Here is a 72,089-nt window from a genome sequence, read left to right on the forward strand (position 1 = left end):
AACCCGCTTATAAGTAATATTATCTATAATTTCATTATTTACTTATGTATATTCCAATGTTGTCCATCAATGCCATAGTCACTAAATTATTTTTATCTTTAGCTAAAGAACTCCAAATTAGGATCCGCTAATTTTCCCTGAAACTAGACTCATATATATTTTTATCATAAAATTTTCAGAATTTTTGGTTTATTCAATAAGTACAGTTTATTCTTTAAAGTCACCCTGTTCTACTATCTGACAATTCCGACCCTTCTTCACTAAAAATTAATTATCTCTTCGCACAGAATTCGGATGATCTCCATGTTTGTTTCTATTGAAAATAGACTCATTAAGGATTTTAAAAATATAAATTTAAGCCCCTAATTATTTTTCTCCAATTTTTTTATGATTTTCAAATGTCGGAACAGGGGAACCCGAAATCATTCTGACATTGTCTCACAAAATCTATTATATCTAATGATCTACAATTCCGTTGCTTACACCGTTTCTTCTATGAGAAACTAGACTTAATAAGATTTAATTTCATGTTTTTTTCATCTTCTAGTTCGATTTCTACAATTTATGGTGATTTTTCAAAGTTAGACTACTGCTGCTGTCCAAAACTGTTTTAGTGCAAATGTTGATTTCGATTTTTGCCCCAAATTTCACAGTTCATACAATTCAGTCCTTGCTCAATTAATCCCTCAATGAAGCTAAGTTTTCCCAATTAATGCTTTAGATAGACATTATAAGTTATTTCACAATTATTTAAATTCATAATTTCCACATAAAACCCTAACTTCAAATCTTTCAACATTAGGTCCCAAACATTCAGTTTCTATTCAATTCTTTCAATAAAATCAGCATATAAACAATTTAAAACTCTAATTACATGCTAAATCATCATATACTTCCAACAAATATTCATAAAAACTTCCAATTTCTTTCATAGAATCAAAAACTAATGAATTCAACAAGTGGACCTAGTTGTAAAAGTTATAAAAACACAAAAAATTCAAGAAATAATCAAGAATTGAACTTACTTGCAGTAAAAATATGAAAACCCAGCTTAAGAAAACCCTTATATGGTGTTTTTGCTCATGAGAATGCAGAAAAATAATGAGAATTCTAGATAATTCCACTTTAGTCCTAGTTTATTAAGTAAATTTTGCAATATTCTAATTTTGCCCTTAATTCATCAATTTTCCTGCTGATTTCATGCACCTTGCGATCCAGCCCAAATAGACCTTGGGTCTATTTGCCTTTTAACCCCTCTTTCTTTTATCATTTAAGCTATTAATCATTTCCCATAATTTTACATTTGTTACAATTTAATTCTTTTTATTCAATTAACTATCGAAACTTTAAAATTTCTCAACGAAACTTTAATACTAGCTTATTAACACTTTATAAATATTTATAAAAAATATTTATGGCTCGTTTTTAAATTTTCAAACTCTCGATATCTCATTTCCGATTCTAATTTTTAAAATTTGTATTTCTAGTACACTATTCACTATTTCAAAAATTTTCCTAACTTCACACTTAACTTATATTCACTAAATTATTAATATTTTCTACTCATTTTTCGGATTTAGTGATCTCGAATCACTGTTCCGACACCACTGAAAATTTAGGCTATTACAATTCTCCCCCTCTTAAGAAATTTCGTCCTCGAAATTTTTTACCTGAAAATAGGTTCGGATATTGTGATCTCATTGATTCCTCTGTTTCCCAGGTTGCCTCCTCAACACCATGTCGATGCCACAACACTTTTACTAACGGTACCCGTTTGTTCCTTAACTCTTTAATTTTCCAAGCTAGAATTTTCACCGGTTCTTCTGAATAAGTCATGTCGGGTTGGAGCTCTATTTCTGTATGAGGGATTACATGTGATGGATCTGATCTGTACCGTCTCAACATAGATATATGAAACACGTTATGAATCTTTTCAAGCTCCGGGGGCAAAGCCAATCTATAAGCTACCAGACCTATTCTTTCAATGATTTCATACGGCTCGATAAATCGTGGGCTGAGTTTTCCCTTTCTACCGAACCGTAAAACTTTCTTCCACGGTGACACTTTTAAGAATACACGATCACCCACATTAAACTCTATATCTCTTCTCTTTAAATTTGCATATGATTTTTGCCGATCAGAGGCAGCTTTTAAACAATCTCGAATAATACGAACTTTTTCTTCGGTTTCCCGAATCAAGTCCACTCCCATTAGTTTCCGTTCACTTAATTCAGACCAATATAATGGAGTTCTACACTTTCTTCCATACAGAGCTTCAAATGGTGCCATTTTAATACTAGTTTGATAACTATTATTATAAGCAAATTCGACTAAAGGTAAATACCTTTCCCAGCTGCCGCCAAACTCAAATACACAACACCTTAACATATCTTCTAAAAAATCTGAATCACTCGCTCTGACTGCCCGTCTGTCTGAGGATGAAAAGCTGTGCTGAAATTTAATTTAGTGCCCAAAGCCTCCTGTAATTTACTCCAAAATCTTGAAGTAAATCTCGGATCTCGATCCGAAATAATAGATATTGGAACTCCATGTAATCTCACAATCTCAGAAATATACAATTCCGCTAACTTCTCCAATGAAAAATTTGATCTGACTGGAATAAAATGTGCCGACTTTGTCAATCTATCAACGATAACCCAGATTGAATCTTTCTTTTTCGGAGTCACAGGCAATCCTGATACAAAATCCATCGTAATGTGTTCCCACTTCCATTCAGGAATCATAATAGGTTGTAATAAACCCATTGGTACTTGATGCTCTGCTTTCACCTGCTGACAGATTAAACATTTTGCAACAAATTCACAAATCCTTCGCTTCATACCAGGCCACCAGTACATTTTTTTTAAATTCCAATACATTTTTGTACTACCCGGATAAATAGAATACTTACTATTATGAGCTTTAGCAAGAATATCAGTTTTCAATTCTGGATTATTAGGAACACAAATTTTATTATGATAACGCAACATACCACCATCATCAACGCTATATTCTGAACTCAAATTATCCTGAACCGTTTTTTGTTTAGCACTAGTTTCGGATCATCACTCTGTAATTCACGGATCCGTTGAAGGAATGTAGATTTTGCTTTCAATTCCGCTAATACTGAGCCATCTTCATTAACAGACAAATGAACATTCATTACTCGAAGTGCAAACAATGATGATTTTCGACTAAGTGCATCAGCGACTACATTAGCTTACCCCGGGTGATAATCAATAACAAGATCATAATCTTTCAATAGTTCGAGCCACCATCTCTGCCTCAAGTTCAGCTTTTTCTGTGTCATCAAATATTTCAAACTTTTGTGATCGGTATACACATAACATTTTTCCCCATATAAATAATGTCTCTAGATTTTTAAAGCAAACACAATTGCGGCCAACTCCAAATCATGGGTAGGGTAATTTTTCTCGTGCGGTTTTAATTGTCGAGAAGCATATGCCACTACTTTCCCTGATTGCATTAAAACACAACCCAAACCATTTAAAGATGCATCACTATACACAACATATGGTATACCAGATTCTGGCTGAGTTAACACTATACTTTGTTGGCACTCTTCAGACCATACAAATTCAACATTCTTCTAAAGTAGTCGAGTCATCGGCAAGGCAATCATTGAAAAATTTTTAACAAATCGGCGGTAGTATCCCACTAATCCCAAGAGCACTTCTGTTACGTTCTTTGGAGTTTTCCAATTTATCACTGCTGACACTTTACTTGGATCTACTCGAATTCCTTCAGCTAAAACAATATGACCTAGAAATCCAACCTCATATAGCCAAAATTCATACTTGCTGAACTTTGCATACAACCGCTTCTCTCTCAAAGTCTGTAACACACTTGTCAAGTGTTGTGTATAATCAGGCTCGGTCTTCGAATAGATCAGTATATCATCAATAAATACAACCACGAATCTATCCAAATAAGGTTGAAAAATCTGATTCATCAAGTCCATAAATGCAGCAAGGGCATTAGTTAAACCAAATGGCATTACTAGAAACTCATAATGACCATACCGAGTTCTGAAGGCAGTTTTTGGCACGTCACATTCTTCAACTTTCAGCTGATAATACCCAGATCGAAGATCTATTTTTGAAAACACAGCAGCACCTTTCAATTGATCGAACAAATCATCAATGCGGGGCAAAGGATATTTGTTCTTGATTGTAACCTTATTTAATTGTCTGTAATCTATACACAATCTCAACGAACCATCTTTCTTTTTCACAAACAAAACAGGTGCACCCCAAGGAGATGTACTCGGTCTAATAAACCCCTTATGTAACAATTCTTGCAACTGAGTCTTTAACTCTTTTAATTCAGTCGGTGCCATTCTGTATGGTGTTACGGATATTAGAGCTGTTCCCGGGATCACATCAATCACAAACTCAACTTCGCAATCTGGTGGTAAACCCGACAATTCCTTAGGAAACACATCAGCAAATTCATTAACAACTGGAAAATGTTTCAACTTTGATTCAGAATCCCGAGTATCAAGAATATAAGCTAAATATGCTTCATTACCCTTCCGTATTAGCTTCTGAGCTGAAAAGGCTGAAATAATTCGGGCATTATCTTTCATATTTCCAAACTCAGCCGAAATCATTTCTCCTGTCTGATTTTTCAAATCAATCTGTTTCTCTTGACAATTCACTATAGTGTCATGTTTTGTTAACCAATCCATCCCCAGAATAATATCAAATTCCCGAAAGGGTAACAACATTAAATCAGCAGGAAATTCACAGCCTTTCACTTTCAGTGGACAATTACGACATATTAAATTAACCATCACACTTTTACCTAATGGATTAGTGACTTGTATATCATAATTAATGGACTCAACAGATAATTTCTTTTCAGATGCTAGTATATTGCAAATATATGAATGAGTAGACCCAGGGTCTATTAATGCATAAACAGTAACATCATAAATATAGAAAATTCCAGCAATTACATCAGGAGTCGTAGCCTCTTCCCTTGCTCGAATGGCATAGGTACGTGCTGGTGCTCTATTCTCTGATTGACTAACTGGTTCTCTCATACCCGAACGGGTAGCCCCTGTAGCACTGCTCTGGCCCGAACGTCTATTTATTTGGGGAGTGGTTCTCTGTATCTTTTTCTGATCCACTTAATCTTTTTGCAGCTGGGGACAATCTCGAATAAGATGATCAGTAACCCTACATTTATAACAAGCCCCCATCTTAGTCCTGCATTCACCGAAATGATATCTTCTACAATATTGACTCTTAGGCCGGGGAGTATTCTGAACATTGCTCACACTTGCTACAGGTCTATCAAATACCCTGAAATCAGATTGTCTTGATATACCTCTACCCAATCTTCCCGGCACGGATGTAGTTCGACTAATTTCTTCTCTAGATTTCTTCACCGGCAAATCTGAAAATGACTTAGAAGCACCTCTTTTAAATGACTCATTATTTTTCCGATCTCGCTGCATTTTTCTGTTATATACTTCTTCGAGCTTTTGAGCACGGTCTGACAGAACAACGAACTCCCGTATTTCATTACCCCCAATCATCATTCTAATCTCATCATTTAACCCTTCTTCAAATCTGATACACATTTCTTCTTCAGTAGGTACAATGTCTGGAGCATATTTGCTGAGGTTGACAAATTCTCTTTCGTATTCAGCCACTGACTTATTTCCCTGCCGTAGATCAAGAAATTCTCTCTTTTTCTTGTCTAGATATCTTTTCTCTGCATATTTCTTTTTAAACTCGTTCTGGAAAAATTCCCAAGTAAATTTCTTTGCAGGTACTACAGCTTCCATAGTTTTCCACCAGTTATATGCTTCTTCTTTTAACAATGAGACAACACATCGTAGATAATCCTTCGGACAACAAGCCATCTGTTTAAAAATTCTTACCAAACTCTGTAGCCAATACTCAACTTTTACAGGGTCATCATCTGATCTCCTTTGAAATTCCTCAGCTCCAAACTTCCTAAGCTTTTCAATCAGAGAACGTTTACTAGTTTCAATTATTGAAGGAGGTGGAAGAGCAACCGGAGATACCACAGGTGGTGCAGTAGGGGGAGGAGGTGGTTGAGCCTAACTTCTTTCTTGTATCATCTCCTTATACCACTGATTCATAACTCTATAAATCATATTTTTAAGTTCTCGCTCTCGCATCATAAAAATTGGAATATCACTACTTGTTCCTTGTTTAGAAGCCTGCACTCTACTGTTAACTTCCTCCTGTTCAGTGCGTTCAGGTCTACCTGACATCTTATAATCGAAGCATATCTATAAAAATGACAAAGATTAGATCGGATCATACACATCACACTATCACAGATTTATATGGCATGTATTTCTAAACACTTTACACGTAACACATGTTCCGAGAACTGGCTAAATCGGGCTCTGATACCATTAAATGTAACACCCCTTACCCGTATTCGTCACCGGAATAGGGTAGGAGGCATTACCGGAGTTTACCGAATTAATTTTTCATTAATACGAGTTAAATACTATTCATTTACTAAAACATGTCATGGCGTCCTTTAGATGTGCCTCCAAAGCCCAAAACATACTTCGAGACCAAACCAGAATTAAATCGAAACCATAGAGAATTTTTCGCAAAATCCCAAAATTTTTTTTTTGCTCAATATAACCCCTTTATAAATATCTAACCTTCCCTGCAAATTTTAAAACTGAGACCAATCCAACCAACCAATTCATTTCAATCAATTTGATACTAAATTATACTACTATTATAATTATACTATTTAACATATTCATCATTCTTTACTCTAATGTATATTTCTTAAACAAGTCTTAGTATTTATATAATCATCAAACCTTATACATGCCATATAAATCAAAAAGAAATTTACAAAAGCTACCGGAGATAATCTGGATAGTGTGATCCTCTATGTTGATCCGATCCTCTGTATACTTCCACGTCAATCTACAAGAGACATTGATTACACTCATGTAAGCTTATAGAAGCTTAGTAAGTTCATAGGTATAAAACATAAATCTTACCAAATATTTATACACTTATACAATATACACAATTATTAAGTTCACCTGTCAACTACAGCCATTGGTGAGTTCCCTTGTATAAACTTACTACTACTTATCCATTTCCTTTAATTCTTTTGGGCCCATTTGTCACATATCATTCTTTAACCAAATTAGGGAATGGTTACGGAAAATTGAGTACTTCACTTTCACTTTGCCATAGTATAACTATGGTCTTGCGTATGATCACTTATCACCTTTTGAAGTCATAGTCCTGCCACGGTCTTATACTGATCACATTTATCACTTGTCACTGATCAGATAAGTGTAGCTAAAACTACCACTTATCACTTATCACTTGTCACTGATCAGATAAGTGTAGCTAAAGCTACCACTTATCACTTGTCGCTTGTCGCTTGTCACTTATCACTGATCAGATAAGTGTAGCTGAGGTTACCACTTATCACTTGTCACTAATTAGAAGTACTCAAATCCGACATTCTGTTCAATTTAATCATTTATTCGATTTTCGTGTTGTTATTTTATTCTCTATTGATCATTAAATATATTTCATCATACATATTACATTATATAATTCATAAAATTAACATGTAATCATTAAACTTCAACCATATGAAGTTACCTGGGTCGATTTGCAAAATTTGTGAAAGTTCAGGGACTAATCAGCTACTTTTTCTTTTCCTCTACTTGAATCGGGTTCTCGATCTATCATTGTAAAATCATTCACTTATCAGTATTGACTTCATCTTCAACCCGCTTATAAGTAATATTATCTATAGTTTCATTATTTACTTATGTATATTCCAATGTTGTCCATCAATGCCATAGTCACTAAATTATTTTTATCTTTAGCTAAAGAACTCCAAATTAGGATCCACTAATTTTCCCTGAAACCAGATTCATATTTCTTCTTATCATAAAATTTTTAGAATTTTTGGTTTATCTAATAAGTACAGTTTATTCTTTAAAGTCACCCCTGTTCTACTGTCTGACAATTCCGACCCTTCTTTACTAAAAATTAATTATCTCTTCATACAGAATTCGGATAATGTCCATGTTTATTTCTATTGAAAATAGACTCATTAAGGATTTTAAAAATATAAATTTAAGCCCCTAATTATTTTTCTCCAATTTTTTTATGATTTTCAAAAGTCAGAACAGGGGAACCCGAAATCATTCTGACATTGTCTCACTAAATTATTTTTATCTTTAGCTAAAGAGCTCCAAATTAGGATCCGCTAATTTTCCCTGAAACTAGATTCATATTTCCTCTTATCATAAAATTTTTAGAATTTTTGGTTTATCTAATAAGTACAGTTTATTCTTTAATGTCACCCCTGTTCTACTGTCTGACAATTCCAACCCTTCTTCACTAAAAATTAATTATCTCTTCGTACAGAATTTGGATGATTTCCATGTTTATTTCTATTGAAAATAGACTCATTAAGTATTTTAAAAATATAAATTTAAGCCCCTAATTATTTTTCTCCAATTTTTTATGATTTTCAAAAGTCAGAACAGGGGAACCCGAAATCATTCTGACATTATCTCACAAAATCTATTATATCTCATGATCTACAATTCCGTTCCTTACACCGTTTCTTCTATGAGAAACTAGACTCAATAAGCTTTAATTTCATGTTTTTTTCATCTTCTAGTTCGATTTCTACAATTTATGGTGATTTTTCAAAGTTAGACTACTGCTGCTGTCCAAAACTGTTTTAGTGCAAATGTTGATTTCGATTTTTGCCCCAAATTTCACAGTTCATATAATTCAGTCCTTGCTCAATTAATCCCTCAATGAAGCTAATTTTTTCCAATTAATGCTTTAGCTAGACATTATAAGTTATTTCACAATTATTTAAATTCATAATTTCCTCATAAAACCCTAACTTCAAACTCTTTCAACATTAGGTCCCAAACATTCAGTTTCTATTCAATTCTTTCAATAAAATCAGCATATAAACAATTTAAAACTCTAATTCCATGCTAAATCATCATATACTTCCAACAAATATTCATAAAAACTTCCAATTTCTTTCATAGAATCAAAAACTAATGAATTCAACAAGTGGACCTAGTTGTAAAAGTTATAAAAACACAAAAATTTCAAGAAATAATCAAGAATTGAACTTACTTGCAGTAAAAATATGAAAACCCAGCTTAAGAAAACCCTTATATGGTGTTTTTTCTCATGAGAATGCAAAAAAATAATGAGAATTCTAGATAATTCTACTTTAGTCCTAGTTTATTAAGTAAATTTTGCAATATTCTAATTTTGCCCTTAATTCATCAATTTTCCTGCTGATTTCATGCACCTTGCGATCCAGCCCAAATAGACCTTGGGTCTATTTGCCTTTTAAACCCTCTTTCTTTTATCATTTAAGCTATTAATCATTTCCCATAATTTTACATTTGTTACAATTTAATCCTTTTTATTCAATTAACTATCGAAACTTTAAAATTTCTTAACGAAACTTTAATACTAACTTATTAACACTCCATAAATATTTATAAAAATATTTATGGCTCGTTTTTAAATTTTCAAACTCTCAATATCTCATTTCCGATTCTAATTTTTAAAATTTTTATTTCTAGTACACTATTCGCTATTTCAAAAATTTTCCTAACTTCACACTTAACTTATATTCACTAAATTATTAATATTTTCTACTCATTTTTCGGATTTAGTGATCTCGAATCACTTTCCGACAACACTGAAAATTTAAGCTATTACACATACGTCCAAAAACACGCAGATCTTTCACTAAATGGGTCGGGTATGGGTCAGCCTCCCCAAAACGACTCCGTTTTGGCGTCTGGAGAGGCCAAATGAAAATGACGCCGTTTTTAATGATTTATAAAAGCCCAAATTTTTTTAAAATCTTCAATTTTAGCCCTTAGTTTTATAAAAAAAACTAAAAAAAGCTTTCAACTCTCTTTCCTTTTGACCGAACTCTGGTCACAAGGCCACCACCCGTCCGCCACCATACACAGTGGCTGGAGTTCTAAAAAATAACCCCTTTTCAACCCTTTCACATGTGGAGCAAGGGTCCGATGCCAAAACCTCAAAAAACCAGGCCAAATTCGGCGGAGCAACAAAGAAACACCACGTTTCGTCTCATTTTCTGGCATGGCCTCTAACGGTGAGTAAATCGACCGATTTAGGTCAGTTTTTTTTCTCTTTATGTTTTTGTATGTAAAAAGAATGAAAATAAAAAAATAACCCAAGATTAAAAGCAAGAAAATTTTGAGAAATCACCTCCTGAAATTTCTATTTTGTTCTTTGATTGATATTCGTGTGCCTAAAAAATACATAAAAATCTCATGTGGCTTTTATAGCCGAATACAAATTTCTATTTCTTTTTGTTCTTTTTTTTTATATTTTGTGCTGTTGTCCGTGTCCTTTCTGCAGGTACAGGGGTGACATGGAGGCACGAGGTGGCGTACGGCGAGTTGATATGGAGGCACGAGCGGCGCTGGAGGCTGGTTGCGGTGTAAAAGTGGAAACCCTAGGGTTTCCTGAAAACTGTTTGACCTTTGGGCCACTTGGGCCAATGTAATTTTGGGTCTAGATTTTAGGTTTTGAATTTGGGTTATGTTTTTATTTTTTGGGGTCTGGTGTAATTGGACTGTTGTAAATGGACTATTTTTTTGTTTATTTTTGTGTTATTTATTTGGTTTTGAGCCCGGAAAATTGGGTTTTCTACAGTTGCCCCTCTTTGCTTGTTGTCGTGTAACGAGAATGGAGCAAAGACTTTTAAAAAGGACCAATTTTGCCCAGCCTCGTCGAATCTTGACTTCTTTAGTGCTTCTCCTCTTCAAGTAGTCTTGTCCTAACCCACTACAACTTCAGGGAGATGAGACTCGTATCTTCAATCTTCTTCACTGTAACTTCAGGAAGATAAGATTTGTGGTTTGTAGCTTTACTCTGTTCCACTACAACTTCAGAGAAATAAGATCCCCTATCTTTAACCTGCTCCACTGCAACTTCAGAGAGATAAGGTTTGTATATTTTTATCCTTCTCTGCTGCAACTTCAAAGAGATAAGGATTGTGGCTTCGATCTGCTCCAATGTAATTTCAGGGAGAAGAGATTTGTAGCTTCGATATACTCCGCTGGAACTTTGAGGAGATAAGAATTGGTAATTTCAACCTGCTCCACTGCAACTTTAGGGGGATAAGGTTTGTGTATTTTATCCTACTCTACTGTAACTTCAGAGAGATAAGGATTGTGGCTTAAATCTGCTCCAATGTAATTTAAGGAAGAATAGATTTGTAGTTTCGATCTACTCCGCTAGAACTTCAAGGAGGTAAGAATTGGTAATTTCAACCTGCTCCACTGTAACTTCAGAGAGATAAGGCTGGTGGCTTCAATCTACTCCACTGCAACTTCAGAGAGATAAGATTCACCATAATTTTTAGCTTTAATCTGTTCCACTACAACTTTAGGGAAATAAGATTCGCTGTCTTTAGTCTGCTCCGCTCTAACTTCAAGGAGATAAAACTTGTGGCTTCAATCTGCTCCACTACAACTTTAGGGAGGTAAGATTCGCCATAATTTGTAGCTTTAATCTGTTCAACTGCAACTTCAGGGAAATAAGATTCGCTGTCTTTAATCTGCTCCACTGCAACTTTAGAGAGATAAGACTTATGGCTTCAATCTGCTCCACTGCAACTTCAAGGAAATAAGATTCGCTGTCTTCAGTCTGTTCCGCTGCAACTTTAGGGAGATATGGCTAGTGGCTTCAATCTGCTCCCTTGCAACTTCAGAAAGATAAGATTCGCTATGATGACTTAATCCGACCTACTACAACTTCAGAGGTATAGGATTTGTTGTTTCACTGGTCTGTTACGCCGTTTTAAACAGGACTTGTAAAATCTATTTGATGGGCCTATTTATGCCAAATGATTAGGATGTCATGATCAGAATGTATCAAATGCTCCTAACTAGATATGTGTGAATGATATTTGCATGAATGCAGAATGTTATGAGAATGATCCCTTCTTAATGTTTGGATTATCATTGCTCATTATTCATCAAGGTTCTCTCACTGACGCAATATCCTGTCTTCTTGTTCAGCTGATATCTTTGACAGAAAACCCGAAGAAATAGTTACAATTTGCTCAACTGGTTTGCTCCACTACAACTTCAGGGAGATAAAATTTGTGGTTTCTTCCATCCATCCTACTACAACTCAGGGGTATAGGATTTGTACCATCTTCAATCCATCCCACTACAGCTCAGGGGTATAGGATTTGTATTTTCTTCAATCCATCCCACTGCAACTCAGGGGTACAGGATTTGTATCTTCTTCATTGATCTGAGTAATATGACCAGATGTGTATGTAGGAATGTAAAATGTCATATTTTTTAGAATGATCCCATTTTAATGCTTGGGTTGCTCGTTATTCATCGAGGTTGTATCACCGATGCAATATCTTGTCTCCTCGGTCAAGTAATATCTTTGACAGAAAATTCGAAAAGATAGTCACAATTTAGACTCATCTTTCTCAAACATTTCCAACCCTTAGGTTTGGTGAGTTCTATACAACAATCCTATTTCAAGTTCTTGTACTATTTAAAAGCCTAAAAAGTAATATGCATAACTTTTTTTATGAAAGTTTTATTAGTCCATTAATCATTATTTCAATGCAAAATACTTGAAAAAGATCATAACAATAGACAAGAAGGAAATTGATTAGGCGAATAGCTTCAAATGAATAAATTAATCAAAGATAGCAAATATAATAATAAGGAAATTAACTCAAAATGAAAATAAGGAAATTAACTCAAAATGAATAAGTTAATCAAAGATAGCAAATGTAATAAGAAGGAAATTGATTGGGAGCGTAGCTTAGAACGAATACAGTAATCAAGTATAACAAACTCAATATGGGTTAGATGAAAATTAGGTACCCCAGATACCGCAGCCTGAGCTTCTCTGTACGAACTTCTTGAGTACAATTTTAAGCTCGACATGTGTTTAAGAGATCTAGAGTACTTTGTCGATGCCCCAAGATTTAGCATACCTCCTTGTTAATTTAGGCATAGCAAGACTATCGTATGCCTTAGTTTTTATCAAAATTTGAATTGCCCTTTACAGGTTTTCAATTAAAAATCCCTTTGGTCTCAAGGTGCTATTTACGGGTTTTTGTCTAACTTCTCATTTTCTTTTTTTTTCTTTTCTCTTCTTTTTTGTTTTTTGTTTCTTTTTTTGGAAAAATTTTTGACTGAATCTAAATTTATGGGATTAGCAGGTTCTTGCCATCCATCTCGGTCAATATCAATGTTCCTCCAAAACAGGCCTTCTTTACTACATAAGGTACTTCCCAGTTTGGCATCCACTTTCCTTTGAAGTTCTTTTGTATAGAAAGGATCTTTTTCAACGCCAGGTTCCCATCGTAGAATTCTCTAGAATGAACCTTTTTTTCGTAAGCTCGCGTCATTCGTTTTTGGTATGTTTGACCATGACGGGTAACTTTCAACCTCTTTTCTTCAATTAAGTTCACTTGATCCATTCTGCTTCATCCGATTTTAATTCAGCCAAAGCTTGGAAATAAGGAATCTCGATTTTAATGGGCAAACCGCTTCTATTCCATAAACTAATGAGAAATATGTTGCCTCGGTAAAGTTCCTGACCGACGATCAATAAGCATAGAGGGTAAATTGTAACTTCTTATGCCAATATTTACAAGTCTTGGACATTTTCCCCACAATCTTTTTTTTGTTTTGTTTTGTTTTTTTTTGTTGTCTCTCATGCACTGTTCATTTTGGGGTTATATGGCGTCTGATCTTGAATAGAATGCAAACTTTTGATATCATGTTATTATGCATTATTAGATATAATCCTTTCTGGTATTCCTTGTCGGCACATGATCTCCCTTTTTTAGGGGGGAATTTAATGACCTTCAAATTTGTGACATTGGCATATGAAATGACTTTCACCCACTTAGTGAAGTAATCAACGACTATAAAGATGACGATGTCTGCTAGAAGTTTTTAACGAGATCGGCCCAATAACATCCATGCCCCACATAGAGAAAGTCTATGAAGAAATGAATGAGGCACATGAATCTTATCTCCATAAATTTGGAATTTACGGCATAACTGATGCGATCCCCTTCCATGGTGTACCAATAGTACCCGAACCTCATAATTTGTCTGGCCATTGTAAAACCGTTAGCATGTGTTCTTCCGACGCCCTTATGGCCCTCTTCTAAGATTTTCTTAGCCTTAACAGCATCCACACATCTTAGTAGCCCATGCATATCTTGATATGATCTTGCGAAAATATTTTTGAATTCTTGGAATAACTCAATGGCGTATCGCTTTGTCTCTGTGGTGATATAGGCTCCGATATTCACCTCTTTCTCTTCTCCTAGGCTCGCGATGTCTATTGACCCTTTTGTAAGGTAAGATCTGTTTCTCATCTTATTCTACCATCCTTAACAAATCAGGAGATAGCTACAATCTCTATCATCTTAAAGTCCTGAGATCCCTCTAGACACATATCTTGCTCAAAAGGAGATTCTGGGTTAGTAGCAGTGTCGCTCATGTTGTTGATATCTGAAGACCTGTTGTAAGTACGAAGGAATATTCCAAAGAAATGTATAATTATTTGTATGGTATGATCATGAATGAAGGATAAAACAATATTTGAAAGAAAGTCCAAAGAATAAAAGAATCTAAGAATAATTATTGTACAGAATAAAAGAATATTTTCTCAAAATGACAGCAAAGATGCATTTTATTGAAATAAAGATTTTGGACATAAACCTATTTCACAAAAGGATTCTTATTTCTTCTAGGCTTAAAGCAACAATCGTGTTTTGAATATTACTCTAAATTGGCTCTAGGAAATACAGGGATCTCTTCCGTAGTTCTATTATTCAAAACACTCCCAAGTATGTAAGGGCAGACGTTTGGGAAATTCTATTCCCAGTTCTCTCTTCGGATACGTCGTTAATGTTTAGATTCTCCAACATTCCCACCGGGCCTTCGATATCTTCATAAAATTTGATTTCTTTATTGTCCATCACATCCTGTACCAGGGCCCCGAACTCGATGCATTCTTGGATTTCATACCCCTCTTCATTGTGGAACTCCCACTACATTGGGTGTGGATGGGTCGTCAAACTTTACAATCCCCATTTTAATAAATCTTTCGATTAACTTTTTGAACACGGTGCAATTTTCGATTGAATGCCCAATGATTCCAGCATGGTATTCGCACTGAGCATTTGCGTTGTACCATTTGGGCAAAAGAGGTTGCGTCGGTTCTAGGTAGAAAGGGGACACCATGTGTGCATCAAATAGGTTCTGATACATCTCTCCATATGTTATAGGTATAGGTGTGAACTGTAACTTTTCTGCTTGTCTAGGAGAGTCCTGATGGTTGGTAGTTACTATCTTCGGTTGGCTTACAGTAATCGACTTTGAATGACCCTTGTTGTATGTGCTTATGTTATTCACCTCATTCTCCCTCTTTCTTGGGGCTAATCTCTTGGTGCTTTCTTCCGCTTCTATTTTTCTACACCTTATCGTATTTCCTATCATTTCACCGGACATTACTATGTCCGAGAAACTCTTGGTTGTGCTCCCCAACATGTGATTAATAAATGAAGCCTTCAGGGTATTGATAAAGAGCATGGCTATTTTCTTTTCTAGCAAAGGTGGTTGGACTTTTATGGCAACTTCCCTCCATCTTTGGGCATACTGCCTAAAGCTCTTGTTTGTTTTTTTTCTCCATATTTTGCAAGATGATTCTGTCAGGGGCCATATCTGCCACGTGACTATACTGCTTCATGAAATCCTGTGCCAGATCTTTCTATGATTTGATCTGGATACGGCTCAATTGGTTGTATCATTTGGATGCTACCCCAAACAGACTTTCTTGGAAATAGTGAATCAATAATTGGTCATTATTCACATAGCCTGTCCTTCGTCTGCAGAACATGGTGATGTGGCCTTCGAGACAGTTAGTCCTGTTGTACTTCTCAAACTCCGGAGTTTTGAACTTGGGGGGAAGCATTAAGTCCGGAACCAAGCTCAAATCTTTAGCATCGATTCCATAATAATAGTCAACACTTTCTATTACTTTGAACTTTTACTTTAACCAGTTGCATTGGTCTTTCAATTGTTTCGATAGCTCCACCCTTGTCTTTTCTATTTCTACCACACCATCGAGATTGGGGACAACGAGATTAATTGGGTTATCCCCCGGATTAGAGCCTGAGGCGGCTTGGCAATTCATTGGCGCCGAATCACTGATCTGAAACTGTTGGGGCCTACTTGTAACAGATGGCCTTCGTGTGTACACCCCGGGTTATGTCTGAACATTTCTCGGGGTAAAACCCGGGGGATAGAGAGGATCTTCATTGTCGTCCCCAATATTGACCATAGGACCCTTTTCTTTGTCTAGCCCACTGGTCAGCTGTTGTGTTAACTGGTTCATCATGTTTCTTTGTGATTCCAGCATTTGGTCTCTCATATCTTGTTGGATTTTAGCCAATTGCTCTTGCATTTGTGTTTGCATCTGTTCTTTCTTTGTGATTCCAGCATTTGATCCCTCATATCTTGTTGGATCTTAGCCAATTGCTCTTGCATTTGTGATTGCATCTATTCTTGCATCTCCTTATGCATTTGTTCCAACCTTTCCAGTCTTTTATCCATCGCTTTAGTTTTTTTTCGGGTTCCGTAACGATGCGTACTTGGTAGGTTTTTTTTGGTTTCTATATTAACTGAAATAGTTTTTTTAACAAATTAGAACCCTTTTGTGACATTCAATGCATATGATGAAATGCAATGCAGATGCATGAAATGAATTCAAAAAGAGACATTGATTCTGATTCAATTCTGTTAGAACAACTTTTCTAGATAACAAATCTCTTTACATAAAATGGAAACATATACGACCTTGCCTTCATGCTCCAAGCGAAGACATCGATCCCTTTCTTCATATCCGGATGTTAAGATCAAATCTCGCGAAACTTCCCAATAGATGCCTCTACTAGCTCTTTTTTGCTTGATCCGGGCTGTGACCTATTGCTCACTCATCCCCATGAGGCTTGTTAGCTTCTTTAAGAAAGTTGACTGCTCCCGAAAAATCTTTGTTGGCTTGAATCATCGAAGCATAGTTGTATATTCCTCCACAGACTATTAGCCTTCTCTTGTTTTATTTACTCAGACCATATTCGGATGGCCGTATTATATTTCACTTTATCAAGAAATCCATTTTCCATGACAAGCTTTCTATTTAGCAACTAAACGTGAATCAACACCTCTTTTCTATGATGATGTAATACGATGTAGTCATAAAAAAAATAAAACAAAACTTGTCAGTACAGAAGAAATAAACAACAAATAGAGCACTTATTCGGGTAACTACTAGGGTTTAGAGTGGCTCTACCTAGGGTGGGCTTTTAAGGCTCGCTATATGTGGTTTGGTTTTAAAGAAAATGGTACCCAAACCAGCAGCTTCCTCGATCCTTACCCATTATAGCCTCATACGGTTCGAGTTCAGTTCAGGGGAATACAATTCCCTATGGATACACAGAGATAAAGATCTAACGAATACATAGGTACGAATGTATCCCGAAAGCGATCCACTACCCTACACAGAAGTGAAGACCTCACGAAGGAATAGTTTCTCACTCCCACTTAAAAGGGTAAGATCTATTGATCATGCGATGCAATATGCGAATACATTCCAAGACTCGAACTGATAAAGCAAAGATCACAAAAAAATAACGAATGACATGCAATGAGGGGATCGTAATTTTAAACTGGATTTCCAATTTTTGACAAAAAAATAAAAATTAATCAATTTGCGGCTTGACTCTCTTATTTGAGTCCCCAATGGAGTCGTCAAGCTATCGAAACCATTTTCAAATTTTTGAAAACAACGGTCGACTTTGGTTTTGAAAATTAAAACGAAAACGAAAATGGGAGTCGCCACCGATCCATTTTTTATGAGGTGTGATCGGTTCACCTTGTAATTTGATTGTTTTAATAAAATGTTTTGTTCTGTTAAAATAAAGATTTTGGTCTACGAAATTCGAGAAAACGGGTTCGGGAGTCGGTTACATACGAGGAAGGATTAGCACCATCGTAACGCTCAAAATTGGTATCTAATTAATTAATTAATGTCTTCATGTCGAAAGTTAAAAATCCATAAAGAATTTAAAAATACGATCCTTCTTTTTTATTAATGTTAATTTTACAAAAAATGTTTGGATAAATCAAAGTAGATGCTAAAGACTTTCTTGTTCCGAAGTAATAAAATGTCATATCCAGCACGTTAGGACACGACATTTTAAACCCTCGAGAATAAGCTTGTCTTTTGATTTTCAAAACTCAAGCATTTTAATTTTAAAAGGATATTCGGTCATTTGGGTCAAACGAGAAAAATCGAAACTCAGTACGTGAGGGCACGATCTCTCGAATTTCCAAACACAGAATATTGTCTTTATTAAAGAATCCTTTCTTATGAATTTAGGGTGAAAATTGAATAATATTCAAAAATGGTATGCGAATAAAATTGCCACGTGAATGAAAACGAATATACTAATAAGAACAATTTACGAAAATTGCAAAGTGTACACCAATTTAATAATATAAATAATCAAAGATGAATGAGATAAATGATAACAACGATAACAATACCAAAGTATGCGCATAAAAAGACTACCAACTTAAAGAATAAAGGCAAAGAAATAAATAAAATAAATACATAAATAATGTAAGAGAATATAGTTTATAAAAATATTGAAAAGAAAGAGCCCAAATTAAAATATAAATAAAATCAAAGGTACAATTTGTTATAAAATATATAAATAAATGAAATAATAAGAATAATAACAATACAAGTAAAAAAATCTAATTTTTTACAATAATGGATAAACAAACAAATAAGAACTGGTAAAAATTTGATTAAAAATTGAAATTTAGCAAAAAGCAAATAAATAAAGTGATATAAATAAAAAAATAAAATGTTAATTATAAGAGTAAAAAATATGTATATAAGAAAAATAATAATAAAAATAATATTAATGTATATATAGAAATAGAAATATAATAATAGTAGAAATATAAATAGATAAATAAAAATTAGATAAACAATAATAGTATTAGAATAACAAAATAAATATAATTAGAAACATAATAATAATAGCAATAATATATTAAATTAGTTAATTTAATAATAAAATAGCGAAAATAAAAAAAAATGACTAAATTGAAATTTAAAGGGAATTTGAAGGCATAAATCAACATAAAATAAAATGAAGGACCACATTGAAAGGCGCGCATAACTCGGAGGGACCGAATGAGGAATAATCCTCACCCTTTGAAACGCACCGTTCAAATGGACCAAAATGTAACTGAAGTGAGATTTTAGGGTTAAAATGAAAATAAAAGAAAGGACCCTATTTGAACCGCCCTAAAAAATGGAAGGACTAAGGGCATAAATAGCCCATACGTCTAAAAACTCGGGTTCTTCTGCTAAATGGGTCGAGTATGGGTCGGCCTCCCCAAAACGATGCCGTTTGGCTTCTAGGGAGGCTAAATGAAAACGATGTCGTTTTTAATGCTTTAAAAAGTTCAATTTTTTTTTTAAAATCTTCATTTCAGCCCTTAGTTTTAAAAAAACTAAAAAAAGCTTTCAACTCTCTCTCCTTTCGACCGAACTCCAGTCACCAGGCCACAGCCCGTTCGCCATCGTACACGGTGGCCAGAGTTCCAAAAAATAACCCCCTTTTGACCCTTTCACATGTGGAGCAAGGGTCCGAGGCCAAAACCCTGAAAAACCCAACCAAATCCGATGGAGCAACAAAGAAATGACATGTTTCTTCTCCTTTTCCGACTTGGCCTCCAACGGTGAGTAAATCGAACGATTTAGGTCAGTTTCTTTTTCTCTTTATGTTTTTGTATGTAAACAGAATGAAAATAAAAAAAGGAACCCAAGATTAAAAGCAAGAAAATTTTGAGAAATGACCTCCTGAAATTTCTATTTTGTTCTTTGATTGATATTCGTATACCTGAAAAATACACAAAAATCTCATGTGGCTTTTATAGCCGAATACAAATTTCTATTTCTTTTTGTTCTTTTTTTGCTATTTTGTGCTGTTGTGCGTGTCCTTTTTGCAGGTACAGGGAGACGTGGAGGCACGAGGGTGGCGTACGGCGAGTTGACATGGAGGCAAGAGCGGCGCTGGGGGCTGGTTGCGGTGCAAGAGTGGAAACCCTAGGGTTTCCTGAAAACTGTTTGACCTTTGGGCCACTTAGGCCAATGTAATTTTGGGTCTAGGTTCTAGGCTTTGAATTGGGTTATGTTTTTATTTTTTTGGGCCTGGTGTAATTGGACTATTGTAAATGGACTATTTTTTATTTATTTTAATGTTTTTTATTTGGTTTTGAGCCCGAAAAAATTGGGCTTGTTACAGGCATGATCGCTAAAAGCTAAATATTATCCAAATTCTGATTTCTTGAGAACAAGTTTAGGAGCCTACCCATCTTATACTTAAAGGAGTATATGGTCTACAAAAGGAATGCTTCTGAGGGTCAGAGCTGGTAGGTGGGCACGGGCACAAGTATTGACATCTGGGAGGATATTTGGGTCTCTAGCCTGCCTATACAAAAAAATTTAGGCTTATGCTGCTAATGTGCATTGTATAACAATCTTTGATTTAATTTTATATCATGAACATGTGTGGGATTTGGTAAAAATTACTAGAAATTTTGATATTGATGTGGCAAGTAAGATTCAATGTAGTCTTCTTACCTTGCACCCGCAGCCAGATACAGTGGTTTGGTAGGTTGAACCCTTAGGTGAGTATACCATTTGGAGCAGTTACATATTATTGCAAGGAAATAGAAAGATAAATGACAATGAAGTGGATAGTTACAATCTTTTTTACAAGAAGCTGTGGAAACAAAAATTGCCAAAAAAGGTCAAAATCACAATCTAGCCTTTTTTAAGAACCTATTCCCTGATTCACACAATCTTTATAACATACATTTGGTGGGATCCACAATTTGCCTAAAGTGCGTAAGGGGAGTGGAGGATTTAAAGCATGGATTTGGGGACTATTCATTTGTTGTTGTAGTCTGGGATCTGTTGAACATTAAATGGGATGGTGATGAAAGTGGAAAAAATTTTCAAGATTAGCTACACGAAGTGTTTTATAATTCGTCAGAATATACCTGCAGGCAGATTGCATATATGATTTGGTTCCTTTGGTCCGAGAGGAATAAATGGGTGCATGATAGATCATTTGCCTCGCTACAACATATTGCAAATAAGATTTGATGGTGGGTTTTGAAAAGTGGAGACCAGCGGAAGAACCTAACTTCAAGGTAAATTTTGATGCGGCATTTCATGTTTATATTTCAAAATCCTGTTAAAGGATAATCATTAGAGATGGTAGATCTAGAACTATTGTTGAAAAAGTAACTGTCAATGAAAACATATTGTCGGCTTTTACAGCTGAGGCCCTTGCATGCCTTCAAGCTCTCAGATTAGGGGTGGATCTCGATTTTAAAAGGGTGGTGGTGGAAGGGGGTTATCTTTCTGTGATAAAGAAAGCAAACTTGAGTTGCATAGATAGATTGGCCATCGAGGCGTATATTCAAGACATTAGAACTGAACAATAGAGGCTCAGAGAGTGTGAGTTTGTTTATGTCTCCCGAGAGGCGAACAAATCAGCTCATTTACTAGTGCAAGAGGGATGGAGTAGGGGAGATGGTCTAAATCTAGAGCATAGTCAACTGGTAGAGATGGTAGCTCTGAATTGTAAAGGCGTTAGCGAAAACGATGAAGCAAGTGTTGCGATGGCTTCAAGGTAGTTGTTCTTCTTCTTCAAAAAGGATTTTGGTGAAGGGGGATTTTTCTGAGGGTGAAAAGGACGAGTGGATTTTTTTAGAGTAGAGATTAAACTGCTCCTATCTTTTGGAGTCTCCCACGGTCTACACGTGTATCCACTTTCGGGTGTGGCTCCTCTATCTAAACTGGAGTCGTTTGTTTTTTTAATTTTCTGCTGCGCTTTTGTTTTTTCGAGTTTTTGTTTAAACTACTTTAATTTATTTTAATAAATTCTCCAGTTGGATTTTATTCACAAAAAAAAAAAAGAAACATCATGCATAGTAGTTGGTTTTGGTCTGGAACATAACCCGTTTGTAATAGTTTGATATTTACGACTACTTTGACCTGTATTTGTAATTGTACGGTAGTTGTTATAACAATCAACCTTAAGCAAGACAAAGAGTTGGTGGCCAGTACTATATCAATAACAATTAGTAAATATCATTTCCGTTTTTAATTAGCATCAAATCATTTGAGCAGTGTTGGTTAAAATTTCAATCCATTTTGACTGTTTTTGTGTTTTAGTGTATTTTGACCAATACATTGATATTTTAAATAATTTTTAATTTTGATATTTAAAATATAAAAAATTTTAATTGTTACAAAATTTTGATATTTTTTTATAATTATGATGGTTACGAAACTAACTAAAATTTTGACTAAAGCAAGTGCACTTATCAATTAATAGTATAACTAAAGTGAGCAAAGATATTGTTCCCACGAGGACAACAAGTGCTAGTAATTACCATTTTTCTATTATTTAACCAAATAATTAGAGTGAACGACTAAAACCTAAAATTAACTATTTTAATTAACTAACGAATATGACAAAGAACAAATTACAAAAATAATCGAATAATAACCAAGAAACGAAACAATACTCAGGAAAGAATTCGCCTAGATTTCATCTGCCACTATTAATCTAAATTATTCACTTAGCACCTTGATCCATAGAAATCCCTAAATTATATTAATATCTCTTTCGAGTATAAGAGCAACTGAATCTAGATTGATTAATTGAAATTTCTTTCTAATTAAAACCCCATATTATCACATTAACTCATGCTATGGATTCCCCTATTAGATTTGACTCTAATCCAATAGATTTATGTCATCCTATTTCTAAGATTGTATGCAACTCCACTCAATTACGCAAAATCTAATCTTAAACAGGGTCTATTCAACCACCGATTTAAGCATATCGAACATGGGTCAATACTCTAGAAATATCAAACCAATAATTAAGCATACATAATTAAGAATAAGAAACGAAGTATTTATTGCGTAAAATAAAAATCAAACGACAGAATCCATTATAGGGTTCATCTTCCTTAAGTATTTAGAAAATTAGTTCATGCTCGAAAATAGAAACATCTAAGATATAGTATAACCTAAAAAAAATAAAGAAATGCATAATAATTTCCTAAGAAATCAACTAAAAATATTAAATATTGACAGAAATCTACTTCAAAATCCGCTTCAATGGTGTTTTCGAGTTGTTTTCTTCAATATTTTGTGACGGCTCCCTCCTATCTTCTTATTTTTGTCATATATACGTCTTAGAATGCTCAAAAAACCTAAAAATAATGATTTTCTGCTAATCAGTGTACTATCCCGTGAAATTGATATGGCCTACCACATGCCCGTATGGGTCACACAACCGTGTGAAAAAGTGTAGCCCGTGTGGCTCCTTCAACTTGTTACGACGCTCTGATTTTCATTCTTTTTGTCCCCGAGTTCTCTAATAAGCATTAAAACATGAATTTAAAGGATTAGGAGTATAAAATTCACAATTAGCATCGAATAATCATCCAAAATTCACAATTAACATTGAATAATCATTCAAAAGTACGTTAAGAATGAGGTTAAAACATGTTACTTTTAGTACTTATCAAATTACACTAAAAATTTTAATATTTGCATTTGTATATTAACATATATGTTATTAAACAATAAAATTTTATTATAAATATATATGAAAAACATTTTAAAATATCGATAAATATCTCATACATCATATAAACCTTAAATTGAAAGAAATTACATATTTAAACGAATTCAAATTCACAAATCAAATTATTGCAATAACCGTGATGTTAATTGAATGATTATTAAATTGCTACAATAGTAATGATACGTTAATTGAGCTCGTGTATAAAAGCTTGTGAATGAATAATATTCATTTCGTTTTCTTTTAAAGTGGTGGCGATACATTTCATTTTCTCTTAAAGTGGTGGTGACGATAATAGCCTATTTTGTTTTATTTGAAAACGGTTGTGGTGTTAGCAATTGTAGTTTTTAGTGATTTTCTTAATTATATTTTTAATTTTATTTTTTAGAAGTTTAAAAGGAGGTTGGACTAACCTAACATCTATTGATTTAGTCTTAGGGATTGGGTTTGTGCATTGCTAATACTGAAGAGTCTTTTGGGGATCACTAGCATTGTTGTTTTTAGTCAAAGTTCATTATCAATGTAGTCTAACGGTGGCGAGACTAAAATGCTATAATTAGTGGTTGATCATGATGGTGCGCCTCTAGTAGTTTTTTGATTGTGTATATCTCTCCTTTATTGGGTTTTATGACAGTCATGACATGCAACTGTTAAAACAATGGAAACAAGTTGTTCTAAATGTTATTTTTAGTTTGATTTATTTTACCTAGTGCATTTTCTTGTTTGTATTTTACTGTTATTGTTTAGGTGGTTGCATTATCATTCTAGTTTATAATAATACTACATTTTATGTTATATTTCCATTTGAATTAATTGAATTACTATATTCTCTAAGAAAACAAACATGAAAACTTAGCGATGACTTCATGCAAAACCTTCTCTTTTCTTTCCACTCTTCATTTATTTTCTTTCCAAATCCTTCAACTTTCTTTCTTTCTTCTTTTTCGGCTCCACTCCAAAACCAAACCATAAATATTCCAACTTCATCTATTGGCCTTCGTAATGGCAACTCTCTCATACGAAAGAGATAAAGCATCGTCTTATTAAAGCCTATTCTACTCGAAACGTAGAAGAAAAGGATCCCAAAGTAGGAAAAAGAACGAACATGACAAGGATACTGATACTTGCTAGACAAATAAATAATAAAATTTGAAACAAAGGGAAGTTACTAAAATATGATTGCTTTCAAGTGTATAGAACATTTTTCTTAAATTTTTAAAATACCTCCAAGATACACCAAAACTCTCAATATTTCAAACAAAACTTAAAAAAATGACTAATACAAAAATTCTTTATATGGATATCTATTATAGTATCTAAATACACATGTGATTAATGTGTGATTAGCTAAGTGGTTAGGCAGTTACAAAGTTTGGTATTTTGTTAATAGCAGTTAAGGTTCTCTTCTTTATATAAGCATGTATATGAACCGAGTAAAAATAGATAGATAATTACCTTGAGTGTATTACTCCTAATCTTCTCAGTTCTCTTTAAAGAATCTGTTGTTCTCTAGTACTCTTTAATGGTATTAGTCGCTTGGTGATTCTCGAGTATGGCTACCATGCATTCTACCGAATCTGATTCCGTTGAGCTTAGTGGCTCGACATTTCTTGGTGATCGAGTGGTCACGTCTTTTCCTCGACATGAGGTTGTCAAACTGGATGAAGGTTTGTTCGTTCAATGGTAGCAACAGATCCGGCTCATTCTTCGTGGTGCAGTTTGTTTGGTCTACTTGATGGATCATTTACGGCTCTGACGAGGTTTCTTCAATCCTCCGATGGTAGCCTTGTCGTCAATCCCTCTGTTTTGATCTTCGACCAGCAAGATAGTTTGCTTACCTCCTGGCTCTTATCCACGATAAGCTCATCGTTTTTATCTTCATTCACGGATGTTAGGATTGCGCATAATGTCTGGATCATGGCAAATAACTTGTTTACGGTCGATTCGAGCACGAAGCAGTCATAGTTGCGTCATGAGCTTCACTCTCTCCAAAAAGGTAGCCTTTCTATTCGCTCGTATGTGAATAAAATCACCAGTTTGTGCGTTTTTTCTTGCAGCATCTGGATTTCAGATCTCAGAGGCCGAATGAACGGCGGTTCTTCTTGCTGGTCTATCCACTGAGTTTGATGCTATTGTTTCATCCACGTCACTCTCCTCGGGACCCTTACCGTTTTAACGCATCGTAGATGTTTTGCCTGAGTACGAAGCTCGACAGGTTCGGTCAACCCAGGAAATGTTGGTTACTGCGGATGCTATGGAGGGGACGTAACTTCAGTCGACGAATGGTTCGTTTCGTGGAGGAGGCCATTCCTCTGTTCGTGGTCGAGGTCGTTCTTTCCGTCCACGAATCCAATGCCAAATCTGTAGTAGATATGGCCATCTTATGCAGAGATGCTACTATAGGTACCAACGTGACGATCAATCACCAATCGATGCATCGATGGCATGACGGGGTGGTTTTACGTCTGGAACGATTGGAAGAGATGATGACCGAATAGGAAAAAATATCTTTGGTCAAAATTTGGGGACTTACGGTTAAAATTGGAGGCCTTCTTTTTGGCCAAATTTTAGAATTTATAGTTGTGTCCCACGTAGGCCACATACAAGGCCTGGGTATAATGGATTCAATCCATTTGTTCAAAATAGAAATGGGCACCATGCTAATGTTGACCTAAAGTCCTATGGTAATGGGCATGAGATTGATGTTGAACTACTATGGGCTTCCAATTTGGTGATGCATCTTTGGGCCATTCGTATAGTAAGATGGCTTTTACGCCACGTGGGTCGGTTCGATCTCGTCCAACTGATGGTCAAATTGTGCCTAGACCCTTTGCTAACTGTGTTAGTGTTGACAGATCTTGCCAGACTGTTCATGAGGCCCTGTGGCGGACAAAACCACGAGCTCGTGTGTTTAGTGTTGACTCGTCTCCGTATGACTCGTCTCAGTTTGTTGGGCTTCCCCCCAGGCTTCCTGAGTTGCATGCTTCAGATTATTCTGAGGCTACAGCATATGACTCCAATTTTAATTCTACTGATTCTTATGTTCCATTGCCAGTAAGAAGCACGTCCTGGTGCCTAGACTCGGAGGCTACTCATCACGTCTGCAGAAATGATTCGAATTTGCATGGCTTCACTCAATATACAGGTAACTCTTCTCTCTTAATGGGTAATGGGGTCGCAACCAAAATTTCATCTGTTTGGAGCATAGTTTTTCCTACAAAGACGAAATTACTACATCTCTCGAATGTGCTTTGTGTGCCGAGCATTCGAAAAAATTTATTATCTGTGTCTAAGTTTGCTACTGAAAACAATGTGTTTTTTGAATTTCACCCCTCGTATTGTGTGATTAAGGACATCCAGACCAAGGAAACCTTAATGCGGGGCCAAGTTCGTGATGGACTCTATCAGTTCTCAGCGGGTTCGAGTGTTTTGCCTCCATCTGTTCATAGTACTGTTGTTCAAGGTTTTTCTATAGCTGATGATGTTTTTAGTTGGTGGCATAAAAGGCTAGGTCATCTTGCTCATAATACTGTAAAAGCTGTTCTAGAAAAATGTTAGATTCCTGTAAATAAAAGTCATCTTGATAATGTTTGTGTTACATGTCAAAAAGGAAAATCTCATAAATTGCCTTTTTCTCATTCTAATACTGAGTATGTTGATTTGTTGAGTTGGTTGTGTCTGATTTGTGGGGTTCGACTGCTGTTCCATATGAAGGGAATTTGTATTATGTTTCTTTCATTGACATGACTAGTCGATTTACCTGGGTGTATCTAATAAGCCACAAATCTCAAGCTGTAGAGTGTTTTGGTCAATTTCAAAATATGGTTCTCACTCAGTTCGGGAAGTGCATTAAGAAATTTCAAAGTGATTGGGGAGGTGAGTTTCGTGCTGTTTCGTCAGTACTAGCTAGTTAAGGGATACTTCATCGTGTTTCCTGTCCTCACACATCTGAGCAGAATGGTATTGTTGAACGTAAACACAGACATATTATGGAGACTGGTCTTACTCTTCTGGCTCAGGCTAATTTACCAATGAAGTATTGGGGCTATGCATTCTGCAATGCAGTACATCTTATTAATCGGTTGCCTACTCCTGTGTTGCAAGGACGATCCCCGTATCAAAGTTTGTTTGATCATGAACCATCTTATGATCATCTCAAAGTGTTTAGTTGCTACTGTTTTCCATATTTACTTCCGTTTGTTAAACACAAGCTTGAGTTTCAGTCACAGCCATCTACATTTCTAGGGTATAGCGCGCATCATAAAGGTTATTTTTGTTTAACGCCAGATGGTGAGATAATTGTCTCTAGGCATGTTGTTTTTTATGAAAATTGATTTTTGTTCATGCTCTCTTCTTCTACTGATGATCAGACGTCTTTGGGTACTACTACGTATGTTCCTATTGTTCGGTCTTTTACCACTAGGGAAACTCGTGTGCGTCCTGAACTTGCAACTGGGTATCACTAGCAAGTCCTAATGATGAAATTGATTCGCATGATTCTTCTGCTATGTGTAGTGCTCCTCAACATAATTCTGAAAATTTGTTGAATGATAAAAATGATTCAGGGACTGTTGTTAGAGATGAGGATATTTCTACTGCTGCTATTCCTCCTAAGCGTGTTACTGTTCCTACTGTCTCTACCAGCAATACTAATGCTATGGTGACTCGGTCTAAGGCTGGTATATTTAAACCCAAAGCTTTGTGTGCAGACAATATTGAGGTTGAACCAAGTTCTGTTGAGGAAGCACTTGCTCATCCAGACTAGCGTGTAGTTGTTCAAGCTGAATTCGATGCATTAATAGCTAACTCTACATGGGAGCTCTGTTCTCTCCCTCCTGGTCAGAAGGCGATTGGTTGCAAGTGGTTGTTTAAGATAAAGAAGAATCCTGATGGGACGATTAACTGTCGAAAGGTACGGTTGGTGGCCAAGGGCTGTTCACAGGTGTCTGGCTGTGATTTTAAGGAGACGTTTAGTCCGGTAGTCAAACCTGCTACCATTCGTGTCATTCTCTCTGTTGCTATGACCAAGGGTTGGCCACTCTGGCAAGTTGACGTAAATAATGCCTTTCTGAATGGCGATCTAACTGATGACGTGTTTATGCAGCAACCTCCAGGTTTTGTGCAACATGGTTCAAATGGTGAAAAGCTGGTGTGTCATTTGACTAAAGCTTTATATGCCTACGGCAATCTCCTCGTGCCTGGTTTGACAAGTTAAAACAATTTCTTATTTCTACTGGTTTTATGTTGTCAAAATCAGATGCTTCATTGTTTGTTCGATCTTCTTCTGACCACACTCTGTATGTGCTTGTCTATATGGATGATATTTTTATCACTGGCAGTTCATCTGATGAGATAAATTGTTTTGTTCAGCAGCTACACAACAAGTTTGCTCTAAAGGATATGGGTGATCTCTATTATTTTTTGGGGATTGAAGTCAGTAGATCTTCCTCTGGTAGTCTTCACTTGTGTCAACGTAAATACATTCGGGAGCTTCTTGAACAGAGTTCTATGTCTAATGTCAAAAGTGTTCATACACCAATGGTAAGCTCTTCCATGTTATCAAAGGATGAGGGTGACTGTCTTACTGGTCCAACTGAATATCGTAGTCTTACCGGTGCTCTTCAGCATGTCGTTTTAACCCGGCCTGATATTGCATATGCTGTTAATAGGGTGTGTCAATTTATGCATACTCCCACTACTCTACACATGGTAGCGTTGAAACACATTCTTCGGTATTTACGTGGTATTATTTCTCATGGATTGCTTTTTCGACGATCTGAGCGACTGTCTTTGGTTGGCTATTGCGATGCAAATTGGGGACTTGATTTTGATGATCGTCGGTCTACTATAGGCTACTGTGTGTACTTTGGTCATACACCTATATCTTGGTGTTCTAAGAAACAACAAGTTATTTCTCAGTCTACGGCAGAGGCTGAATATTGTAGTTTAGCAGCTGCCACTAGTGATGTTGCTTGGCTAGTCTCTCTATTGACAGAATTAAAACTAAGTTCAGCTGATCCTCCGACAATGTGGTGTGATAATTCCAGTGCCGTAGCTGTTGCCGTTAATCTGGTTCTGCACTCCAAGTTTAAACATGTTGAACTTGATCTGTTTTTTGTCCGGGAAAAGGTGGCAAGTGGAGAATTGATTGTTGGCGAAGTTCTTGCCTGTGACCAAGTGGCCGATGTTCTCACTAAACCATTGTCTGTGTCAATGTTTACTCGGTTTCGTCATCTTCTTCGAGTCATCTCACTTGAGGAAGTTGGATGAATGTTATAGTATCTAAATACACATGTGATTCATGTGTGATTAGCTAAGTGGTTAGGCAGTTACAAAGTTGGTATTTTGTTAATAACAGTTAAGGTTCTCTTCTTTATATAAGCATGTATATGAACCGAGTAAAGATAGATAGATAATTACCTTGAGTGTATTACTCCTTATCTTTTTAGTTCTCTTTAAGAATCTGTTGTTCTCAGTACTCTTTCAATATCCAATAAGTGTATCGTTTGTTTTATAAGATAACTTTACATAAAATTGTACAAATCAATAATTATAATTTATTAATTTTTTTTACCTAATAAAATATTATCACTACCAATATTATAAACTATTAACAATATCTGGCCGAATCCAATTGTCATCGGCCAAGCTTGTGAATCTGATTACTCGACTGCCCGAACTTGCAAACCATTGATAGGTACGTGGTTGTATTAATTAATCCAAATCCTGCAACCGTCATTACCAACTTGAAAAAGGCGAACCAGACTCTCATGTCTCCAATACCACTCAAATTAGTCAAACAAGTCCTTGAGGAAGAACCATTAGGATATGTGCCTTAGAGTAGGAAATTTGTAGTGAATTATTTTAATATTTCAGATTAATTAATTAATAAAATTTTTACATGTTTATTCAGTACTCTTTGTTTCACGTCCTCATTGGTTTTACATGAAAAGAGAATGATTAAATCTATATTTACTCATTAATTACTTAAATTTTAATTAATATTAAATTTTGTAATAAAAATTATTTTGTAATGCATAATACAACTTATATTAGAAGAAAATTTAAATAGGTCATAGTGAGACCTATTCATGGGCCGAATTCTCGCCTAGGCTCGAGGGCTCGTTCGAAATTTGAGAGGGTTTGGGTAAAAATATTAGGTCCAAAAAATAGGCAATAAAAATAGGCCCATTTAAAATATGAGCCGATCTTAGGCTTGAACATTCAAGGCTCAAGTCCGGCCTAGCCCCTTTTTAAGTTTATAATACTTTATATTATGTTATTTTTATATACTATGTAATTTATAACACATTAAAAAAATAAATCTCTACTAAATATATAATACTATTTTAATGTAAATATTAAAATAATATTAATATGACTATATAAAAATGTCAATAAATAAAAAAATATTAAATATTAAATATTAAATTAAAATAATATAAATATTTTTTTAAAAGAATAAAAATAATACGGACAAACTTAAAATGGGTCTAGGTTAGTCTTTTGCAAATATGGGTGGACTTGGGTTAGGCCCATATTTTGGGCCGAGCCGGGCTTGGGCAAGCATAAATTATATTAATATCATACTTAGGCCCGGCTTGAACCTGACTCGACTTAGAATATTTGCCTTGTCAATTAGGATTTTTAAAATTGTAATTGTTTAATTATTCTAATACTTGTGGCAAGCATTAATGAGTATGAGCTATATATGCAATCCATGTTGTGTGGATAAGTAATCTTAGCCTAAATAACCCCCATATGCGTGCATTTGTTGGTTATAATTAATCTCTCTAATTTCTAATGCTATTAATAAATTAAATTTTAAGCACTTTGTTATAGAGTTATTTTGTTAATAAAAGAAATAATTTCGACAAGCTTTTGGTTGACTATTTAAAAGGTAATGAGAGATTGGGTGGTATGCGTTGAAACACATAGTTGCTGATTGGTTTAAACTTATGTGTTGAATGGAAGCACTAGGCTTTAATGGCTACTTTGGATGCCATTATCTTTAATCCAAAATACAACAAGTGAACCATGTTTTCTCACTCTCCACGAATAAAGAGTAGAACACTCACACCCTAAGAATTTAGGTTGTAAACACAAACTACTTACTCTCAAATGCACTCACATAAATATGTTCATCGGTGAATAATGAAGTGTTCTCTATGCTCTTATCTAAAACCTATACAAATCTCTCAAATATAAAGAAATTTTCGAGACTTGCAAACATATTAAAGATCAATTACAATAGAACCGCTTAATTATAGAAACTACAAAATAGTCAAAAACAATACACTAATAAATATATAAGAAAAGTGGATTGTTGTAGATTCTTTCTTCAACGATATATTTAATGCGATCTAGATTTGTTCTCCACAATCCAAAAGGTTTAATTACTTGATTTTGAACCAATCCACTCTTCAAGGGCAATTGCTTTAAATGAATTAGTCCATACATATTATTTGGTTTCAATAAATTGTAACTTCAAATATGATAAGTGACATCCTTTTGCAATGATGATGAAAGTGATCACTTTTGATTGATACTTAACAGGTAAAAAATTTTGCCTCAAATCCACCAAAAAAGAAAATACTTGCCTCAACGTTATGTGTGATGTTGGTATCTAGCTAATTGATTTATCAAAGAATATTGAACTTATTTTTACATTGATGATCAAATTTATGTTATTAGATTCTCATCATTTTTTTTTTATAAATTTTATTTGCAACCTTTTGAAGTTTTAGTTTTAATTTTTAATTTTAAAATCCCCTTCTATTTTTACCAACTTGTTTTACCAAAGAAATATAATTACCAAACCTCTATCTGAATTCAACCATGCTGATTACTACATACAAATTTAATATTTTTAAGTAAAAAGTTTATTTTTATTAGACTTGGACCAACAATTTATCTGATGCAACCGGGATTGATGTAGCTTGCTGATTCACATGGTAACGTAGTGATTGGAGGGATAATGGAAGACATGAAGCAGGCCAGTGTCTATTCTGGTGACTCTGCCTACTCGATTCCCACTCAAACTATCCCACCTTCTTGCTTAGATACCATAAGGTCATCGACTACAAAATTGGCTGAGTCTAAATGTATCTGGGCTCATGACCTGCCACTATGCGATCCCAGCATCTGGTGGGGTTTTCAGGCAAATCCCCTAGCTTCTCGTACTGTAACATTTGTTTCCAAGGCAATTGGGTACCCATTGGATAAATATGCTGCTCTTGGTATGCCTGGGAAGTCGCTCAATGATTTAGCTTTTACAAAAGAGGTGACAACGAAACATGTATTAGGCCCTCAGCCTTAGTGACTTAATTAACCAAATCCCATCTTGAAAGAATAGCGAAATCATTCTTGAGACTGGGATTTAAAATTGTTTCTAGCAATTAGGACAGCTCATTTGGTTGAACTCAAAGGGTATCCCAGTGGAAGGGGCGCTGAAAATGTACCAAGGGCAACCACATGCGGCTGATATGATTGCTAGCGGTCAGATACAGTTGATGGTTGTCACAATTTTGATCAAATCCATGGCCGGCAATTGAGGAGAATGACTCTTGCTTACAAGCATTCACCTATAATCACAACTGTCGAGGGAGCCTTGGCTACTGCAGTCAGGCAATTCCAAGCACAATTATCATGATTGCAGTTCACAACTTCTTCAATACCCAGGTAAAATAAAATGCGGTAGTTTCACTTTTAACTTCTTTTTGGGTTTTCTTTAATAGAACTTTGTCATTGTCTTTACCTTAAAAAGAATAAGTAGGGAGGCCCATAGTGAGATGAAAAACATGGTCTGTGAAAAGGCTGAAAATCTCTGTTACTAACCAAAAAAAAAAAAAGGATAAGCACTAACTTCGTTGTCTTGAAATTTGATGATGATGACAATGCATGGCATGATTAACATGTGAGATACCTTACTTTTTTAAGTTGTTGAAGTTTTTTTATGAGAAATCATGTGCTCCTTAGCTTAATTATAGTGAATTTCAAAGCAATTTTCTAGTTTTCATCATTTCTCAAGTTGATTTTGAAGGGGGTTAATTTTAATTTATTGATTAGAGCAAATGTGGAACTTGAAGGAGCAAGATTGACAACATCTTTTAAACAAACCCAACTATAAAAAATTATGATTATAATTACAAAGAAGTCATGAATTGGACTATCAAATCATTTGTTAAACCATTATTTTCATTGTCTCCACCATGAAAGCAATGTAACGGCTCAAAATTGACATCTGGCGGAGCCTCTGCCAGCCTATTGGTAACATGCAATTCTTTCATCCATCATCTTCAGGTTGCCAATAATTCATCAAAAATCAAAATCATCCTTACTGTGCTACCCAAATTGGGATCAATTAAATACTACCTATTGGTAACATGCAATTCTTTCATCCATCATCTTCAGGTTGCCAATAATTCATCAAAAATCAAAATCATCCTTACTGTGCTACCCAAATTAGGATCAATTAAATACTATGGAAAACAAACAAATAAATTTTTTTTACAGAGCATAGAAGATACTGTTCAAATTGGACAAAAAACCCCTACAACATTTACTCCTACAACTTACCAGTTACCACAAACACTTTTTTAACCTTTGACTACTTTTTACCCAACTCGGCTCATCAAAACCCAACTCCAGCGGCGCCAACTCCAACTGAAGTCGGCCCCAGCTTCCTATTCTTCCAAAAGCAAGCATCAGGTGCTAGCTTAGCCGATGACCTCCTCGGCTCAGACTTGCAGCGCGTGAGCGGAAACGGCTCATACCCTTTACCTCCAACAAGCTTGTGCTCCATCGTTGTAGCCTTAGATCCGCCGCCGCCAGCTCCATTGACAGCTGCTGCACCCGCCGTATCCATAGGCGGAGCAGCCGGAAAAGAGCAAGAAGAGCGAGGTGGCTGTAAAAAAATAGGGCGAGGATTGGAGTCAACGCTGATTCTTCTTTTGGGCTCATCTCCACTGTCCTTTGGTTTGACTACTTGTTGCTTTCTCTTCTCTGGTAACCATCTGATGAAATCTGTGCTGCACACCCAAGTCTCCTTGGATACCTCCATTGACAGCTTTGGTTCGCACATCATTAATAGTAAACAATCTGGCAATAACTTATCTTGACTCTCACTCTCCTTTGACTCGTTTTCCAGGTCGGTTTCCGGGTATTCAAGTTCGGATCTTTCTTGGCTTGTCTCACCTTCTTCTTCCTCCTCCACTGTCGAATCTTCTTCTTCATCCTCTTCAGCTTTTGTTTGTTCTTCCCTTTCTTCCTCTCCATTTCCATTAACATTTTCCTCTTCAGCTTGGTGCAGCTCTTCAATGGCAGCTTCATTCTCAAGACTCAATGGAACTTCAGTCAAAGTTTGTTCTTTTGATGTTGATTCTTGCGGGTCTTCTTCCACTTCATGTTCATGTTCATGTTCTTGATCTTGATAATCTATACTTGTTTCTTCTGCAACTCCAGTACTTCCATTCTTCACCAAAACGGATTCAACCTCTGTTTCAGCTTCTGCTTCAGCTTCTGGGATTTCTTCTTGTTCTTCATTTGCTTCACAAGACACATACATGTCACTAACTTCACTTACTTGATGTTCCATTTCTTGCTCAAATTTTACTTCACTTTCTTCTCTTTCAGCTTCCAAAGTATCCTCTTGGACCAGCTCATGTTCTTCCACTTCCCCTTCCCTTTCATTTCCATCCTCCTCTCCCTCATCGTCATGTTTTTCTTTAGGAACTGGAGTTTCCCAAAACTTATTAGCAAGGGCAGCCATTTTAACAGGATCAGATCTACATCTCATCAACAACAATGCATTCTTAGGCGGTATACATATGCTCACTCTAGCAGCTGCTTCATCATCATCATCACCCTTATTTTCATTAGCAAAATCATTTATTTCAATATCTTCAAAGACATGTCTCCTTTGACTACTTCGCAACATCATCATCTCACTACTTTCCCTTCTCTCATCATCTTCCCCACCACCAACAACCAACTCAATCTCCCTCTCTTTCCCTTCCCCTTCTTGAACTGCCAGAAGCCACCTTGTAAAAACAGCCCCACAAGAAGACCTCCCATTTCCATTCTTATTCCCATTCCCATTCCCAACATTAGCACTAGATCCTCTTGTTTTCCCTTCTTTATCCCTTTGGTTAGCCATACAAGAAGACCTGCAAGGTAGAAAACAATTAAACTCAGCCCCAAATGCCCTTAATGCTTCACAAATAGTCAATGGCAAATGCACCCATTTCTTGCACTCTTGCTGCTGCTGATGATGGCTGCTATTACTGCTCAAAAAATGACCCATGTTGTAATCCTGAGAGCTACTTGAATCAAGACTGTTGCCTCCATTGTTATGATCCACTTTTCTGAAACTAACTTCTCCCCTTCTTTTAGATCTGCAAGCTCTAAACTTTTTGCCCTGTTTCTTGGTCTTCACTCTAACTTGACCAATGCAAGTAACCTTAGGTGAAGAAGGCTCAGGGTTGTCAAAACCGGAGCCTCTCTTTTTGCCACTATTTGTAGGGAACATTGGTGAAGCTTGACCACCTTTCATGCTACCATTATTTCTCAACCTCCTACTGAGTGATGAAGAGAGAGAGATATGTGAAGAAGATTCCCTAGAGCGACCAGGACTAAGGATGGACTTGGAAGAGATTTTCATGGATGATGAAGAAGAAAGGCGTGAAGTGAAACAAATGAAGAGCTCACTTGTGTTGTTGCCACTAGTGCTACTGTTGTTGATGCTAGTACTTCGATGGGGCCTCTCAGGATCCATTATACTTTTTTGCTTGACCTACTGTGAGATGGCCATTTCAATAGAATGAAGAACAAAAACCAAACAAATAAAAAAAGCTAAAGATTTTTTTTCAGAGATTCCTTTTTTGGTGTGTGTGTGGATGGTCAATGAATGGACATTATGAGTAAGGGGGGGTGTTATTTGGTTGTTTGATAGTCGAAGTGGTGGGCTGCAAACTGCAAAGCTTGACAGATAGAAAAGATTAATGGAAGAGAGAGAGATGAAAGCAAAGCAAAGCAAAGCAAAGCAAATGAAATGAAGCAAGAGAGGGTTTAATGGAAGGTGACGAAATGTTGTTTTGTCTTTTGCAGAGTGTTGTGTTGGGTTTTCTTTCTGGTTCCCCATGGGGGCATGGATGTTCGTGTGTTTTCCTTTTTCATTTAATAATTTTCTTTTGATTATTAAAATGGTTGTTTAAGGCTTCAAGTTTTTACCATGGGTAAATTTCATAGTTAGTTACTCAATTTTCCAAAATTTTCATTTTGGGTGTCAAAAAATAAAAATTTTCACTTTCAAAACTATCGTTAAAATTTTTTCCAATATTTATTGAATATAAAAAATAAATTATTATTTTTAACATTAATCTCATTATAAGTTTTTATTATATTTGTTTTTTTTATACAATGCTTAAAATTATTTATAACCGCTCAACCTTTAAATAGGGGGATAATGTGCTTCAACGCAACTAAACCTATGCTCTCCTACACGGATAATAATGTCGATACCAATCAAACTATTTAGTGGTGAGCTGATATAAAAATCAGGCTCAAGGAATAGGAAGAGTTGGCATTTTTTTTATGTTCTGTTTTTCCCTCTTTTAAGTGATATTTTTAAAGAAAAAAAACAGTAAGGGTGAAATATCATAACCCAAACTAAAGTATATCTAACAAAATTTGGTGGATAATTTTTGAATAATCCAAATCAGACAAAATATTCACATTTTTATCAAGGGATCAATAATCAATAAGCATAGTGAAAGGAAATAACAGCAAAGTAATCACAAAAAGTACGTGCCTCCTCAATGTTTTGGCTATAAACAAACAAATCTAAGCTACTACTATTAAGTTTGTTAACAATTGCTAAACAATTTGACTCAACAATCATGTGTGAAAGTCCAACTCCCTAGCCATCTTGAGGACATTAACAATAGCAAGTGCCTCGATCGATAGAGAATTAAAGGCACCCTCAAGCTGTCCAACACAAGTTATGCACACCATGACCTCCGAGTCACAACCACTATTTCGAAGGTCCTCAATCGTTCTCTAGCTTGCCATGCCGCATCAATATTTGATCTTCAATTGCACACCGTACGGGGCCTCTCACCTCTCGATCCTCGATCCCCTAGGCAAAAAGGGTACACATAAGAGGTTGTGAACCTTGAAGCCTATGGAGGGTCCGATCAAGAATCAAAGCATCTTGCGAGGTTATAGTCTTTCCTTGGATGATCTCCAAGTTCCACGCCCCCTATAGCTGTCATAGAACCACCAAAAGGCTTTTGAAAGCCTCCTTGTCGACCTTTCTCATAGCAAACTCCAACCTATCATCGCTCTGCAAAAAGAGGTTTTTAATAAAAGGACAATCATAAATGGCATGAATAAGATCCTCTTTCAAGCCACCACACCACATCTCCTACACTGATGTTCATTAGCCAAACAGAAAGGGACGCACTTCACAGCTGCCAAAAGAATCTCATGGCTCTATCTCCATCCAAATAACTTTATCTTGAGGAGGGTATTTATTTTTACAAATTTCCTTATAGTAAGCTCCATTTGTGTCATACCTAATCGAGTAAACCTCATTCGATGCATGACCCCAAACCAAGATATCATCGCTATAATTGCCACAAATGGAAATAGCCAAAATTCAATCCACATGGTCACCATCCAATAAAATTTGAATTAAATTCTCATTCCATCTAGAGTCACCCTCCACCAAATGAAAGAAAATTAAGATTCAACATTTTTTAAAACATGACAAATTGCTCTCTTTTTTTCACGTCATTTTAAAATCTAAAATGTCTAACATTTCTTAACATTCAACCTTATAATCATAACGTTAAGCAATAAAAGGTTCATAAATACAAAGCAACGTTAACAAACCAATAACTTTTTCCGTGAGACTTTCAAATGAAAACCAACTCAGCATAAAGAATAACAAGCATGCATCATAAGTTAAAGAAGAGGTCCAGCAACCAAATACTCATTCTACACCAATATGCCTCCTTCATGGTAGCCATTGCGCAACAACATTAAGCAGCTTGCGTAAGAGCATATTACAAATGAAATGAAAGTCTACATCAATTTGTTTCATTCTGTTGTGATCATTGCAGTAGACTGTGGGAGATCTCTGTAGTGGCATACGAAGTTCTTCTAACAAGCTTTTTTACCCAAGTAGCTTGGTGACAACATTTTCAATAAAATAGAACGTAGCCTGAGGTCCTGATGAGATGAAAATATGACGATAGGTATCATGAAGGTACCTAAGTACCCCATTTGCTGCTTTCCTATATGTAACCCAAAGGATGCATACATGTACTGGGAAAGTTTGTTCATGGAGAAATTGATGTTTACTAATTACACTTGGTCAAAAAAAGTGTCAATTACATGATGAAAATGAGTTGCATCAATCGAGGGTGCACCATTATTAGTGTGAAAAGTCTTCGTGTTGCTCATGAGGGTCTTGGTTAGGCTACATTTATTGATGTTTTCTTCAGCTCTTAGTTCCTTGACATGGTTTGTTGGGAGAGAATTATCCCACTGACCTATGTGAAAAATCTCTATGTTGCTCATGGAGGTCTTGGTCAGGCTGCATTTTTCCATGTTTTCTCCAGCTTGTAACTCGTAATTGTCATGGTTTCTGTAGGAGAGAATTATTTCGATAAACTGCCATAGAACCTCAACACCCAAAATATGGTTCAAGTAACCTAGGCCTTTAATTGAAAACCTTGCCGCTAAGTAAAGATACGGCATTGACAACAAGAAAGTTGATTAGCAACATTTTTATAGTTATTCTTTTTCCATCTTTTATATTAAGCAAAGTCGAACTTAAAAGTGAATCAAAACAAAAAATTTCATGCAATTTTTTTTATATTTTGGTGTTTTCTATTTTGAGAAAGAATGTTATATAAAATTAACCTTTTTTCTGTGCCATATTTAATATTATATAGCTTTCATAAGCCAGATTGAGTGAAAATGAATTGGTCTTGGCCTTGGGGTGAGTGAGCGAGTGAATGGGGGAACAAATCAATCACCATCCCCGTCTGTGTGTGCCCTCTTTTCTCTTCCCTTTTTCTTTGCCAAACTTCCTTTTAGTCGACCCAACTGCGAAAAATAAAAAAAATAAAATAAATAATACAAAAATTTTAGGTGGAAACTCTTTCGAGAAAAATTTACGGGCAAAGGAGAAGAAAATTCACTATGTCTATTTATAGGCTTGCAAAGCCATATTCTAATAGAATTGAAACACATTATCCTAATCAATATAAAATAAATGGAGTTTAATAAGGTTTAAAAACCTTATTCTAAAATAAAATAAAAGAAGTCTAGTTCTATATGGATTTTACTTTTATTTTATTTTCTATCGTTTTTTATTTAAATAAGAATTTGAGTGACTTAATTCTAACACCAACAAAACAATGAAAGAAACTATCCACTTTTTAGTGTATAAATCAAATACAAATCGAAGTACGTGGCCAACTCTGTTTTGAAATGATTTTTTCTTTTAAATCAAATTAAAAAGGCAAATTGGATGAATATTTATCTCATCTCACTCATTATATTATCTTTTAAAAGTGAATTTTTCAACAAGATAATAGTAATTTTTTAAGTACTTTTCATTCCGGTCCACCCAATATATAATATTTTGGGGGTGGAGTTGCCCCTTTTTTATTTTTTTTGTTATGGTGGAAAATGAAAATGGCTACACGTGACTACCAAGATGGGAATAGCAATGCATGCATTTAACTCCTTTTCTATGATCAAAATTTCATTTATTTTCGTTTATGGTCATTACTTTTTCTTTTTAAGGTATTCTAAAAGTTATATCCATTAAATACAGAATTAAATCAACTTAAACTCTTAAAAATATATTAAAAAGAGTATTTAAAGTCACTCATGAATCTATTGTATTTAGAGGCCCGTGTCATTTGGGAGAGGGTCATTACCTTAAATAAGGATTTTCGTATTCATAACATGCTTAACAAGCCGATGCTACCGTTATACCCTATTCCAAAGAAGTGGGAGCCTTTAAGAGGTACTATAAACATTAAATTCGATGCTACTATGTCCAAAACCAAAACTGGTTTTGGGGTAACTGCTAGTGACTCCGAAGGCTTTGTTATTGGTGGGGGCTATGGTTTCAAAAATGAGGAGATGACGGGTGACTAGGCAGAACTATATGCCTTCGAAGAGAGCCTCAAGATTGCTAGATTGCTGAATATTACAAAAGTCACCTTCGAACAGATTATGCCAGCCTCGCGAATAGAATTAAGAAGCGTAGGGATGATATTACTATCATGAGTTACCGCATTAATGAATGCTTTCAAAACATGGATATGTTTAATAATGCAGTTGTAAATTGGGCCTATCGTAATTGTAATAAGGTGGCAGACTTTATGAGTAATTATGCCATTTCTAATGAGGGTCATTTGGTTTTTGGTATGGATTGCCCTACGGTGATTCATAATCTTATAATTGATGATGCTATTAATTGAAGGAAGACTGACTTAGGTCTTTTTTTGTCACCAAAAAAAAAAGAAATTATTGTATTTGACAAATATCTCGTTTAGTCCTTCAAGTAACTCTAATAGTACCATAGATTAACACCTACCACTCTATATCAGAGCACTTATACTTGACGATTGAGGCTCACGCCCTATTTTCTTCCCATTATAAATACTCCCTTAATGGAGAGTAAAACAACACAATAACACAAGCAACATTACTCTATCAAAACTCCCCCCCGTTCCCAATCTTTCTAAAATCCCCAAGTGAAGTGGTTTCTCACAACTTTCACGATGATAACCTTCATCATCCTACTAACTTTGAACATTCTCATACTGTGAACTACAATAACAAATTACTCTTATTTTTGTACATCCATTCTTAAATATTATTTAAGAAACATTAAACTCATTATAATTCAATACTACTTAATATTTAATGCCTCATCACGTTCAAGCAACCATTTTATTACTAAGCTTAGTTGTGAACTAATTTAGTCATTAGCTAGCTCAGCATAAGGTATTACTTTAGAAGAAATAACATTAAAAAGAAATATTAAAATAAACTAATGAGGTCTTGGGTGTTGTTTACTTAAAAGATTGAGTTTCATCATGTATAATTTTTATATGTAGAGTTTTATCATGTGCAATAATTATATATAGATCTTTAATTCTATCTTACATGGGTTTTAATTTGATTCTTAATTTATTTATGTTTTACATTGATTTGATTTGATTTTGTAGTTATTTATACGTATATTTATGATGGTATCATGATTTATAAACTCTTTAAAAAATATATTAGAATAATCGTTAATTAAAGCTAATAATATTCCAAGTTAAGCTCCTAACATCAATTTTGATTGTTGAAGTTGAAATGTATGGTTTATAAATGCAATGAACCAAAAAGGTTGCATGTGGACAAAAAGCAAGAAAAAATTGTGGGTACGAAAACCATGAGCTGTTGAAAGAACTAAAAGTAAAATCCAAGTGGTGGGTATCGTCTGGCAGTGCCAGTGAGGCGGAGAATCTCATTAAAACAGCGCCTGAATTTTATTAATGAACTTCTAATCTCCTATTCGGCGTGAAAAGGCCCACCCTACTTCACTGCAGGGCAAAGCTTCAGTTAAAATTGAACTGAAATAGCTCATCCAAATACTGGTCTCCCAAAGGGCCCTTAATTTTACCCAATCACCAAATCTCAACCATAGCCTATTTCCCTACTCGCATCTCATTTTAGCTTAATTATTTTGCAAGCCAACCTCTCTTTTCTTTCGCCAAAAAGGAAATTAGATGCATAGCGTAACAAAATAAAGTCAAGAACCATATATGTTACATTCTTACTTATCAGTTAGCAATACTGGTAGTAATAGGTAGGGTTCGTTCGAGTTTCGGTTTTAAAAAATTTTCAAGTTTAGTCTCATTTTAATTTAGTTAGTTCACTATTAAAAAATAAAAAAATTCAAAAATATATTTTTTTAATTGATATTCTATAATAAAATTTAAATTTAAAAATATTTTTTATTATTTAAATTCAATTTTGGTCTAGCTCACTTGAGATACAAAAATTCTTGTTCAAGCGCAACCGTTAGACAAGTTTAGTTAATAATAAGGGTTCAACACTACTAAAGGTTAGTTTATTATTGAGGATAAAAAGTACAGTGAAAAAGAACTTTTAAAAAGTGTTTTTAAAAATATTGATAGTATTTATCGCTTTTGTCAAAAAGTGTCAATTTTAAACATGATATTATAAAGTAAAAGATTGAATAGGAAATAAAAAGGTAACTTCATTGAAAAATATTTTTTCAAAAGTGAAAAGCTAAAAATTTTGACTTTTTAATTTGAGTTAAAATACTTATTTAAAATTAAAATTTGATTTGAAAATATGCTTATTTACTAAAAAATTTATTTGAAATTAAGGTTTAAATTGAAAAGTACTTTTCAATCTCAATAATAAACAACGCCTAAGACAAGTATTACAAGTATTAAGGAGTAGCTGAACAAAGAACATTCAAGGAAGGGGGAAGTTGGAAGTTACTACCTAAACGAGCTAGCACATTGATGGGTTGGTTCCCTTCTCGAAAGACGTCCTTCAGAGAGCTAGTAGTCAAAATTTGACATAGCATCCTACACTCATCAAATAAGGGAGACAAAACAGGATTAGCAATATTAAAATTACACAATAATTAAATAACAGTAGTCGCATCAACTTTAGCTAATTGAAATCCATCTCTAAGGACTCATGGTTCAGCTTGAACATTAGTATCACTTGAAATATGTTGAAATTAACCTATTATCCAACTCCTATAAAGAAAAAATAACAATTAATCAATTAGAGATTGATTAAAATTATTAATTAATTTTTTATTTAATCTTATAAAACTAAAAAAAATGGACTTGAAAGTGAAATGATGAGAGGAATAATGAGGGAGTTCGGGTTTTGACCAAAGAAGAAAACTAGAAGACAGAAGAAGTATTCAAATATGGGTTTAGATTTCTTTTAATAGAAGAGTGATAAATAAAAGGTATTAAAGTATATGATTCTAAATAATCAATGCCCAATTCAAGGTTAAGCCAACTGTAAATGTCTCAAAAAGGAAGTGTGTGGAGTTTGATCCAAAATTCATGTTAGGTGGGGCAGTCAAGTCAATCTTTGGTCATGTTCAAGATTAGGTGGTCCAACAGCTTCTGAGTTGGTCATTTGGGACTAAGGTTAGGTTAGTGGGGCTAAGAGGTCAAACTTAGGTAATCGGCTTCGGCTTGTTAGGGTTATAGGCGATGATTGGTTTTGGATCCAATGGTTCACCACCCACTTCATTATATTATATTTATCTACACAATCAGCTTGAAGTTATTCCTCAAAAATAAAAATATTTGAATAAAAATATAAATTCAAAAAATAGATTTGGCTAAAAAATAAAATCCGTTTAAAAAATAAGTCGAGCATTGGGTAAGACTTTTTGATTTGACCCGGTCTGAATATGAAAAAAAAAAACTGCTATTTCTTTATTGTTTTTCTTTTTTTTTTGTTACTATTTTCTTATTGTTTTTTACTATTTTGTTACCATTTTACAATTATGTTACTACTATTTTGTTGTTATTATTTGGATATTGCATAAATCTTATTTTACTGTTAATTTTGTTACTATTTTAGAGCCATTTGTTTATTAAGTCGCACTTATCTTAGTGTTTTTTAAGTATACATATTTTTCTAAAATTTATTTTCAATTTGTTGGGAAACATCTATTTTAATGTTTTTAGTTTTTTATGTATTATATTTTTTAAAAAAAATTATATAAAAAATAATATAAAAATATTAATAAGGTAGAGCCGGGCTCAACTTTTAACATTTTATCTGGATTGAGCTTAGACAAAAATTTAATTGAACACGAACCTAATAAACAAGTCTAAAATTTTTATTGGGCCTAACCTGGCACATAGGCAGCTATATGTATCAACTATAATTCATTTTAAGGACAGACAAAATTCGTTCTACTAATTCGTTACAACTTCATCTTTGTACTTTACAAAAATTGAGGAGATAATCTGATAGTTTATATATATATATATATGAAATTGAGCTGCAATCATTTTTTTGTCAATTCATTACATATAATTTACTAATTTTTGTTAATTCTTTATATATAAATTGTTGAATAAACATTATTATCCAATTAGACAAAATTTTCCATTTCGGTAAAGTAAATGAATAAAATTTAAAATTAGCCTATTTAATATATAAGTTGGTCCGTTTTTGGATAAATTACAAACTCAGCCATTGATGTATGGCTTAAATTAAGTTTTGATTATTAAAGTTCAAAAAAAGTACAATATTGTTATTAACATGAGAAAATATTTGGTATATTGTTAATGAAATTTTTAGATTTCAGAAGTAAAGTTAAAAGATTGATAAGTGTCCTATATGAGTATAATAAAATATTTAAAGAAAAGACACATGTCAATTGTTTAAAGTTACTTGTAAAAAAAAAAAGTACCCTATCAATGTACCAAATATTCACCCTATTAACATTATCAATTTAGTATGTTCTATGACAATAAAATGAACTGTTGAAGCATATATAATTTTTACATACACATCTTTATAATTTTTCTTTAACACACTCTTGAACTCTCCGTTTTAACCATAATTGAATATCTATAACTTTATTAGCCCTAATTATTTTAGAATGAATAGATAATTAAAGATGATGATACCAATAGTGAAGTTAGGAACATTAGCCCTAAGAAGCATCTCCAAACCCATTACCAATAAGCTTTAGAAAGCTGCTGCCCTTCGGGACTTCATTATCAATCTTGCTCAGGTTACTACTTTCATCTTCTTCTTCTTTATTTTTTTTTTATCTTTTTCCTATAAAAATCATAAGAAAAAATTTAACTTCACAAGCAAGTTACTACATATTTCAGTGATATGTGTCATTTTTTATCTCATTCGACCAGGGGGTGCACATAATAATTTTGCTTCATATAATATAAAGTAAATTTCAAGTAGAAACACAATATATATTGCGAAATAGAATAAATAATAATATAAAAGAATCTATGGAGGATCAACTTTGAAAGGCTTGAACATTGCTTTCAAAATCACGCATAGAAGCAGTCAAACCATCGTTTGTCGACGAGAATGCAAAGAAGAATCTATGGTGTCGACGAGAATGCAAAGAAGAATCTATGGACGATCGGCTCATACTCTGATTCGCCCCCTTAACAAGGAAGCTGCTGTTCAAGCTGCCGCATTTCTTCTTGGTGAATTATTCATCTTTGCTGTGAGTGAGTGAGTGTGTGTGTATCTGTAGCATTTGATGCCATGGATACATGGAAGTCTTCGAACTATTAAACAGACAAGAACAAATTTTGTTGAAGAAAGAAGAATATCTAGACAGAATCTAAGTCTTCCATCAAAAACTTGGAAGTTGTGATAATTACATCATATTATCCCGAAGGGACCTTTGCCCCATTGAACATCAGTATCTGAAGTCCGAACCTATAACTTTGCTTCCTGCACATTTTGACCAGGGCCGATGCCAGTGGCAGCAGCAGCCATAGCATTCTTGACGGGGGAAATTCTGGGATCAGTTGCATCAGTAGTCACAATTCCTGAAATTTTAGACTCTTGATTTGTAGTTTGTGCAGCTACAGAAACATTGAAATGTGAATCTGTGGCTGTCCTGGATTGATCTGGATTCTGCAGCTTTTGCATTGCTTCAGTTGATGAGCCGATAATCTTTGGTGCGGGAGCAGTAGATTGATCGGTGCTAGTTTTGTGTTGATCATTGGATAAGTTACTTGCGGTATGCAGTTGCTGCAACCTGTAATCAGTTTCAGGCCGACGGCAAACCTTCCTCAGAGGTACAATTTCCTATGGAATGCAAGTTAATGTTATTACAGTGAATATCATCAAAATGGAGGACTCAAACAATGAAATAATGGAGTGATTAACTAATACCTCGGACTGGTCATGATCGTAGCGCACCAGAAATCTACAACGACAACCTCGTATGTCATGCCTCCGCCTTTGCGCATCGAGGACATGGGCATCAAAATAGAGAGCCTGATCTTTACCTTCCTGTAAATTTTGAAAGCATCAAGAAAACGAATTCTAAGAAAGGATTGATTAAAAGAAATATATATTCTCAATGATTGATCAGATATTTTAAGCAGAAATCCACCTGAAAACATAGTACAAGGTCCCCAGGAAGAACTGCAACACACTCAGAAGCTTCACACGGGAGGGACCGTTGCCTGACATGCTTCCGAATGTTTACCCACTCATCCTCCTCTGGTCCAAAACCAGCAATCCGAACCTGTACTTCCTGCAAAAAGATAGCAAAATATTTTGGAATACTTTTTTCAGATGGCAATTTGTGGTATTTTCAGTTCTGCATAAAACTATTAGAAAACTTACAGAAGAGAACTATCAGAACATTTTATTCAAAAGTGAAAAACAAATTTCATGTCAAAAATTGAAAGATGGGATCAGGTAAACATAAGAAATAAGAAAAGAATAATCCGTGTTAGTAATTTATGAACTCAGGCAACAGTGAATCATAAGTACAGCACTTGCACCGGCATATGCAGTGATAGTGGACTAAAAAATTACCGGATCACCTGCATCCAAATATCTATGGGCCAGAAAAGTCGCAACATCATACCTGAAAACAGGAGATTTAAGAGGATTGGGTTGACTGCAAATATTTGTTTATCAGTGAAACAAATTTTAAATAGACAAAGATGAACAAACTTACCATGCACCATCCCTTGAAGATTTAGCTTCAAACTCCATATAAGATTCTGACAAATTCCTTCCTGCACCTGGAACTGAGAGCAGCAAATGAGGACTATAAATCTGAAGTGCGATGATACGGAAGACTTGAAAGGGAAAAAGAACTCTAAAGACAGTCAGAAATTATTCTACCTGTAGAAGCAGGCATTGGAGCAGTCATATGAGGAGGCACGGGAGCTGCAACAGGCTGTGGCACATTTCTCATGGGATTGGAATCATCCCGAGGCATAGATGTAATATTTAGCTTCCCAGGAACCTTATTTGATTTTGCCCTTATCGCATAGCGCCTATTCTGGAACCAGTTCCATATCTACACAAGAAGTTTTCCAAGTGTAATCGGTTGAAAATATTTCCTCCTTAACAAAAAAATAAAATCCAACTTCTTACTTGCTTAAACTGCACAACGATCTTCCCTTTCCGTTCTGCCGACTCACTACATCCAAAGCAAATTTGCTTACAGTTTCTTATAAGAGAAAAAAAAAAAAAAAAGAACTATACATCATGCAACACAATGTTGTTGAGGATACTAATGCATACCTGAACTTATCTGCAAGACTCATAAGGATCTCTCGAACAGGCATCTGATTATGGTGCTCCTGGAGAATAGTCTCCATCTCCGCCACCTTAATGCAGAGATTATGTTACAAATTCATTGTTTAAAGAAATAAACGAAAAAAACTATACTACACTAGAACTTACGAAAGAAAAATCTTGAAACAAAGCCTATGCACTTACAACTACGTTTATTTACCAAAAATATTAAAATTGGATTACTAACACTACCATTAACAAAATAGACTAAATGCTAAACAATCTATCACACAAAAAACTCAACCAATCAAAGCAATCATTAGCAGAAATTTTCAAATAAAAAAAACCCAGAAATTAGTTGACTAAAGCATGCAATCCCACTGACCCATTTGAGATTTCAAACTAAAAATCGAAACCATTACTATGAAACAACACTATAAGCAATATAACTAATTTCTCTTGAAAAGAAAAAGGGTACCTCAGTTTGGGTGAAACGAAAGGCAGGGCCGCCACTACTCGGATGCCGACCCATCTATTCCAACACTCTTGGTCGCGCGGGCTTTTTTCCCTTTTTTTTTCTTCTTTCTAGAAAAATATAAACTTGATATGCTTTTGGGTATTGAAGTATAGTAAGTGCAATTTTTTTTTTTTATGATTATTCTGGAGAGGGACCAGATTTTGTCTTATCAAAGGTTTAGAATTTCTGATAGAACTATGGACAATAGAAAATAAAAAAGAGAAAGCAAATTTGTTTGGGATGGGGGTAGTTTCGACCCTAATTCAGTCGCCAATGCGAGTGAATCCCGTGATTTTTCGGTCTCCTTTTTTACCTTTGTCTTAAAAAGAGAAAGATTTTCATTTTCTTTTCCATTTTACTAATGATATTGGAGTGCTCGGCGATGTCTAAGGGCTGAAAACCAACGGCATATCAGATATATACCTAAAAAACACAATTTGGTTGCAAATCAATTTGCTGAACTTTAGCTAACGTGTTCGCAAGTTTTTTATAAGGCTCCTAATAAAATCTCAAAGGTCTTAAAAGAAAATCAAAGCGAGTGATGTTTTCAAACAATTGACTTAATATAATTTATCTTCTCCTTTTCCGCTCTGGCTTTATGCATCCTATCAACTTATACTTGCAAATTGGATTTGATTATCAAATTCCAAGTGCTAATCACTTAGTAAAATTTTGATACATAGAAAAGTCAATGTAGACATTGTAATGCAAAATTTATGAATAAAGTTATAAATTCATTTTCAGAAAGTAAATGGTAAAAACTAGTGATTGTAATATTTCATTGAATGGGATACATAACCAAGTTTTTTTTTCCATCATACTAAGTTTAACTACAGATGAAGAGGTCGGCCTTTTGTTCTCTGATCACCGTTTGATGCTGCATCATTTGTTTCTTGCAGTCCAGATTTATGGTAAGGATTCTGTAAATCACTCTCCATGAAGGTGATCCTGCTGAAGATTTTGGAACTTCATTTTCGACAATTATGCGACTTGTCACCATTAAGATGCAATCAGAGAATGGTTGATATCAGCCTTTGGTTTCTTTCTCTGCTTGCGTTTCTTCTGCTTTTCTTTGAGCCTTAATTGATCCTTAACGCTTCTTTCCCATTCCTTCCGGTGTTTTGAGTAAAGAAGCATTGCAGCACGAGCATCGTCTACCTGACGAATGACAATACATGTTAGTTTGAAAACGTTGCATTGTTGGTTTAGAGCAAAAATAGGGAAAGCTGTCTCAAAGTTTGCCCCTAAACACATTTGAGCTAAACCAACTCGAATATGTTTCAGAAAAAGACCATAATTCCCTTGATAATTACAAAACAACCCTTTCTAATTAAGTTCTACACAATAAGGATCTTTTGAGAGCTTGGCAGACCAGCAGTGAAGAAACACTTGAGAAGGAACTTTCCAGCCCCAAGTATTCTTCCAAAGAAAACTACCTTCCCTTGTAATGAATAACAGATGACATAACACAATTGTGTCACCTTATTGTCGCGCATTGGCCTTCAAGAATGAAAATGTTTAAAATGAACAAAATTACCACTCTAGTGACAAGCCTGTGACTTTGAGCATCTCAGATTCAGATTAGTAATGTCAACAACCTTCTAATAGACAAGTTTAGAGCATATCAGATCAATCAACCAAGTCTTTTTCTGTAGTTTCAATGTAATTATTTCATGTTTGCTAACAGTTTGGAGAACAAGTATCTAATGAACATTTTACTTACAGGGCAGTGTTCGCCATTCTGGATCTCAACACCTAGAACCTCTGCTGCAAGATGCCGAAGTGCCTTTCTGCGTCCTTCCCTGTTGCAACAACAATCATTGTTATCTGAGGCACCATAGGAGCTGTTTAACACACTCAATTGTCCAGGCAATAATAGCTAAGAGATGAAAGACTAATACTTTAAAAACGGTTGAAACTCTGAGGTGTCCCTCAGGTCCTTCTTAGGATGCGTTAGTAGTAAGGCCTGTAGAAAATAAGCAGTCAAATCAAAATCTCAGTGCCAGTTTTCTACTTCCATACAAACAACAAAACAACAAAGCAAATAAAGAAAACCTTAAGGTCATTGTGCAACGCATGACCGACAAGAATTCTTCCCTTAATCAACTCTGCCACTTTCTTCTGAACAACCCTAAAATCCTTTGCTGCAGAGACAAAAAAAAAATTGCATTAGGCCAAAATTTCTTCTCCAAAGCAGTCAAACCTTCTTGAACAATGGAATGGCAAATGTTTTCAAACTAAAATTGGTTTTTATCATGTAAGAATTATACAAAAACGCATATACTTTGCATATGCAATATATATATAAGCCAATAGCCTTTTTAAGGATATGATGCTCCAGTTTCAGAGAATTCAGGTAACCACCAAAGCAAATTAAAGCCAACCTTTCCTCAAGTCTCTGGGCCGAATGCCACTAATATGTGTGCGGAAGTCAACAACACGTTCTACTGGCCGCACAAACTCATCATATATAACATTTCTCCATTTATTTACCTGTCATTAACTGAAATATTAAGTAATCAATGACCTTAAAAAGAATAATATATCAAACTCAAAATCTCATTAAATGAAAATGTTTAAATTAACCCAAAATGAAATATAATTTTTCTTGTGCATAAATTAAAACTGTATCTTATTTTACTGATTAAAAAAGACAAAACATGAGAGCTTGAAATAAAAGAATGTGCGAGGGCAACACATGACAAATGCAATTAACCTAACATGAGAGCATTACACTGCATCAGATATTATCTGTTCTTAAAACTATAAAGGTAACAATTCCAAACTAAATAGGGAAAAAGAGAGACGTTTATTTTATATATCGCCTATCCCATCATTGAATTTTGGCTATGGATAATGTAAGATCATAAGACATAAACAGTATGATCAAAGATGCAGGGACAGCTAAATTACCACTGTAACTCGTCCAAGGGCACTCTTGTTCCCCTGACCGACACCAACCATTTCACAATCCATAGCTAGCACATCTGTCACACTGTCATACATTTGACGAGTCATTTAAAAGGTTACATATGTGCGAAGGCAGAAAGACAGATAAAGACCACATCAAAACAACTCACTCGAAGGAAGAATGGAACTTCTAGCAGTGTACTATTGCACATCGAAATAGCATTTCTCATTAAAAACACCATAACTTGACCTTACTATCCCAGGCATTAAAGTTATTGCAACATCCATATCCCTTAAAAACCACAAAATAAGAATCAAAACAACCTACTTCTACTTCCTTGCTTGGTGCATACAACCTGTATAGCACAAGTTACTCCTTGCATAAAACCCCAAGAGCAATCAAACAAGATGAAACACAAGTATTGTTAAGGTATGCTCGTAGGTGTTGCCCCTTAGTGCTAGGCAACAAAAACGCCACAAACCCATAAGGAAGGGGATAATATCAAACTCTCTGATTCCCAATATTTGAGTATTTAATATGCATATGGGATCATAAGAAAATCTTGTATACCGACCTACAAGAAAAAAGAATTGTGTAGATAAACTTTGTCCACTCTTAGAGTTATTTATAATAATTACACAACTTAAGTTTATGCATATATATGCATATTGTGCTTTACTTCGTTCAAGTCAGCCTTTTCTTTATGTATTGTGCCTATGGCAATAAAAGGGTTTTAGTGCCTGGAAATTGGATTGCACCTTCCTCCATATATGGCACCCCGGGAAATACGTGTTACAATTGATCCATATCTGCAATTGTTCTACTAATCATTATTTTGAACGAACCCCATTGCTACCCAATTCCAGTCAAATCATCTCTATAATCAAGTTAAACACCAAAATCCAAGGTAAATCAGTACACTTGCAGATACTGGACTGAACTCTATTCGACAGCTGAAACACTTCTAAACAAGAAAGAGTATGATAAACAAGATGAAACTTCACAATGCTTTGATTGATCTTTCGAAGCATCAGAGAAAAACTAAAGCACCTGGAATCATCATTTGTTGGCATTAAAGGATTAGGCTTAGCATCATCAGTCTCTGAATTAGGCCTCTCCTTACGCTTTCCTATAAACAAAACAATCCCACCCAAAGTTTAAAAAACCAAAAAACTGACACAAAAAGCAACCAAACAAGCAAAATTTAATATAATTTTCTCAACTTGGACTTGAAACAAAAAATCCCATTTGTTTCTTTTTCTCCAAAGCAATGCAAAGGAAACAGAAATACTGCAAATTAGCTAGTAATTTTACCTAATATAGAGTTTGGGGTTTCAGATTGTGGATTTTTCGAGTGTCTTGAAGGCTTAGCAGAGGACTTCAGCTTCTGCAAGTGGATCAAAGACACAATGAGTAAAAAGTCTGATAGAAAAAAGAAAAAGAATCTTAGGAAAAAAGTACTTGTTGGAGTTGAGCCCAGTTTGGGTTAAGCTGAAAGTGCTCTGGGTTTTTCTTCCTTTCACTACTCATTTTCTTCCTTTTCTCCTTCTGTTAAGCCTTGGCCGAATTCAGGGACGTGAAGGAATTGAAGTAACCTAATTACGCTTTCTTAAAAGAAATTCGTCGTCGTTTGTCACACATAAACGGAAGGGTTTAGGACTATTCTCTTAGAAAATAATAAATTTACTTTTTACTCGCTATATATAATGATAGATTGAACTACTCAAAAAAAAAATCTATTTAAGTCACTAACCTATAAATTAAGCTAGAAATCTCCAAAAGGTGAATCAATATATATTGAGGAGTAAAAGAACATAATTTAGATTAAAGTTGATTTGATAATTATTATTATAAATTAAAGAATAAAGTTGTTTAGATTTTAATTTATAAATACTTTACATTCAAACTATTTTATTAAAAAAAATGATTTGTATAAGAGAAATGGGATTGGAACTTTCAATTAGTTAGTCAATGCAAACAAATAAGACTATACAATAGCGATTTTAGCAGTTTAAATAATTTTATAACTTTTTCGAAATTGAGTGTAGTTTAATAAATTTGAGTGTACCTTACCCTTTAAATTTTAGTATAAGTATGTTTTCCAACTTTTATCCTTTTTAGTTTTCATATATTTTTCTTTTAATTTTAAAATTTCACCATAAAAAATACTATCTTTATATCAATTAACTGCCTTTTTAGTAATATATAAAAGAGATAAATCTCAAAATAATACATGAACTTTGATTTAATGTGTAATTTAATACTTAAACTTTGATTTAGTGAATTTTATACATGTAAATTTGATTATGGTTCAAATGCATATATGAAACTTTAATTTTGATTCAATCATACACATTTAAAGAAGTAGGTAATCAATTAATTTGTATATTGGATAAATATAATTATATGTGTATGCAGTATGTAAACAAAAAATGATGTTATATGAACAATCGTGTTAACAATTTCTTAGAATGTGATCAAATCAAAATTTCGTGCATAAAATTGTACAAAATCAAAGTTCATATATAAAATTACACATTAGACCATAATTTATGTATTTGAGATTTATCCCTATATAAAAATAGCAAGTTCATATAGCATTGCAAATATATTAATAATATATTTATTGCATATGATTTTAAAAATAACAAATTTTAATAAATTTAAATGCTATTGTTTTGATCGAGATTGAAATTTTAAAATTCAATAAGTATAAAGACAAAAAATAATCAAATTAAAATATAAAGACTAAATTCATAACGCTTTAATATATCATTTGACACATGAATTTGACACTTTTTTTTCTAATGTACTGCATGTGTGTGTTTTCCAATATGGTGTTTGTATTTGGCAAAAGTTATATTTTTTGATACCTATGGGTATTAGTATTAACTTTTTAGTGTTTAATTCAAATTTTAGAGTTGATTCGATGAAAGTTAATTGTCAGTATTATAAGGTTTGAATTTTCATGACTTTGTTAATAGAATATAATTAGTATTAGTTGCGAGTTCTTTTTATTTTGGTGTCCAATTTGTTAAATATAGTAAGGTGACTATGATTTTTTTCCCGAATTTTATAGTTTATTTGATGAAAGTTAATTGTTAATATTATCCGTATGTTATGAATTTTCATTAGATCAACTATAAAACCCAAATTAAACACTATAATTTTCAGGTTCCAAAATGTATAGGTTTTACCAAATATGTGCACACATTAGACTAGAAAAAAACATATGTACCACATTAAAAAAATGTCAAATGCTGGTACCAATTGATATATTAAGCCAATCCATAACTTATATGTGATCTAATATGCAATGTCATACATGAATTTCGATTTTATAAAATTTTCACAAATCACTAACAAAATTATCTAATTAGCATCATTTTACATTGATATATTACATGCACAAATAATTATTGTAATCCAATATGAAAAATAAATGTATGTGCTCATTTTTTTTAAATTATATAATTGAATCAAAATTAAAGCTTCATTTATACATATGAATCACAATTCAAGTTTCATAGGTATAATCACTCCACATTTCAAGTTTAATTTACTATTTAAAAAATGACATGGAATTTTTTTCATTTGTAGATCAATTCTAAACAAAAGATTTCATTTGTAGAACCATAAAAAAACAAAATATTAAATTTGTTAACAATAAATCATTTTTTTAAATAGTCAATGTTAACTCTATTGAAATTTAAACTCTTTTTTTTTTAAATACATGATTAATTTTGGGGTAAATTAGCAATATATGCCATTTTTATAAAAATAATTAGGGTTTTAAGCTTATTTTGCTAATATTTAGGGAAATAGGTTGATTTCGAAGAGAAACATAAAAAGCATTCGTGACGTGTTTTTAGCTGAGATGCCAAAAAGCGCACCTTGTAGGACTTGCTTTCAGCGTCCTTGCCGCCACCCCAGTTGAAAACACATCTTGAGATGTGTTTTCAACCAACGGTAACTTTTCCCCAATAATAAAAAAGTCCAAAGGCAAAAAAATTTTCGAATGACTAAAAACATCTAGTTTATTTGCTATATAAACCCAAGCCATTTTTTCCTTTTGCATTCAAATCTCATTCTCCTAATTCTCTCAATTCGTCTGCTCTCTCAATTCTCTCAACTTTTTAGTTCGCAATTTTTCATAGAATTTCTCTGAAAATCTTGTTGTTTTAATTTTATGTTTCGTAATTTCTTTGTTTTTAATTTATTTTTATAATGTCAATTTTGCTTATTCGTTTAGATGACAAACACATTTCCGGCATCCAATTGCAAATGGTAAGAAAATATTATTATTTTTTAAAATTTTAATTAAGTTCATTATTAAGTTGTTAACATTATTAATTTTATAATTTTTTTTACGTTTATATAATCAGTCCGAAGATCTGATTTTAGAGATGTACATACACAATTTAACTGCGAGGGCACCACGTGTTATTGAACAACATTTGCAAGAGGCGGGATTCTTGTACGTGTCTTGTATGCTCGAGGGACTAAATTGGATCCTGCATTTATCAACACTTTGGTGGAAAGATGGAGATCTAAAATGCACACATTCCATCTTTCGTGCGATGAGTGTACAATTACACTCGAGAACGTAGCTTTACAACTCGGTTTATTGGTGGATGGGCTAGTCATTATGGGAGTAGTGAGCATTAGCGATTGGAGCACAATTTGCGAGCAACTATTAAGAAACATGTCGAACAAGTTTTTTGGTAGCTAGATAGAGATGAAATGGTTGGAAGAAATTTTGCAATTATATTGACAAATCCACGAGTGTCGTTGAAAGAGAACAATACACTTGAACATTCATCTTGAGGTTAATTGAAGATCTTCTAATACCCAATCAATTTCGAAATCTAGTACATTTAAGGTAGCTACTACAACTCATCGACTTAAAAGAAGAGAGGCAACTTAGTTGGTCAGCTGTGTTGATGACATTGTATCGAGAGATGTGCCAGACGACGCAACCACAAAAACTTAAAATCGATTGTTGCATACTTCTTCTTTAGTCATGGGCATGGTGTAATAACCCCTAACCCATAACCGTCACCGGAATAGGGTTAGGAGCATTACCGAAATAAATAGATCAAATACAAACATTTCATATTATTTAACATTCATGTCAGACATTATTCATAAAGTCCCTTATAGGAGCCATTGAGGCCCAAAATATACATTAGAAATCAGTCGAGACTAAACCTGATACTTAGAGAATTTTTCGTAAAATCTCAAAAAAAATTTCAAGGTGCAAGGGACACACGCCCGTATGGTCAACCATGTGGTTCATACGGCTAAGAGACACACCTGTGTCTCAGGCCGCGTGGGCATTCGAAGTAGGGCACACGGTCATGTCCCAGCCCGTGTTCATACCCATGTAACTTTCTGACTTGGTCATACGGCCAAGACACATGCTCGTGTGCTAGGCAGTATGAACATAATAATTTTCCTTAAATAGGTGCAGGGGTCACACAGCCAAGCCATATGTCCGTGTGCCAGGCCGTGTGATCAATTCTGAGCATTTTATTTTGAAATTTTGAAGATACATGGGCACACGGCCAAGTCACACGCCCATGTGCTAGGCCATGTGTCACACACAGCTGAGACACATGCCCATGTCTCTTCCTTTATGGACAAAATAAGGTTATTTCCAAGCCTTATTTCTCACTCAATTTGTATTCCACCTATATTAACACTTTAACACTTTTACAGGTCAATATAAAACATTCAATTCAAGCCAAAACTAAGTCTTATATATGACATATCAACTCATATGTTAAATTATCCAAATTTACCAAAATAACCATATATACATATGGCATATTTTACCAAATTTATACTATCACAAACCAATCATCAACATGCCAATACAATTTCCATCATTTATCCATTTCAAACACACATCAACAGATTAAAGCCACTTTTTACATATCAAAACATATCAATTACAAGGCATACCAAATGACTAATTTCAATCAAACACATACATACCTTCCATAATCACTTTTAGCTTATACATGCCATTATAACCAAAATGTAATTACTATATATACCGAAATGAGTTGATGGATAGTGTGATGATATCTCTGCCAAACCTCCAACCCAATGAGCTTCTGAATTACTATAAAACAGAAGAAATAAAACAGAGTAAGCATTTAATGCTTAGTAAATTCGTATAACATGAAATTTAACTTACCATTATTTCATACATAAGATACGCATACAAATATTTATCCAAAGAAATTTGGCAATTTGCCTAAACACATATAATCTCAAGAAACATGTTAGTCATGTACTTCACGTGAATATCAAGAAACAAAGATGAGCTCATCATGTAACAATTTTCACATATATATATGCTTTCCACATCAGATATTCATATAACATGTACATTTCCATAATAATTCATCTCAAGTTCAAAATATTCCATGTCGGAGCTTTGCCCATTGAATTTACTTGAAATATCGATGGATACATAGGTAGTACACTCAAAGTGTACAAAACTGTAATCCATCAATTCATATTCAGGAATGCTCACGAGCACATAAACGGGAAGCCCTCTCTTGAGCCATATAACAGGAAGCTCAAGTGAGCCATGTAACGGGAAACTTATCCGGGCTGTATAACGGGAAGCTCATAAGAGCCATATTTAGGAAGCTCATGCAAGCCAATAATGGGTAGCTCCGAAGAACCATTAATCAAGAAGCTCCGGATAGCCATATATCGGGAAGTTCAAGCGAGCCATATCGGGAAGCTCCGAAGAGCCATTAATCAGGAAGCTCACAAAGAACCTTTAATTGGGAAGCTCATGAAGAGCCATATATCGAGACGCTCATAAGAGCTGCGGTATGTCTACAACATATGCAGAATCACAACCAATCAGGATGCTCCAAAGAGCTATTAACGGGAAACTCGCAAGAACCATACAATAGGATGCTCGAGAGGGCTAATAACTAGATGCTCTTTCGAGCTGTGGTGTGTCCGCAACATATACAGGACCACAACCAATACGGGAACCCTATATCCATCTAATTTCATTTGTCTAATCGGGACTTACTACTTGATGATCAGTGTTGAGTATGTAATAAATTTTCATAAACATAGCAATTATACATTCACATAAACACAATTCAATTTAAAATTTATAATTATACAATTTAGTTACACAAACTTACCTCGACAATTATTCGTGTACACAAAATATACTAATCTAACACTTTTTCTTTTCCACGATCTGACTCCGTATTTGGTCTATCCGGATCTATATGAGTAAATTTAGCTCAATTTAATACAATTCATATTCAATTCAGTCCAATTCACATCTTAAGCAAAATTATCATTTTACCCCTATAATTTTATTCAATTACGATTCCGTCCCTAGGCTCTGGAAATGAAATTCATGCAATTTAATCCTTATTCCAAGCCTAGCCGATTTTTACATATAACATTTGCAGTCCATATATTTCATAAAAATTAGAATTTTTCTATGAATTTTACATCTTTTCAGTTTAGTCCCAAAATCATGATTTCATCTAAATTTCCTTAACAAAAATTGTTTATCTATCAACAACCTTTCATTTTCTGCCATAAAGCTTCATAATTCAACTATATTCATCCATGGAAAAACCCTAGTACTTTGATAACTTTGCAAATTAAGCCCCGAGATAGCTAGATTAAGTTATTACGATATCGGAAATATAAAAATTACTAAAAACGGGACAAGAATGCTTACCTAATTAGGCCAAATAAGTTTCTCTTTCTTCAATTCTTCATGGCTAGGGTTTCCATCTTTTTAATTTGGAAAAGATGATGAAATAAGATGATATTAGATTTTTATCATCTTTAATTATTTTTATTTCCAATTTAGTCATTTTTTATTTAATTTTTCATGGATGAATCATCATACTTATCTACTAACTTCTCTTAATGATTTATTTACCATATAAGGACCTCAAATTTTGAATTTCATAGCTATTTGATACCAATAGCTACTAGAACTCAACTTTTTCATTTTATGCAATTTGGTCCTTTTTATCAATTAAACATGTAATCGGTAAAATTTTCTTAACAAAATTTTCATACGACATTCTTATCATAATGCAGACCATGCAATAATATGAAAATAATTTTTCTTACGGACTCGGATTTGTTGTCCTAAAACCACTGTTCCGATTTCACTGAATATGGGCTGTTACACATGGTATCGACTACCATTTTTATATCCCCGAGTAAACACCCCACATTCTTTCCCATTCATAATAATGTAAATTTCTTTTGATAATATCATTATCATAATATTTTTCATTATTATATTATTAAAATAATATATTATTTAAATAGGGGGTACAATGATACAAGTCATGTGGGTATATCGGACGAGCTCAAAGATATTCAGCTATTGTTAGATCAACGATCGGAAGTCAAGGTTGAAACACCAACACATATTCGTATGTATATACCAAACCATTATTAAACTTATAACCTCATTTACAATCAAACCACAAAATAACTATTATTTAGACAGCCTAGGTACATGTCGACACAAAAGATAGACATCACCACATTTGAGTTTGGGATTGTTGTTGGATGCTGAATCGACAATCAAAAGTTAAGTACCTAACCTGCGCATGGAAAACAAAACCATACGTTGAGTAAAACTCAATGACATTTCTATAATCCGAATATTTAAAGACAAAACAATATAATATGCTCAATTGAATTATAAGGACATATTAATGTCTAGTATATAACTATCATTTTTCATTTGTTAAACAATATCCCAATTCACACAATTGCTATATAAATGGTTATTCACATATCAAACCATATTTATTCGTACAATGGCATTAGTCATGCAATACTCAATTCATGAATACATCATTTCATACCATACTCAATTCATGAGTATATAACTAATATATTCTATGTATTGCCAACATATTTCATATTCTATTTTCAATTCACATCACTTTCATTTCTCATACCATGTCATTTCAATATCAATTATAGAACTTCATTATTTATTTACTGCTATTAACACGACTCGAACTTGGATGGATACACGGATCCAACCAACACACTAGTTTGGCACCCAGTACCTCATCGGATAAATCCGAAGTAATAACTGCCCACAATGCTATATAAATTTGACACCCAGTGTCTCATCGGTTAAACCGAAGTAAATTGGCACCCAATGCCTTATCGACTCAAAGTCAAAAAAATCCCTAAACTCTTCCAATCCTATGGCATGCCATCTATATCCGACTCAGCCCGATACAATTAATAGAGTTTCAATTCACTTTCTAAATACAACAAATATCCAAATTTCACATTAGCACATTTACTCATATATATATTCATTTCAATTCAAATAATCAATACATTCATAATATATCACTTTAATCCATTTAGTCAACTTTAATTCAATTCAATATCAAAGTGCCAAATACTCACCTCAACACTTACCATATGCTTTTAACAAATTAACAACTAAGTTCGGATTATAGAAATACAAACCAAGAATTCTGAACTATTTGACGTCGACTTTATCTTTCCCCTTTTTAGTCGAGGATTCTGGTACGACGTTAGCTACAGAATTAAAACAATTAAAATTTATCAATACAACACAATTCAATTTCATATTGCATATTTCAATTTTGGCTCAATATTTGCCTAATTTTCAATTTAGTCCCTAAACCAAGACTAACTTTATCTCTTTACAATTAATCCTATATTTTCATACAAATTCTACTTTAAACTAAATTTAACTCCTTATTTTCACTTAAATACCTAAATTTTGAGTTTTTCACAATTTAGTCCCTATTACTCAAAATTTACAATTTATTTTACAATTTAATCTTTTTTCGCTTCTAGCTTAAAAATCTATCAATTTAATCCCTAATACTAAAATTATTCAACATTAACAACCTTTAAAAACTCAATCAATGTTAAAATTTCGACATGGTCAGGTAATACTTAACACTGAGATTCCAGAAACATAAAAATTACAAGAAAATGTACTAAATTAACTAACCAATTGGACTTTAAACCTAGAAATCCTTAAGCTGTGCGTTGAACCTTCTTTCTCTTTTTCTTTTTTTCTTTATTTTCTTTCTGTTTCGTATGGCTTTCTTTCTTTTAATATTTTTTTATTATAATTATATAATATTTATACTTAATAATTAAGTAAACATATTATAATATATATTTTAACTTTAATATTATAATACATATAAAATAAATTTACACATGTAAGTTACTAATATCGTTCACTTAATGGAATAAGGATAATCGCTTCTTTAGTCCCTTTAATTATTCTTTAATCTATAATTCAATTTTCACTTTATATGAAATCTAGTCCTTATACCTAATTACTTTTAATTCAAGCAAATTCACTTAACCGAAATCTAATTAACTACACAACTAGCTTTGTAAATATTTACTAAAAATATTTACGAGTCCGATTTACAGGAACGGAGTCCTGAGAATGGATTTTTTTCAATTTGGTCCTTTTTAATTAATTAACTATCGAAACGTTGAAATTTCTTAACGAAACTTTAATACTACCTTAATGACACTCCATAAATATTTATAAAAATATTTACGGCTCAATTTATAAAAACAAGGTCCCGATACTTTATTTTCTAAAACCACTTGAACTTAATAAATCATATAACATAAATTATCAAATCAAAAACTTTTTTTAAAAATCGCATTTGACTCGTAACTTACTCGTCGAATTTGGTGGCCCTGAAACCACTGTTTTCGACATCACGGGAAAACGGGCTATTACAGAGGTTATTTTTTAATTTAAATTATAAATATTTATGTAACAATTTAATATTCAATATTAGGTACTTAATAAAATTTATAATTTTGTGTTATGGTTTGAATGGATGTCATACGCTGATTCGATAATTCAATAATGCATCCCGGTCTAATTTTTGGCCAATTGTATTATCTGGTATGCCAAGGTGCCATTGATAATTTCGTGATAGTTGAGATACACAAATCTGATCGAGTGATGAGCCAGTTCGTGTTTAGGCAAAGTATTCCTCCGTCACTTCAGGACATCGAACAACTACATAAGGTTAACTTGCGGGGGAGAACTGATGAAGATTGAGTGAAATTTCATGCCAAATATATATACATTTGAGAGCATAGGTACGATTTCATACCTATGCACAAATCAATTCTCACACATGATTTGACGACTTTTTTCAGATTACATGACATGATTTAGACATCACAGTAAATAATATCTATTGCCGGAAGAGGAAAGGACTAGGCAACGTCATTGTAGGATGCGAAGATGACTCCACATGAATCCTAAGTTGGGAGTACATGTCTTGATGGAGTCGTCATCAACTCTAACCCCACACAAGGCATTGATGGGTGCACCACCTCTCGGTCAGTATGATTCATATTATTCTGGTGCTTTCATTAACCATATTTTTTTTACACAAGTACCACATTATGGAGCACCAATGCCAAAAAAACACTGACGTATCTGCCATCTTTGACAATTCTAATATTTTATCCGCAGCTGTGTTATGCTACACCATATACTTATCCACCGATAGTGTCGCAAGCACCCCAACATCATTGTTCTACCGAGGTGGCTCATCTTTGCAACCACATGTTGCTACAACCGGTGATATACAATGGCAACCTAGGATAACACTGTTGAAAAATCAAGTTTGAAGAACACAGAGGAAAATAAATTTAGGAAAAAACAAGAGTTTAAAATTTTATTCCAAAACAAGAAATTGGTTCTGATAACTAAAGTAATAAACACCTAATCAAAATTGTACCTTTTTTATTCGTTTAGGATGAACGCTTCGATCGGGTAGTGTTCTCCGCTATCCTCAAGCTAATGTCTGCCAAGTGTGGGCTCACTTCGAATCAGAAAATTTCATAAAAATTACCAGTGAGGTAATTTCATAATTTCTCTAAACTTTTAGGCCAAGTTATAAAAAAGAAAAATATCTCGAGAAATTTTTTGAAATAATTTCTTCAAAGAATTTTCTCTTTACAATTTTCTTTTGAATTCAATTGTATTTAAATAATGACTCAATGGTCTCTTTATATAGGGAGAGTTTAGAGAGTTCAACTATTATTAAACTTAATCACTTTAATATTAAATTTAATCTAATATTTATAATATTACATTAAACTTAATATTAAATATTATTAAATTAATAGAATATTTATCTACAAGATAAATATCAAATTTAATATTAAGATAATCACTTTAATATTAAATTAATAAAAAATTATTAAGATAAGTATTAAATTTAATTTAATATTAAATATTAAATATATTAAAATATTATTATTTTTGAAATAGTTAATCTAAAATCAAATTCTTTAGTAGAGTCCTAGTAGGAGTGTAATTCTTTCAATACTTAACCACCGAAGACTCATTGCCGCCGACCATTTTTTGACCACTGGAATGTTGTCGTCACACCCGCCAGCACCCCGAGCTGGTTCGATTTTTGCCGATTCAGTCCAGACCAGTGGCGGCTCGACTGATCTGGTCCAACCACCGAATGGACCGTCAGTCTGGTTTGACCAGATTTTGGGTATTGGTCTCGGTTTTGGGCTCTCAGGCTCAATTTACAATCTCAAGTCTAATTTTCGAGTTCAATTACCCATTGGGCTAATTGTCTGACTTAAAAATTAATTTCTAAAAATATCATATTAATTTTAATTAATTTTATTAATTTAATTTTATTTGATCAAAATTAATTTTCCCAAAAATCACTTAGATTTTTCAAATTAATTTTTTAAGAAAATTCTTTAATCAAATTCTCTAGTTGAACAATTCTTACGACTACCCAATTTAATTTCACATTGAATAAATCGACTCAATTAAATTATTTTCAAAGTCGTAGAATTTTCTTCTGATTCAAATGCAATCCAATTAAGTTTTTGTTGAGCTAGAGGAGGGATTAATCAGAAATATACAATTAGACTCTAGTAATTGCAATTATGTTCAGAAACATCGTTTCGACAATTTGCAATTACTTAATCATGGAGTCAGTCCACAAGAAGTATCATGATTGAAAACTCCTTATCATATACTCTTTACGAAAGCAATTCATCCAACTGCTTTATCCAATGACCTCGTCATGTGTATGTCATCCTCATATGATATTCTTGATTCCTTTTAGTTAAATTCATTCACTCAATACAATCCTATGTTATCTTATTGTCACCATTGTGTCTTCTTAATAATTAATATGATCACTTTCAAAAAATGACTGTAAGAAATTGCTCGTTCAAAAACAAATAACCTGTGGCCACGTTTCATATTTATCAATCCACACAATGCCAATGAGTGGATATCGTTAACTTTTTAATTGAGCTATGAATTCCACTGTTGCTAGTAAAGTTATGCCATACACAAGTTATGTACCCAAAATACCGACTATGGGCTTGACCATCTTTAGAGTATAAGCCTCCATTTATATCAAAGCGCATGAGTTACATACACATAGTCAGTGACTAACTCAGGATTTAGGTGAATCACACCATGAATGTCACAAGTGAATTAATTCACAAACGGATTCAGAATTAATTCATCTTGGGTCCAGTCCAATGTATCATTCTACCAATGGATACATCTATGTCTCTACCCATGGAGTCAACTGCCCTGATAGCCAAGACTAGTCAACATTCAAATGCATAGAAAACAATTATATGTTTACTATAATATAGACACATTTTCCAACAAACATGACACTCAAGCATGGAGGAACGAGATGAAGATGAAGATGAATAAGATAAGGAGCCATAACCCCAACAACGAAGAAATCTTCCTCGCAATTGACACCCACAGGGTTGTGGCACACATTCAGCTCGATGAAACCGATGATTTTTTTTGTTAGGTAAATTATTATTTACTTTGTTAACTTTTAATTTGTATTGTATTACATTTTTTTAATCGATAATGTACTTATTCAAATTATATAATAAAAGTTATTCTATTGTATTTTACATCAATAATATAATTATTTACAATCTAAGAAAAATATTTAAAAATTAGACAATTGTGTTCTATTGTATTTTATATCAATAGTATATACTTATTTGTTTAAAAAATAAAGAAATATTTATATTGTGTTCTATTGTATTTTATATCAATAATATATCAATATTTACAATTTACCAAAAAAATAAGAAACAATGAAAAAATAAACAATATTTACAATTCTACAGGGCGCGCTTTCAGCTCCCTGGTTGACACCTTAACAGAAAACACTTATTACAAAATGCGTTTTTTTGTTTCTCCCTCTAAAATCGACATGTTTTCCTAAATATTAGAAAAATCAACCTAAAACCCTAATTATTTTTTAAAATCGACATTTTCTTTAAATTTACCTATTAATTTGGTCCATTTAATAATAGAGGGACAATCTTGATCTAATCTTTATAATAGAAAGACTGTTAAGCATATTCATCCATAAAAACTAATAAATTGAATCGGTATATTCAACCGATTGAACCGAAAATTAATTGGTTTCACGATTCATCAGATAAACTAAATCGAAAAATTGATTTGTTACTATAACATTGAAATTAATTAATTAACTTAATATTCTTCTGATTTTTAATGTAACGCCCCAAGTTTTATATCTCTGTTGTCGTGAAAAGTTGAGAAGTGCGTATCTACTTCAGTGGTTAAGTGTTCTAGGTGTGTGTGTGAGGTATCAAGTTCAAGGCCTACCTTTGGCAAATTTTGATATTTTCTGATCTAAGCCTTGCGTTTGAGAAGTGGGCTTATATTTAATTATTTGTAAACCATATCAAAATGAGCCTGCTGGTTCAAGTGGTAAGGGAATTGGTGTGCTGGGGGTCTTGAGTTCGAATCTTTGTGTGAGTGTGGGTGATATTTTGCTCTGTTTTGCGTTAGAGTTTCAGTGGAATTTAAATTCTTAGGAGTTAGGTGTTAGTGGGTTAGTGGAGAAATAATTAAGAGATTTGGGAAGTTATCAGATTTTATTTTATTCTAATATTTTTCGAAAATTTTGGCTTTCTTTCCCAATTCTGACGTTCTTCAAAATTATTTCTTCTCCTATGCCGTTTTCATTTTTTTTCTTTTCCAAACACAATATTTTTCTCTGCTCGTTACTCGTTTTGACAAAATCGTGCTTCATTGTCGCGGTATTTCTGATTGTGTGCTTTTCGTTTGGTAAGTGGTGGTGAGTTTTGCCGATGAGGGAGCCTCTGTTAATCTTTTTAGCCTTGTCGAATGCTCTATTAATGCGGTACTTGTGTTCTGACAGTAGCAATTCAGGAAAGTAGGGGCATTCCTCGTTCAGAATTTGTAATCAAATCGTGAGGGATTAGAGTTTTTGGAGGCTCGGGAGTGGTTTCGCATCGAAACGATACCAGCTGTGTACCTGAAACGCAAAAAATGAGGTTTTGGAAAAAGCCAAAAAAGGCCACTGTCGACACTACACGGGCGTATGGTCACCTGTGTGGTAGGCTGTGTGAGAGGACACGATCGTATGATCGATAAAGGTATGACCGTGTGCAGCATACGGCCGTGTAGTGGCTCGAGTGTGGCTGTGTGAGTCACATGGGCTAGGCCAAGTTGGGTGTATGGGCCCACACCGGCATGACACATGGATGTGTCGATTATTAGGCCAAACCGTGTGGGCCACATGGGTAAGGCCAATCTGGGCGTGTGGGCCCATTATACTAAGATTTTTTGTAAGGTTGTTCGGGTCGTCCTAATCGACTATGGGCCTACTGTAGGGTCGATAAATATTATCTAACCCTAAAATCAAGTGAAATATGAGACTGAAATATGGTTATGAGCATGCCTATGTTTGTACATCTATTATCTGTTTATAAAAGTATGTTAAGTATGATATATTTGTTAATTCTGTATGCATGTGATATGAACTCGTTTCGGTGATGATTCGAGTAGTTTAGATGCCCAATCGTGAGTTTGAGTAAGTTGTTCTTCGTTTCAAAACAAGATAAGTTTAAACAAGAATAGGCTGAAGAAAGAAGGAAATGGGTTTTAAAAATAGAATATCAAAGTGGTTAAAACAAAGAAAATGGATAATTTACTAAGGTCGAAAAAGAACCAACAATATTGGATTGTTGACCCGAATCTTAAATGGCTCTTAGGTGTTTTACGGTTTAAGGAAAACAACAAAGGATAAACCTTGATCCGCTATCAATTAGTGATAGGAACCAAAGGTATACAAACGCCACACTTGAAAGTGATAAGTTCGGTTAATAATGGAAAGGATAGACGCCACAAGCAATACTTGATAAGTCAGATCAGTTCCAAAAGAACAAAGAGAATTAGATAACTCACAAAACTTAAGTTTAACATAAATTCAGCAAAAAGGTTCTCTTACAATAAGCTAATTACAACTATTTATAGTGTTAAAAGAGGCTAGCCGAATGGTCACATGTGATCATCTTAATGAGCTAATAATGAGCTGAAATAAAGCTCAAAAACTCTTGAAATTCTAAACCTAAGTAACTCCAATCTTCAATACACTTTAATTCAACTAAATCAATGAACTTGAATGCTTTGGAAAATCTTTTGAAGTCTTCTTTGGCCAACCAAATAGACACGAGTAACTTGAATGGAAATTAAGCTCATGAAGTGATCATTTAATCAACAATCGGTTACGAAAGATGGAAAAGGTTGTTGCCGAATTTAAGGATGTGAATGCTCCCTTTAATTGATGATAATAGCTCCTTTTAATGAAGAATAATGTTCTCCCTTGTATGAAAACTGAAATTCACTTGAAAAGTCACATTAATCAATTTGTAACGGCTTCCAACTGAAAAGACACCTGCAATTAAACACATTAAAACAAACATATTAAACACATTTAAACACTTATTAAACACAAAACACATTAAACACTTAAATAAATGAACTCAAGCACATGCATCAATAAATTATTCCAACAACTAAATTATTTAAGAAAAACATTTATTCTAACAGCTCAATTAAGTAAGATGCTTAAATGCATGGTTTAGAATGCAAACTAAATAAACAGATGAGTTATTTAATGCAAGACTTAATTTAATAATGCAAACTTAAACTAACATGGGAGTTACATAATGCAAATCATTATTAAATGTAGAACACACAAAGTGCAAGCTAAAATTAAAATATACAAACTTATTAATTTAAATAAAACTTAATTAAATTAAAAAGTCCTTAAAAACATTGACCCAATAATCAATCAGGCTTATGGGATGTTTCATCTTGCACTTGGGCCCCTCAAGTTTAGGCCAATCTCGATGGTGTCAAGTTGCATCATAACATGATGCGACCAGGTTCACATCAGCATGTTATGTAATCTGATATTGGGTATGGGATAATGTATATTAGAGGAAGTGTTCTGAAATGCATTTTGAGCCTATTACCTGGCAGCATGACTGCATTATATCTGTTATGTGCCGCATTGGTACAACATGATGTAGGGCTAGGTGGGTTTTAAACCCCACATGGTGTGTAGGGCTGGATTGTCAAAGATGGTGTGTAGAGGATGGGGGTAGGATATCTGATTCTGATTCTGGTTTGCACTTCTGTATCTATAACTGTAATGGGCTTAAGCACGAATCTGTATCTGTCTAATTCTAATTTTTGGTTGTGTGCATGTTTAATTCTGTGGGGTTACACACTGGGTTTACGTAAACTTACTCTTTTCTGTTTATCCTATTCAGGTAATCCACAATCTTAGGCGGATCGGTATAGCGAAGGACTCGACGGTGACCACTCGCCATAGAACTGTTTTATTTTGCTTTATGATTTTATTAAGTCTCGGTATTTGTTTTTAGAGAGTTTGTAATTTTTGGACTGTATGGACTTTAATTGTGGTTTTGGTTTTGTTGCTTGATTTATGCATGCTTTAACAAAATGATTTCTTCTAAAATGACGGTTTACTTCAACAAGGTTTTCTAAATCACGAATTGTATTGTTTAAATATCACGGTTTTCCATAAGCTTCTGCACTAAAGGATTTTAAGGCAAATGAATAAATGTTTTGAAATAAATGAAAGCAAATAAGGGTTTATAAGTTTAAGGTTTTTATCGAGTTAGCTTGTTTTCAAACCCATTCTATATGACATCACCAGATTCGGCTGTAACGTCTAGGCTGAATTTAGGGTGTTACATTTAAAATTTTATTTTATGTTTCTAAATTATCTTAATGGAATCAACATCAAATAACTCATATTTAATGATTATTTACAAAATTTAAATTTCTTTTAATTATATAATCTGAAATATTCCACAGCCAAAAGTAAATAAAACATCTTTAGAATTAATTGAATTGATTGATTAATGTGCATTTGTGATGGATAAATTTTTTGCGTGAAAGAAGAGAGACTCTCGTGAGCCTAAATTACCAGCAACCTGCTACTTGTGGTATTTGACAGAGCCAATATCGTTGTCAATTTTCAACCATCGAACAATAGACCTCGCTGGTGAATTCAAATAGCTAAAGCTACCATGAACATAGACCTCGCTGGTGAATTCAAATAGCTGAAGCTACCATGAACATGTTTGCACACCTTCGCCATAGCAGCTGGAGCCATACAATCTGCTAACATGAAGTACACCAGTTGTTAGTTGCGTTTAACTAGTTCCCTGATGCGCCTTAAGATTAGACTCAACACCACCTTACAAAATTATTTAGTTAGATTTTGATATTTTCAAATTAGAAAATTTCAAGAAATTATGTAATTAATTTGGATTATTTGAAATTTAATATTTCAATATTGAAAAAAAAATAACCTTTGGTAAGGGACAAAAAAGTACAATACTATAAATTTTTAATGCATTATTTTAAATTTTATTGACTTTTCATTTTAATTCTTAATATTATTTACTTGGATCAAAATGTAAAAAAAAAATTGGTGATCAAAATGAAAGTAGCCTAGAGATTGGATGATCAAAATGAAAGTATAAACGTGATTTGACGTATTTAGTCAGCAATCGTTAATGATTCAACGTTTGAGTGATTAAAAAGAAAACATCCTAAAAGAAATTTAATGATTTTTTCGGGTGGCCAAAATAAAAGCACCTTAAATGTTAGGTGACCAAATGGATAGTTTACCCTTTAAAAAATAATTTATTTTAAAGAGTAAACTACACCCATGGTCACTTTTGCTTACTTTAGGTTACATTTTTTGTTACTTATATTTGAAATATTATGTTTTAGTCACTTATGCTATCGTATTGTAATATTTTAGTCATTAAGCTGTTAATTACCGTTAACGGTGTAACGGTAAGCTGATGTGGTATGTTAAATAATCATTTCAAACAAAAATTTTAGTTTAAATTATACAATTAGTCTACATTTTTTTTCCTTTTGAGTAATTTAATTTTTTTTCCTTTATGTTCTTTAGTCTTTTTTTTTTCATTTTCTTCTGCTTTTCCATCTGTTTTCCTACTTTTTACATTTCTTTTAACATATTAGGAAGTCGAATTGAAACTGGAAAAAAGAAGCAGAATGTAGAAAGTCATCATTGCCTATAACCAAAACCCATAAACCCATGCCATTTGCTAACTATCAAAATCCTCCACCACCACCCATCATCTTCATTTCATCCATTAACGCCTTCACTACTACCATAACCTCTTTTCGAAAACATCTTAAGAAATCTCCAACTTTTGGACTACCTAAGATCGAATATCTGTCATCGGCCATTAGATCGACTCCATTTTTTGATATGCGCTCTCCCTTCACTGGTTATTGTCTAATCTTTGTCTCTGTGATTTTTTTGGGGCTTATAAATTATTGTTTACTTGGATTCTTGATTTATTTGAACATGGGTTTATTTGGTGAGGGGATGATATTGTTGGGTTTGTCATGAATGAGGTCATGGTAGTGGTAAGGGTGTTAGTGAATGAAATGAAGATGATGGGTGGTGGAGGGATTTTGAAAGTTAACAGATGGTATGAGTTTATGGGTTTTGATAACTTTCGACTTCCTGCTTCTTTCTTCACCGTTAATTCGACTTCTTGATACGTTAAAAGAAACGGAGAAAATAGGGAAACAGAGGAAGAAGCAGAAGAGAATGGAATGAAAAATAAAGAAGAAAAATGAAAAGTTAAAAGCTCATAAAAGAAAAAAAAATTAAATTGCTCAAAACGAAAAAAAAGGACTCATTGTATAATTTAACCTAAAATTTTTTATTTAAGATGATAATTTAATGTGCCATGTCAGCTTACTATTACACTGTTAACTACAATTAACGGCTTAGTATTTCAACACAATAGCATAAGTGACTAAAATGTAACATTTTAAACGTAAGTGACTAAAATGTAAACTAAGACAAACAAAAATGACCATGGATGTAGTTTACCCTATTTAAAAAATAAAGTAATTTAAATGTAATTATATAAAAGAAAACAATAAATCCCATCCTTCAGTTCCAGACACTCTTTCAGCTTCTTCTTCCT

At 33.9% G+C, this 72,089-nt stretch overlaps 6 protein-coding genes and 1 long non-coding RNA gene across 8 annotated transcripts in view; 3 read left to right on the top strand and 4 right to left on the bottom strand.

Annotated features, from left to right (window-relative positions):
- Window positions 1-5,155: 5,155 nt before the first annotated feature.
- Window positions 5,156-6,274, bottom strand: LOC107894383 (uncharacterized). Its single transcript, XM_016819663.1, has 3 exons — window positions 6,129-6,274; window positions 5,608-5,990; window positions 5,156-5,523 (listed from the first exon to the last, which is right to left on the bottom strand). Exons 1-3 carry the CDS (start codon window positions 6,272-6,274, stop codon window positions 5,156-5,158), a joined length of 897 nt encoding a protein of 298 aa, XP_016675152.1.
- Window positions 6,275-21,044: 14,770 nt separating this feature from the next.
- On the top strand, window positions 21,045-22,423 carry LOC107894754 (uncharacterized). Its single transcript, XR_001683248.2, has 2 exons — window positions 21,045-21,394; window positions 21,525-22,423. It is a non-coding gene; the product is annotated as an uncharacterized lncRNA (long non-coding RNA).
- A 10,404-nt stretch (window positions 22,424-32,827) lies between these two features.
- On the top strand, window positions 32,828-33,404 carry LOC107894382 (carbamoyl-phosphate synthase large chain, chloroplastic-like). The gene is made up of 2 exons (XM_016819662.1): window positions 32,828-33,133; window positions 33,246-33,404. The coding sequence occupies exons 1-2, from the start codon at window positions 32,828-32,830 to the stop codon at window positions 33,402-33,404; spliced, it is 465 nt and encodes a 154-aa protein (XP_016675151.1).
- A 932-nt stretch (window positions 33,405-34,336) lies between these two features.
- On the bottom strand, window positions 34,337-37,016 carry LOC107895250 (transcriptional regulator ATRX). The gene has a single exon (XM_041085367.1). It carries the CDS (start codon window positions 36,623-36,625, stop codon window positions 34,484-34,486), a length of 2,142 nt encoding a protein of 713 aa, XP_040941301.1. The 5' UTR covers window positions 36,626-37,016; the 3' UTR covers window positions 34,337-34,483.
- Window positions 37,017-46,196: 9,180 nt separating this feature from the next.
- LOC107895249 (protein SAWADEE HOMEODOMAIN HOMOLOG 2) lies at window positions 46,197-49,168 on the bottom strand. Of its 2 annotated transcripts, none has more exons than XM_016820532.2 (9): window positions 48,677-49,168; window positions 48,205-48,290; window positions 48,055-48,100; window positions 47,800-47,977; window positions 47,630-47,702; window positions 47,485-47,536; window positions 47,054-47,197; window positions 46,831-46,950; window positions 46,197-46,743 (listed from the first exon to the last, which is right to left on the bottom strand). In XM_016820532.2, the coding sequence occupies exons 1-9, from the start codon at window positions 48,728-48,730 to the stop codon at window positions 46,369-46,371; spliced, it is 1,128 nt and encodes a 375-aa protein (XP_016676021.1). In that variant the 5' UTR covers window positions 48,731-49,168; the 3' UTR covers window positions 46,197-46,368. The 2 variants fall into 2 exon arrangements, with proteins under 2 accessions (XP_016676021.1, XP_016676022.1); XM_016820533.2 differs by having other exon boundaries at window positions 47,630-47,696; window positions 48,677-49,133.
- Window positions 49,169-49,428: 260 nt separating this feature from the next.
- Window positions 49,429-53,302, bottom strand: LOC107895248 (RNA exonuclease 4). The gene is made up of 9 exons (XM_016820531.2): window positions 53,088-53,302; window positions 52,941-53,013; window positions 52,677-52,755; window positions 51,629-51,710; window positions 51,100-51,208; window positions 50,771-50,859; window positions 50,617-50,681; window positions 50,439-50,517; window positions 49,429-49,873 (listed from the first exon to the last, which is right to left on the bottom strand). Exons 1-9 carry the CDS (start codon window positions 53,154-53,156, stop codon window positions 49,715-49,717), a joined length of 804 nt encoding a protein of 267 aa, XP_016676020.1. The 5' UTR covers window positions 53,157-53,302; the 3' UTR covers window positions 49,429-49,714.
- Window positions 53,303-72,028: 18,726 nt separating this feature from the next.
- The window catches only part of LOC107895247 (28 kDa heat- and acid-stable phosphoprotein), a 3,552-nt gene continuing 3,491 nt past the window's right edge, over window positions 72,029-72,089 (top strand). Inside the window, exon 1 of the mRNA XM_016820530.2 lies at window positions 72,029-72,089. This exon is cut by the window's right edge and continues 104 nt beyond it. The gene's annotated coding sequence lies outside the window, so the exon portion shown is untranslated.

This window comes from Gossypium hirsutum, chromosome A13 (assembly GCF_007990345.1).
Source record: "Gossypium hirsutum isolate 1008001.06 chromosome A13, Gossypium_hirsutum_v2.1, whole genome shotgun sequence".
Classification (NCBI taxonomy): domain Eukaryota; kingdom Viridiplantae; phylum Streptophyta; class Magnoliopsida; order Malvales; family Malvaceae; genus Gossypium; species Gossypium hirsutum.

What these genes read in the sequence shown, in the direction of transcription:
- LOC107895248 (XM_016820531.2), bottom strand. Translation starts at nt 53,156, where the DNA reads ATGAGTAGTGAAAGGAAGAAAAACCCAGAGCACTTTCAGCTTAACCCA. An exon ending in CCAACAAATGATGATTCCAG is followed by an intron (nt 51,711 to 52,676) that starts GTGCTTTAGTTT and finishes AATGTATGACAG; the next exon opens with TGTGACAGATGTGCTAGCTA. An exon ending in GAGTTTCAACCGTTTTTAAA is followed by an intron (nt 50,518 to 50,616) that starts GTATTAGTCTTT and finishes TTGTTGCAACAG; the next exon opens with GGAAGGACGCAGAAAGGCAC.
- LOC107895250 (XM_041085367.1), bottom strand. Translation starts at nt 36,625, where the DNA reads ATGGATCCTGAGAGGCCCCATCGAAGTACTAGCATCAACAACAGTAGC.
- LOC107894383 (XM_016819663.1), bottom strand. Translation starts at nt 6,274, where the DNA reads ATGTCAGGTAGACCTGAACGCACTGAACAGGAGGAAGTTAACAGTAGA. An exon ending in TATAGAGTTATGAATCAGTG is followed by an intron (nt 5,991 to 6,128) that starts GTATAAGGAGAT and finishes TGAAAAGCTTAG; the next exon opens with GAAGTTTGGAGCTGAGGAAT. An exon ending in ACCTACTGAAGAAGAAATGT is followed by an intron (nt 5,524 to 5,607) that starts GTATCAGATTTG and finishes TTGTTCTGTCAG; the next exon opens with ACCGTGCTCAAAAGCTCGAA.
- LOC107894382 (XM_016819662.1), top strand. Translation starts at nt 32,828, where the DNA reads ATGGAAGACATGAAGCAGGCCAGTGTCTATTCTGGTGACTCTGCCTAC. An exon ending in ATTTAGCTTTTACAAAAGAG is followed by an intron (nt 33,134 to 33,245) that starts GTGACAACGAAA and finishes AATTGTTTCTAG; the next exon opens with CAATTAGGACAGCTCATTTG.
- LOC107895249 (XM_016820532.2), bottom strand. Translation starts at nt 48,730, where the DNA reads ATGGGTCGGCATCCGAGTAGTGGCGGCCCTGCCTTTCGTTTCACCCAA. An exon ending in TCGTTGTGCAGTTTAAGCAA is followed by an intron (nt 47,978 to 48,054) that starts GTAAGAAGTTGG and finishes CTTCTTGTGTAG; the next exon opens with ATATGGAACTGGTTCCAGAA. An exon ending in ACGATCATGACCAGTCCGAG is followed by an intron (nt 46,744 to 46,830) that starts GTATTAGTTAAT and finishes TGCATTCCATAG; the next exon opens with GAAATTGTACCTCTGAGGAA.